General features: G+C 40.8%; 1 long non-coding RNA gene and 1 pseudogene across 3 annotated transcripts; both read right to left on the bottom strand.

The window, feature by feature from the left end:
• Positions 1-8,087: 8,087 nt before the first annotated feature.
• LOC101094202 lies at positions 8,088-8,769 on the bottom strand (annotated as a pseudogene).
• Positions 8,770-26,582: 17,813 nt separating this feature from the next.
• LOC123380119 lies at positions 26,583-55,979 on the bottom strand. Of its 3 annotated transcripts, none has more exons than XR_006585471.1 (5): positions 55,821-55,979; positions 55,340-55,417; positions 28,452-28,627; positions 26,972-27,137; positions 26,583-26,786 (listed from the first exon to the last, which is right to left on the bottom strand). It is a non-coding gene; the product is annotated as an uncharacterized LOC123380119 (long non-coding RNA). The 3 variants fall into 3 exon arrangements; XR_006585473.1 differs by having other exon boundaries at positions 28,452-28,575; XR_006585472.1 differs by lacking the exons at positions 26,583-26,786; positions 26,972-27,137; positions 28,452-28,627 and adding exons at positions 51,423-52,213; positions 52,875-52,963.
• Positions 55,980-72,089: the final 16,110 nt, after the last annotated feature.

Below are 72,089 nucleotides of genomic sequence, written 5' to 3'. Positions count from 1 at the left end.
AGTAGGCTCCACACCCAGCATGGAGCCCAGCACAGGACTTGAACTCTCGACCCTGAGATCAAGAGTCAGACACTTAACCAACTGAGCCACCCAGGCACCCCTATGACCCTCAGTTCTTACCAAGGACTTGGAATTGGTGAAGATTATGCAGAGGTTAGCATAGGTATGATACTTGGTAAATGCTTCATCAGTAGTGGTTATTTTACAATTAACATGTAAGAGAAGTAAAATTATCCTTCATTTATCTGGTAACGCTTAGAAAGATGTTGCATGTAAACGAATTTTTCTAGAATTTAATTCCTTGTTGTCTTGAATTTTTTTAAACTAAGGTATAATGTACATATAGTAAGTCCATAGGTTCTATTTAATGACTCAATAACTTTTATATCATTAAACGCCCATGTAACTACCATCTACTTCAAGATAGAAAATATTTCCAGAAATGTTCCACAGAAATGCCTAGAACTTTTTTATTTTAGACATTTTTATGGCTAAATCTCTGAAAACTCTGACATGCTTTTTTGTCTTCAGGAAGGGAGGACCAAAACATAACTTAACTGTATCTTGCTGACTATTCCCAAGGGGTATATGATTTCCTGTGTTCTTTTTTTTCTTCCTTTCTCTTCTGTATCTCTTTTAGATATACAAATATAACATGAGGTTGGATAAGTTTATGTCAGATTTTTGGTCTTTTCTAGCTAAGGCCTTTTTTTTAAAGGTCCACACTTTCTTAATGTACGTTATTTTTAATTTATGGTAGAGTCATACATAAGTTACTGATAACTATATGTTAAATACGAATCATACTGGCACTAAAGGCAAATAAAGCTCAGTGAAGGGCTTTTTAGTGACAAGACCTTAGGACAGCCATGTCAGGATTTGAAAGAGATGTTGTTTGCTTTTGACAATTTCTTTTCTCTTCCATGAGTTTCACATATTTTGGACCTGACGTAGAGTGCTCTTACACTTGATTTATTTATCCAAGTAGCATCCTTTCAAGACTGGTAGTAATTTGATTCCTTGTTGTGGATGAGAAAGGAGGCAGAGTATGTAAAGGTCAATCTCACCCCAGGACAACTATCGTAGTCCAGGCCTTGTCCTCCCCAGTATTTGAGGTTTCAGAAATATTTCTTGTCACTTCTTTAGGAACCAAGTAAATCTGAGAGTTGACGATTATCTGAACAGGGAGGTAATCCCAGCAATTGCTTCCTTAGGGTGAACTGTATGGTCCAATACAGGTACTCCAGATTGACCACTTGATTTTGACTCACTTCCTGCTGTTTGGTGGTCATGGATAATTCGAGACTTCAGATCACATTAGGGAATGAATTACTGGAGTGGGATAAACGTAATCTGTATGCAACACAAATTCATGGGTGGTGCCAACTGCCCACATGTGTCCCCTAAGGCCTTTTGCACAGATTCAGCCTAGCAAATTCATTTAATTCTTAAACAGAAACTGAATGAATAAAGGACTATTGAGGCTACACCTTTGGGAGTGTATGGATCTCACATCCATCCAACCAATCATCCATCCATCCATCCATCCATCCATCCATCCATCCATCCATCGACAGCTTGCTGTGTGCTGGGCACTGTGCAGGGAGCTGCATGTAACTTCCAAGAACCCCTGGTTCATCCCTGCCTGCCACCTCTGAATGAATGTACTTTCTTGGCTTCATTTTATTTCTCTTTTCTCAGAGACCCATCATCTCCATGCAGTGTGGACCCAGTTTAATCTTGGCTTGGAAATAAACTCATTTTTCTCCCCATTTATAGAGAGGATTCTCCACAAGAGAGAGAGGCGGTGTTGCTCGGTGGGCCGTAAGGGAGAGATCACTGCACTGCCTAAGATGGCTTTTCTCCCCTCTGCAGACTCTGAGAGTCCCACTTGGACTCCAGAGTCCCATTGAGAGCATGACAGCAATGTTTATGTGCAATTCTAATGCTGGTTTTAGCAGCATAAGTGCTTTTTAATGCATAGCATTACAGCGAGTGGGCCCTATTCTCTCAGCCTCTGAATAGCTGTCTAGAGGGGCGTAATTCCCAGCTCTGCCTCCAAGCACTGTTATTTACAAGCTCAGTTACACGTTCACGTCAAGTGTGGTGAAAGCCAGGATGGAGATGGGCTGAGTTTAAAGCAATTTGGCAAGTCTTTATTCCCTGCATAATCACTCAGATTCCTCAGCCGCCCTTGACCACAGCTTCCTGTTCACATATGTCAAAGGGAACCTGGGAATTTGGGGAGATCGACTGCAGAAGTAAAATTTCTTCCTTCTGCCTGACTCCCTCTGAGGTTCCCCTACCAACCTCTTAGTTACCCTTTAGAGCTACCCTGAAATTAAGATTCCCAGCCCAAATCTGTCCACTGCTCTCTATCTCCACAGCTTCACCCTGTCCTAAATCCTTCAAATATCCAAATTAAACTTGCCTCCCCTTTCCATCCCCCAATCTAGCCTTCACCCTGCAACCAGACTGGTTTTTGTTTCTTTAAGTGCAAATCAACTCTTGTCACAAGGCTGCTGAAAAATCTTCAATGACTTTCCATCAAGCTCAGAATAAAATTTATCACATATACCTCATCTCATGTTCTGTCTCACTCACTACAATCCGGTCACACTGGCCTGGCCTCCTGACTAGTCCTCAAACACACCACATTTAGTTCTACCTCAGGGCCTTTGCACATTCTGCTACTTCTGTCTTTCCCATAGCTGCCTCTTCATTGTTCAGGTCTGAGCTCAAACCTCATTTCTTTAAGAAGGATTTCCTCGAACACACAGTCTAAATAATCATTTCTTCCTCCCAGTTACTCTCTAAACCATTGTCTTTTATTTTCCTCAAAGCAATCAACATCTTAGGAAATAATCCTATTTATTCAATTGTTTATGTATTTTTCTATCTATTCCATTAGAATATAAAATCTATGAGAATAGGAATCTTGAGTGTCATCATCACCATGTCTTGGCACCTAGTAGGTACGTAAGTGTTTATTGAAGGAACACATTTTCTCAACAAAGTATTAAGGAATGGAATCTGCCTTGTTGTTATTGCCATCACTGTTACATATACCTCTAGCTCCTGCCTTTTCTATATAGTCATCTTAGGAAAAGGAAATTGGGCCAGTATGATTTTTTTCATTTTTCCTTTTATAATGTTATTTGTTTATTTTAATCAAAGTGTGCATGCCCCAAATTTAAAGTGTTAACTAGTTCTATAAGGTATTTATTTAAAAAAAAATTCCACGTCCCTTCTCCATCTTTCTTTCCTCTTTCCACTTTCTCTTATTTTAGCTGATTATCTTAGGATTTACCCCATTGTTTCTAAATAACATCTCTCAAGGGTTGATTTATGACATTTTCTGTTTTAGGCATTATTGGTTGACTTCCTTCTCACAAAGATGATGATTTGTTGACCTTTCTATGAGAGATGGGGATTCAGATCCCTTTCCTACTTTCTGGCCAATTGTGTACAAGCTCCCTCCTCATCCCTGAACTTCCCCTTAGAATTAATCTTAGTTTGGTTAGATTAATATTCTGTGCGGTCATTATTATAATGGTTTAAACACTGTCATAGCCAAGCCATATAGTAACATAGGAATATATATCCTCTCCTGCACAACCACTGGTCACCAAGCGTATGCCCAGATGTTCCCATCCAGGATCTATTTGCCTCTGCCCTGCAGGAGCCTTTGCCAGAGAACCAGAGATTCCTCCTCCAACTTCAGAATTGTGACTCAACTTGGAGAGTCCTTTGGAAAACAGAAGCAGAAAACTCTGCTAAAGTCAGTTTCCTATGCCTTAACATCTTGACTCATTCAAATCATTGAAACTGGTAAAGTGGGTGTGCTCTTTTGGCTGTCTCATGTGTCCATAACATGGCACTGTCACGCAGCATCCCTCTCTGGGGGGCTCTTCTCTGTGGAAGCCTGAGGTTTACTGATGGACACCATGTTATAGGCTGTTCTATAAACTGAATTGTGCTCCCCAACCTCAAATTCATAGCCTGAAGCCTTAACCCCCAATGTGACTGTTTTTGGACATAGGGCCTTTAAAGAGGTAATAAAGGTTAAATGAGGCAGGAGGGTGGGTGTTTTTATAAGAAGAGGAAGGAGACACCAGAGATGCCCAAGCACAGAGGAAAGGCCATGTGAAGACACAGGAAGATGGCTATCTACAAGCCATGGAGAGAGGCCTCAGGAGAAAGCAAACCTACCAGCACGTTGATCTTAGATTTCTAACCTCTGAAACTGTAAGAAAATAAATTTCTGTTAAGCAACACAGTGTGTGGTATTTTATTATGGCAGCCTGCACTGACTGATACACTTTGTGATGTTTGTAGTGTTTTGGAGCTAAGAAGGGCTCCCTCTGGTAGAGAGGGGCATCTAACCCTGCCCAATTTGCCCAGCGCTTACAACTTCTCCAACAGCCCCAAGCCCTTTTGGGGCCATATTGGGTGTACGTACATGCTGTGTGTGGACTTTAGAATCCCGTTCTTACTGACCTACATGCTACTCAACTGCTTTTTCTGCAAAGGTGCAAATATTTCACTTTTAGGATTCATCTTGATTCCTAAGGATTTACATGCTGAGTTACTTGAAGTTGAAAGAAGCCAGAATTTGTGTGGACTTCATGCCTCCACCCAGGTTGCAATTTACAGCGTTATAAAGGCTTTTCATGGTCTTTGTAAAGTTTTAAAACTGTTAAATTTTAACTTTAACAACTCAGGTTGTAGGTTGATAGAGACACCCTATATGTATTCTCATAATGAGCAATGAATTTTCTTCTGGAAATGGATAGAAGCTTATTTCTGCTGGCTGCGGGTTCATCTTCTTTTCTAAGGAAGCCATTTTTCATTTGTCATAGGACTCGAAATTTTAAAAAATTGTCTGCAGTTGTATAGCATAGCTGTCTTAATCACAAATAAATTGGCTTCTGAATGCCATTTACATATTTTTCTCATACCTCAGCTTGAGTTGATTTTTATTATTTGCTTTATTTTTATCAATGTAATACACGCATGGTTTTTAAAATTGCATTTTAGAAAGAGGGAAAACAATGGTCCTTTATCCTAGCCCTTCCCATCCCCATTCCTGCTCCCCAGATGCCAGCATTTTTAACTTTTTAAAGCTGTTTCTTCTGTTGGTTGTTTCTATAGTTCCAGATAATGTGCTTCTTACTACTATTTCCTGATTTATCCACCGTTGACATTATCTATCGATTATGGTGTTAAGATTAATAGCTCTTTAACTCTCTTAGGCTGTCCCCTCCTCACCTGTCCACATCCTCCTAATATAGTTATTTCACTATTTTTGTTAAATCCATAATCGGTAGTTTACAGCATTATGACACAGTAAATATGTCCTCTGCAAAGCAAAGGAATGCGTCGTGACTACATTTTCTCCCTTCATCGTTTTCTTGTTTTGTCTGATGTCTCTAATTGCCTTCCTAATTTTCTGCTGTTTTTCTGGCATCAACATACTCACGTGATTTCCGAACGTTTCATCATGTTGGGCGTTGTACGGAGTCCCCTTTTTCCTGAAGGTCCCCTACTCAGAGTCTTCCCTCCAATGGGCACCAGTTACTGTCTGGTCCTGCAGCCCGGTGCTCTCCTGGAATGTTCCTCCATGGCCCTGCAGGGTTGACTATACTCTTCCCACATCCGGTTACTTCCTTTTCTGGTTTCACGCCTGGTTCTACTCAAGCACATCCTAAGACAAGAAGTTGTCTGTATATTTGCATGTATGAAATGTTTTCATTTTCTCCTCATTTTGACGGATCATTTAATTGAATTATAATCCTAGATTGAAAATTATTTTCCCTCACCACTTTGAAGACACCATACCACTGTCATTTAGTGTGCAATACCCACTATTGAGAAGTTTGATGCCATTCTGATTCTCATTTTTTGTAGAGGTTCTTTTTCTTTCTGCTCCATAAATTTTTAGGGTTGTCTTTTATCCCTAGGGTTCTGAAATTTCATGATAATATGCCTTAATGTAAGCTGTTTTTAAATTAATTATTTTAGGTACCTGGTGCGACTTTAACTAAGAGTCTCTACTTTCATCCTTCAGCTCTGGAACATTTTCTTGCATTTAAGATAAATAACCTACTCTTCTCTGCTCTCTCTGGGTTCCCCCTCAGAACAACTATGGGTCAAAGGTTGGGCCTCCTGGCTTATATCCTCTATGGTTCTTATTTTCACCTATTTCCCCTCTCCTTTTCAGGGAATTTTCTCCATTTTATCTTCTAACATCTATTGCCTTTGTATTTTTGGCAATATTTTTAATTTCCAAGACCTCACTCTTGTTCTCTTAAACTTCCTTTTCTTCATGGCCATCGTCCCCTACATTTTTGAGGAAACTGATTAGAATACCAGTTTTGACACCAAACTGTTTTTGTTTGGTTGTATTTTTTTGGTTATTGTTTTAGTTTTAAATTCTCTGAGTAATCCATCTTGCTCAGATTTAGTCTTCCTTTTAGACACATTTTTTTTTTCCTGCTTGAAGCCTTCTTCAAATTTCTGGTGACTCCTCATCATCTGTTTATACTTATGGGTGATGAAAGGATAATTGGAAGCAAGGATCATCTGGTCATGCTCTGTGCTCCAGGCAGGGCTGCTGAGACAGCCCTAAGTGTCACTGCATAGGGCCATCTAGAGAGAAACCTCTTATCCTCAGTGAGGTAAACACCTCATTACTGACATTCTGCAAGTAAGGTGGTGGGTGATGGGTGACTGGGGTTCACTGGTATATACTCATTTTGGGGGTTAATTTCTTATCTTTGGCCCTACCTCACCTCATGGCATCCCAGTCCCACTCTGGGGTTCTTTGGACAAAATGGCTCTCTGATTTATGCACACTTCAGACTGTGTCTTCTCTATTTACTTCCCAGCATCTAAAAACGTACTGAAATCTCTTGTAACTAATATCTTCACCAGTCTCTTTGTCCCTGTGGCTTAATAATGTATTATATTCCTTTAGGTGGGGTCTTAGAGGAAGAGTACATAATTCCTCACCTTTAATCAAAGGCAGCTTGAAGTATTAATGTTTTGAAATACATAGTAATTGTACAAGTCCATTTCTATTAAAAGTCTAGAATAAGCAAATCCAGAGACTGAAAGCAGATTAGTAGTTACCACAGGCTGGGGGAAGGCAGAAAGGGAATAGTGACTGCTCAGTGACTATGGAGCTACCTCTGGGAGTGATGGAAAGTTCTGGAACTAGACAGTGGTGATGGTTGCATGACACTATGAATGTACCTAATGCCACTAAGTTATACTCTTAAATTGCTAAAATGGAAATTTTATGTTACATGTATGTTATCATAATAAAAAAATACATAGTAAAAATAAGTAGTTACCATGAATAACTACAAAGATTTTTACAGAGTGTATTCAGACTGTGCTTCCATAGAATCCTGGTGCTCTATGATTAGTGCTAATGTGGAAATTGAATAATAGCCTGCCCCATTCATATTTGAAAAAAATCAATTCCTGAGTAGAATATTCTCAATTTTGAGTTTTCTTCCCACATATTTTTCTTTAACTTTTGACACTGATGCCTCTTATCTATCCTGAGGCCAAATAAAATATTTTCTCTTATTTACTGTAAAAATAAATATAAAGAATAATTTCAAGTTGAAAATATAAGTATCTCTTGTAGTCCTACAAAGACACTAAACTATCCCTAATTTTTTTCTTTTTCATTTATTTAGAAAATACAATACTCAATTGTTAGTAAACAAAAAAAGCAGCTTTATATGAAGAGTTATTGTACAACTATGAACTATTTCATTAGTTAGCTCAGAAATGCAAATAGCATCTTAGCTACTGAGCAACATTGGGTGTTTGGAAGAAACAGGCCCACAAAGCTAAAGTGACCTTGTCATCCTAGGCATCCTGGGATGAGGACCCTATGGCCTTGACCAGAGGCCAACACCCTTTCCTGGTGACCCCTCTGACCAGTCCAACGAGCACTGTCTTTAGGTCACCCTCATGCTGGCTTAAAACCAGCTAATGTTGACAGAGCACTTAGTATACTGAGAGCTTTATAAGGACTATCTTTTTGATAGTCCTTTTTTTTTTCCACCTTGAAAGTCACAGTTTATCTTTCTACAATTAGATTAGGAGGGAAAAAAATGAAGAACCCATTGCTAGCAGGAAGAAGCAAGAGTCTTCTAGGATCTGGCATTTGATGAGATAGATATTCAGTTACTGTGCATTTCCATTGTTTTTCCATGGCAGAACATATGGCGGAGACTTGGGAACACGCATGCCTGAAGCCAGGTTACTCTTATGTTCCATAACTATGTTGCTTGCAGGGATGTTGTTGCCACAGTAGTTGGCTGTGCTCCAGACAAATGAGGCACAGATCTTTATCCCAGTCTTCATTGAAAGGAGGGCACTGCCAGGTGCTCTCGGCCAGAGTCTCTTGTCCAAGGTTCCTGGTTTGGTTGACAACATCCTGCTCAATACAACTTTTATCGCCACAGCTTGAGATATATGGTGGCTTATTGCGGCCCGAGGAACCTGGTGGTGAGCATTGAAGGGACAAGTAGCCAATTTGTTTGCAACATCAGGATGATTCTTTCTGCACTGGATAAGAAGATAAGGAAACCTGCAGACCCTGATCTGGTGGTTTTTATCATAGGGGCATTGTAATAGCTTTTCAGGGTCCAGGGAATCGACGTAAGTTTCTTCCATGTTGGAAATGATGGAGCTGAATCCAAGTGCTGGTCGAGACACCCTCTTCCCACAGTCGGTTTCTCCGGACCTCCAGGCCCCAGCAACGCTCACTTCCGTCCCCTCTATCTTTTTTAATTTATTTATTTTTTATTGTCAAAACCATCAGAGTTTAATAAAAAATGACTCTAACAGTTCATCTTAACAAGTGATTAGCCATGATAGTCAAAATGTATACACAAGACAGTAATCTTCTGTTAATCATTAATGCTCTTTTCTCCTGCAATCATGAGTCATTAACTTCTGGATACTCATCTTTAAAGAGAAGGCTCCATTACTATATACGAACTGTAAAATAACATGTGGAAAAAGGAGATCCCACTCAAGTGGGTAGTAAATGGGATTCAGAATACAATTCACTTTGGATGATCAATCCTAGAGTTCTATGAAAATGAAGATCAAATGCACATCATTAAGAGTCTCCAGCATAGAAAGTCAATCTCCCATCCAGGCTTCCTACTTATATGTCCTTTTTGCAAGCCTTTCCCAGATGTTCCCAAAGTGATGTCTCAATATACCTGTCATGGTCTGTAGACAAGAAGCATCCTATTGTCTTCCTGGATCTCCCAGTCACTGGAAAAAGTTGCCAGGTGCTGCCCTTGAGAACAATTTGAAAACTAGAAAAGGTTAGAAAACATCCTTCTGTTCTCTTGAGTGTCTGGAAAGATGGCATCTTGGAAATTGACTCTGTGAGGCAAGAGGTTATAATTTTCATCCATCCCGAGGAAGAAGAAATAGGAGTAGTCCTGGACCATGGTGGCAATGTTCCCCATTCTACAGATGAGAAAACTGAGGCTTGGAGATGTCAAGTAACTTTCTCAAAGCTGCATAGGTTGTAAGTTGCAGAGCCTGAAGGCAAACCCAGGCAGCTTGCTTTAAAGTCTGCTCTTGTAGCCGTTAGGTACTATCTTCCCTTTTGCAAAGTAGAATTATCCCATTTCAGGCCCTCTGATAACTGTACAGTTAAGAAATGCTAAAACAAACCACTACCACCACCACCACCACCAACAACAACAAAACCACAAAAAACCTCTGGAGGAGCAGTTGTCAGAAGACCCCAATTTTTCTTGTAATGTCACCTTTATGTATGGTGTCAACAAAATAGAATTGTCAAGAGGAGAGGGAGCCTAGATGCAGACAAGCAGAACTCAGCAGGAGCAACTCATTGCTCATGGGAGCAGTGGTCTGGTGACCTTCGGGTCAGTCCTCCCTAGCCCCACAAAGATGGAGCTGCTGCAGGGTTGCCATCATCTGCCTAGGTATGCTGAGGCTGCTAATCCAGGTAAGACTCCTGTGATAGGACCTAAGGGGTCAGTGAGGGAGTGACTACCTCAGGGCATGTGTGAAGGGCTGTCCTGGCCAAGGTGCAAGTGATAGACTTTTCACAAGTCTGGAGAGAAGTCCAGCTACTCCTCATACCCTCTTCACAGGTATCGGAAGAAAACTCTAGAATCTTCCCCTGGATTATCTCTATATATAATGGTTCGAAATGAATTACTGATGATCGATATTTAACTTCAATCTAAAAATATAAGAAATATATTTACCCTTTTAATTTATGGGTTGACACTGGCACCCTCGCTGGTCCACTTATCACAGGGTTGTCATAAAGGGTTCTCCTGGTTCCCTGATGGAAGCAAGTGAATGCCCCACGGGGCCCTCACTTATCAGACACATCAACTGTGTTATGTGATCAAATGAGCCTAATTAAATAGAAGTATGGGCTGCATCATCATTACTAACAATGTAAGCACATGTGAGCAGTGAGAAATAACAGAGTCAATGGACACTGTATGCCCAAGCTCAACAGCAGCCATCATACCAGGTCAAAACAGTGGCAAAGTAGTCAGATCTGACAAGAAATTGGCACTAAAAATAAAGTTGAAAAAGACTATAGTAGTAATTTTATACTCATTATCATTTAAAATGAACCTGACTCTAGGAATATATTATAACTTTAGCTGGTACCTAATGGTAAAACTATCATATTAGCCAAAATTGTATCTATAATTTCTTCAGTGGTGTTTAAAGTTTTGGGAGACATGATGTCAAGCTATCTGAAATTTCACTGGACTAGATAAAAACCAAAAGGCTCCTTTTTGACGTTTCTTAATACAGAAGTATTTCGAGTAAATGAACAAATATTTAAAGGTGCAGACTCAAATTTTTTAATGGATAGAGATGAATTAAAGGGGAGTTTGGAGATCTCAGTTCAGCTGGAATATGCCCTAAATCCTCAACAAGAAACACAACAGCATTTCTCCCCTGATAGTGGCCCACCTATGGCAGTCCTGCCCCTCCTGGGTCATACACACACACACTCACACTCTCTCACACACATACATGTTTGCTCTCTCTCTCACAAACTCATATTAACAAGCTCACATACTCTCTCTCTCTCTCTCTCTCACACACACACACACACACACACACACTTTCTCACACACACACACGCTCACATACATACAATCTCATACACACTCTCACACACTTTCTCATACACACCCTCTCACACACTCACATACAAACTCACCCACACTCCTATACACACTCTCTCACACCCTCTCACTTTCTCACACACCCTCATACACTCTCATGTACACAAACACACTCTCACATACTCTCGCACACTCACATACACACTCTCAAAACTCTCTCTCACACATATACTCACATTCATTCTTCTCTAAACATATTTCTCCCTAAACCTGCCCATGTACCACTTTTCTCACTCCTGATATGCAATTTTATTTTAACAATACTATTATTCCAAACCCTTTTAATAAAGGAACTAGAAAAATATTTATCAAAAACTCCCAAAGATAGCACAAAAAAGAAATACAGACTAATCATTCTACAGATGGTGATACACAATTCTGAAATAAAATATTAGCAAATAATATATAGTAGTTCTTTAAATAAAAAAGTAGAATTCATTCAAGAATGTAATAAGGGTTAAATATTAGGAAATATTCTCATATAATTCATTATATTAGCAAGTCAAATGATGAAAACAAAGTGATCATCTCAATAGATATAAAGAAACCATTTGGTAAAATTCAATATAAATTACAATAAAAATTCCAAGGAAACAGAAATTTTAACTTGATATGTTTGCATGTGTATACAGGTAAACATGTACATACACACATATGCTGATATATATGTGCAAGATTAATACATAATTCAAAAGCCAGAATTATGCTTAATGTTAAAGCACTAGAAGACTTCCCTGGGATAAGTTTTTTTTTTTTTTTTTATGAAATTTATTGACAAATTAGTTTCCATACAACACCCAGTGCTCATCCCAAAAGGTGCCCTCCTCATTACCCATCACCCACCCTCTCCTCCCTCCCACCCCCCATCAACCCTCAGTTTGTTCTGTTTTTAAGAGTCTCTTATGCTTTGGCTCTCTCCCACTCTAACCTGTTTTTTTTTTTTTTCCTTCCCCTCCCCCATGGGTTCCTGTTAATTTCTCAGGGTCCACATAAGAGTGAAACCATATGGTATCTGTCTTTCTCTGTATGGCTTATTTCACTTAGCATCACACTCTCCAGTTCCATCCACGTTGCTACAAAAGGCCATATTTCATTTTTTCTCATTGCCACGTAATATTCCATTGTGTATATAAACCACAATTTCTTTATCCATTCATCAACTGATGGACATTTAGGCTCTTTCCATAATTTGGCTATTGTTGAGAGTGCTGCTATGAACATTGGGGTACAAGTGGCCCTATGCATCAGTACTCCTGTATCCCTTGGATAAATTCCTAGCAGTGCTATTGCTGGGTCATAGGGTAGGTCTATTTTTAATTTTCTGAGGAACCTCCACACTGCTTTCCAGAGCGGCTGCACCAATTTGCATTCCCACCAACAAGCACTAGAAGACTTCCCATTGGACTAAACACAGTATCATGGTTTTAGGTTATGTGGAAAATCCAATAGAATCAACTGAAAACTATTAGAAACAGTAAGAGAATTTATTAACATAAATGGCTGCAAACTTAACATAAAAATGAGTTTTCCTGTATTCAAGTAATAACCAATTAGAAAAGATATTAAAGTGAAAATATCCCATTTAATATCGCAACCAAAAATAATCCTTCTACTCCCATCCCCCCAAAAAAGGAATAAATTTTGAAATAACTGTAAAAAGACCACTATGAGGAAAAATTTCTACTCGCTTCTGAAGAAAAACAACAACAAATATTTTAATAGAAAGGAATGCTTTCCTAGTGAATGGCAAGATTAATGAATGAAGTTAATTCCTCCACGTGGATCTCTACATTCTGTGTTATTCCAGTCAAAAATCTGCATCATTTTTTATTTAATAAATCATATTTAAGTTTACCTATAAATTAAATAAGGCAGGATAGCCATAAAATCTTTGAAAAAGGAGGAGTAATGGAGGAGACTAACTCAACTACATATTAAAATACATAACCAAGCTACAGTAATCAAAACTTGATAGGATTACGGGCACCTGGGTGGCTCAGTCAGTTGAGTTTCTGACTCTTGATATTAACTCAGGTCTTGATCTCAAGGTCCTAAGTTCAAGCCCCACACTGGGCTCTGTGCTGGGCATGGAGCCTACTTAAAAACAAAAAAACAAAACTTGCATAGGATTAAATAGAAAATTTAATGGAACAGAGCAGAGAATTGGGGGGAAAAAAGATCCAATACATGTGGGAGTTTTGTACATGGTAAGAGTAGCATTTTGACTCAGCAAGAAAAAAGATGGATTATTCAATAAACAGTGTTGGGGCAACTGGCTAGCTGTTTGGGAAAAAATAAAACCTGATATCTATTTCATTCCTTACATTAACTTGAATTCCGGATGGGGCAAAGATTTAAACATCAAAAAGATAAAATCATAAAAGCACAAGAAGGAAACTTTTTATAGACAGAAGCCCTCTCTAAGCATGGCCCAAAACCTATAAACCATTATGGGAAAGATTAATAAGGTGAACTATACACATTTTAAAGCCTCTAAAGTTAGAAGTAGCTACTAAAATTTAAAACAAACATACACTTAGAAATTACATTTCTAGGAATTTATCCTATATCTATACTCAGAAAATGTGGGGGAAGAAAGGAAAGAAAAAGAAACAAAAGAGAACCATATGTGTAAGGATGCTCATTGCAAGATTATTTACAATAGCAAAAGAACCCCTGCAACAATCTAAACATCCATCAATAGGGGACCAATTAAGTAAAATATAGTACTAACAAAGGATGAGCCACATGTAATCACTAAAAAGAACATGGTAAGTCTATAAGTGCTACTCTGGAAAACAAGCTAAAATGCAATTCATTGAAAGGAAGCAAGATACAGATCACAAAAAGGTCATTATGCACACAAGTGTTAACACGAGCATCTATAGTACTTTGTAATGTATAAAAACTTTTTATCTATTATCTATCAATTACATCTCCTTTCTCCCCAGATCACAGCCACTTTCTCTACCAGCTTTTTCCTCTCAGCAGGTAGAACGTGTTCCAGAGCATTCTCCGGCCCTTTTAATGGCATGGTACAGAGAGATGACAGTGTATGCATGACATACTAAGGATGATTAGATGAGGCTGCACATGCCAGAGCACCCTGTGGTGGGGGAGCTCCACCCCAAGCTGGGGTGGAGGGGAGCAGTGATCAGTATAGGTATACTATAGCCCAGTATGCTGGTATACTGTGTGGGAGCATTTCCTCAAGAGTCCTGGCAGCTCAAGCCTTGAGTTGCAGATACAAGGGATTGGTTTGCGGGGGAAGGTGAAAGGGGAATCTTGTCCTGACACATTCTGGGTCAGTGGGAAAGACAGGGCAGCATCAAAGGAGGAGTTGAAGGGAGGGATCTGAGGGCTTGCGCCCAGCCAGGCAGGTTCCGGACCTTGGGAAGATATGCCAGCTGTATCCCTTTCCAGGGATTGCAGACAGGATGATGCTTGGGGGCTAGTAGGTTTTGTCCCAAGATGAGCAAGTTCTGCCAAGGTGAAGCACGGAAAAGGTGGTACACATGGAGCTATACAGACAGAGGTGGGACTTCCAGCTGCGCTACTTTCTAGTTATGTGACCTTGGGCAAGTTTCATCATGTCTCTAGACAAAGTGATCTCATCTGGGAAATTAGGTTAGTAACTAACTTGCAGGAGGCAGGAGAAGGAAACAAATGTGTGTTGCTTTTGCTTCAAGCATGGAATCCTCTTTTATTTTTGTAACAATCCTGCCTTCAAGACAACACTTACAAGTAGGTATATCAAATTTCATGGGTGCTAAGAAGGTTCCTTAATCCCTCCAAATCTCCTCACATGTCCATATGATCACTAATGCCTAAAACTTCTTCAATCCACAGAAAAGTCTCATTTCTCTCTGTCTTTTCCTCCTTCCCAGTGATCCTCCCTCCCCTTCTCCTCCCTCTAATTACAGGGAAAGAGTATAATATGCAAGTGTCTCGGAGGAGAAACAACATACTGAGTCCCACTCTCCATCAAATGGAAGTAGTCATTACACAACATGACAAATGACGACTTCACATTGTTTTCCAGGTTTTGGTGAAGCAGGCTAAGCGTACCTGATCTGACCTCAGGCTGAATCTAAAACCCAGAAGGTAATATCTGCCTTTAGCAGAGAAATTCAAAACAAGGCACCAGGAGCTAAAAATCTCAAGTCCTGGAGAAGAGCTAAATCTCAGGGTCAAGACACAAGCAAAATTTATTCTTACTCAAGTGAGTTGGGCAACTCTCCAGAGCAGCTGTCCTGTGTGTGGTGTTCTGACAATCTAGACTTTCTTCCATCTGAGGCTTGTCCATCTCAGCTCAGGACCTCCACACCAGCCAGGAAGGGAGACAGCTTGGAAAGACATGAAGGAAGAAGTGACCCATGTCACTTCTCCTAAGAAGAGTGTAACTATTGGAGGTTGGGGGCAGCAGAAATGTCCGGAATTGCTGAAAGGAAAAGAGAACCAGATGCTGGTGGTACCTCCAACTCCAACAGAGGCCAGCTCTGTTGAATCTCAGCAGGGCCCAGGAGTGTGGACAGGGCTAAGCTTTGGCCTGAGGGGCACATGAGGGGGCAACTTCCCTTGACAAACTTTTATGTAGTTCCCACTCCCTCCCAGGCTCTGTGTTAGGCATACAGATGTGGAGGGACACAGCCCTGACTTTGGGAAGCTCATACTCTAGAAGCAACTTTGAATCTTAGCATAACATCTAAGTTTATCATATGAGCAGCAAGGCATGTTTCTAATCAGGGCCTCCAGGGTCCTGAAGCTGCCAATTCTCAGTGTGATCTGAGGAAATTTACCTCAAACCAGAATGCTGGGCTGTGTCGGGCATCAGTTGTTGACCGCCAGGCTCAATATCATGAGCCCATTCACTGCTGCAGCCCAAGTGCTGCTGCCCTAAGCCTAGCTACAGTAGCAGCCAGGGGAGAACAAAATTTCATCAATTGAAGAAGCCAGTGAGAATAGCTATTCAGCATCATTCAGATCTCATAACTCAGGTGGCTGAAACTTTCATCTGTATTGGCCAGTAGTTCTCAGATTATGGTCCCCAGACCAGCAGCATCAGCATCACCTGGAAACTGGTTAGAAACATTAATTCTCTTAGTTTTGTTGTTTCCTTTGCAGTGAACACTGAACACACTGTGTGCTAGCCAATTTGACAATAAATTACATTTTAAAAATAAAATAAAATGTTACTGTATTTAAAGTGTATAAAAATTGAATATATTTTCATCAAAAACTGTAAATTATGATCAGTATAAGAATAAATATTTTTAATCAAAAAAAAAAAAAAAAAGAAACGCTAATTCTCAGTCCCCATTCCACACCCACTGAATTTAGAATCTGGGTTTTAACAAGCCCTCAAGGTGATTCTGATGCATGTGCAAGCTGAAGACTTTTTTTTTTCTTTTACAGTAATGTCAAATTTACTCTGCTAAATATACAAATTGGATTTGTGTATTTACTGCACAGTAAACAGAAGTTTCTTGAACTGATTGATGGATAGGGTTAAGAATGCTTTTGAGTAGATAGACATACTTGAGAACTATATATTTGGGCAGAAATGTGGAACCTGTTTAATTTCCAGTAAAGGCTCCATACATACCTTCCCAAACATCCATGGTAGAGCCTCACACTAAATATTTTAGATACTCTGATCCTCCCTTCACTCACCCCCAACTCCCCACCCCCACCATAAAATCCAACATACCTTACTGCTTTGCATGAGGCTAGCATTCAGGCTTTCTCCTATCTGGGTAGGACAAATTTCTTGAAGATGGGAAGAAACACCAAATTAATATTAATATCAAATCAAGCCCCCTCAATAAGAATCACTCTGGTGTGACAGGTTCCATCTCCAGTCCATGCCATCTCCCAATTCAACATATTAATGTCGTGCTGACCTTCCTAACCCTATCTTGCACGATCAGCCAGGTACTATGAATAATAAAACAGACGTAGAACTGGCAGAGAGTAGCACCCCTTCCTTCACCTAGGACTAGGGTCTGAGCCAAACTCTGCTGTGGCATGTCCCTCTGAAGCAAGTTTGGTGCATTTCAGGTTTTCTACTGGGTCGAAAGCAGAGGCTACTAGACTTTCCAGGAAAATCCAGTTACATCATTATTGGATATTTTCTTGTCCTTCACATGCACACACAAAATGTATTCAGACCAAAACTTTCAAAGACAGGGAGAGTTCCACTTGATAATGAGGAGCATTGCCTCATGATTTCCCCATTGGTCAATTGCCTGAGTAAGTGTGACACAATTTCCAGTAAACAGACCTCATTCCTACTTTCTCTGCTACCCCAGTGAAGACTTAGGGATTCCTAAGAGAATACAGCTTGGGAAAAGTAAGCTGTAGAGGTAATAAGAATTCCCCTACAAATCTTCCTGTGTGATGGGGCAAGTTATCTAACTTGTCTGCATGTCAGTTTCCTCATCTGTAATATGGGAATAGTATTAGGAACCCGAAGCAGTTTGACATATAAGTTGTTGCTTAATGAGTAACTGTTGACTGAGAAAAAGAATAAGAAGTAAGGGATAAACAATGCCAGCTACAACACAGAGTCACAAGGCTTAGACTTACACAGCCAGGGAATAAGTCTTAGAGGTCTGACAGTTCACACAGCCCTTCACTCCAGACTGCATCTTGGCCAGGATGTCTGAGGGATATGGCTTCTCTTCCTGGTTCTGCTCTATTTTTTACAGCTCCCAATGCCAGAGTGCCCCTTGGGTGCCCCTTGTCACCCAGAAAGCAGGCAGCTTTTTCGGTTCTCCTCACCCAGGTTGGGCACAAGGTATGGCCTCAGTCCACAGCTGCACTTGGCCTCCTTGGCTCTCTCATTAATGGTGGGCCCTTGCCTTCATTCCAGGCTTCCTTCTCCCTCAAGCCTCTCCTGTTTCTTGGGAATAGCTGGGTTTCCTCCCAACCATCCCCACCTAGCCCTTGCCTTTCACTTTGGGGAGAGTTTTAGGATCTGCATCTAAAACTCTCTATTGAGAGCTCTCAGTAGACACAACTGGTTCTGAGAAAGACACTGAAAATAAATTCTCTGTCTTTAGGACTTTCTTAGTAGTCAAACTCAATTAAATACCCCACTAATAACAAGTAGATTTAACTATTCTTTGAGCTCCACATAGATTAACTCATTTATTCCTCATACCAACAATAGGAGGCAAGGAGTATTATCACCATTATACAGATGAAGGAACAAAGACACTGAGATGTTGCATAACTTGCTCAAATTTATACAACGAATAAGTCATAGAGCAGGGCTACACACCCAGGCAGTCTATGACTTTAACCACTGTAATATGGTTGCCTCTTAATGTGCTACTGCATCTTCTCCATACCTGCATAATTTCAACCTTTGCTGATGGCAAGGAGGCCTATCAATGTATCCAAATCAGTTAGGAACAATGACTGGTGAATCTAAAATGGAACAGGGAAACTGGAAATGTTCAAATTCATGTTATTTTTCAGATTCTCTGAACAACTGGTTCCTGGAAACGTGAAAAGACCACATACTTGGATTTAAAAAGTTCAGGATGTCTTATCTCTATTATGAGTTCTGTTTATTATGTCCTGGGGAAGGTTATGTAAGTGCTTTAGCCTCAGTTTCCTCATCTTTAAAATGGAGATAATAACAATAACTTGTTGGCCCTCAGTCCAACAATTGGCCTTTTAGTTCTATTCTGTACTGCCAAAGCAGGAAACCTAAAAATCACAGGTTTTTTTCAGCCTCTTATGCTGGCTGCAGGCAGGTTAGTCTCTGGCAACGGGAGACTCTGGAGGGAGATTAAAAGCAACAAGAAAAGAGGGTCATTTTTCTGCTTCTGACTCTGGGAGTGGCTGCAGCAGGCACTTGCTATGGAGGCCCTGGAGGGTAATTATGGGCTGTTGCAAGAATGATAGTGATCATCATAACAGCAGGGTGGGTGTGATGGTGAGAATGATGACTATAAGACCAGGGGTGGGGTGTCTGTGACTGACTTTTCTGGAGACACTGCAGAAAGAGAATGACATGCTTAGGGCTTTAATAGCTCGTTCTGGTCACAGAACCAGAGCTTCTGTGATGGCCTAAAGGGATCTCTTATCTTTGCAGCCACAGGAGGGATATAGTCCCAAAATTCTACCCCACAGGTTAGAGATTTGCAATGTAATTTCAGTTCATGAGCTCATCAGATTTTATGTGAGAGTTTGAGGATTGATTGGGAAGGAGTGGGTGGGAGCCTGAGAACTGGAATGGGGCCATCTGGATAGACTCATGCAAATCTGAGAAATTCCTGATCCCCCAAGTCCCCTTGTCAATAGGAACACTCCTTCCTCCTCTAGCTGAGAAGACTTGTCTTCCTTTACAAGAAGATCCTTTTTTTTTTTTTTCAGGTTATTTATTTATTTATTTATTTATTTATTTATTTATTTATTTAGAGACAGGAGAGAGAGACAGTGCTCCACACTGTCAGTGTAGAGCCTGACTCGGGCTTGAACTCATGAACTACAAGATCACAACCTGAGTTGACATCAAGAGTTGGACAATTAGCCAACTGAGCCACACAGATGCCCCTCAAGAAGATTCTTTTAATAACTTCACCCAAAGCAGTTGCCTTAAAAGAGGTTGCAGTTCTCAAGATTCACTCTCTCCAAACTTCATGGCCTCCAGACTTATAACCAATATCAGAGTCAGAGTCTAAGGGCAAAGTGTTCTAAGGGCCAAAGATTAACGTGTGGCCTTGAAGGATACAGCTTTATATGCCTAAATAAGTGCAAAATTTTGTTCACTTATATTGGCAAAACCCTGAGAAGTATATGTGGAAATGGATTATAAGACTGTTGGACCAAGTAAGATGACCAAAATATTGGATTTGGGCCAATTGAGGTACATACCAGAGATGGATAACCACTTGAACTTTATATTTCTCCTTTTGGGAAGAGATTAAAAGTATATTGGTTTAGGGGAGCCTGGGTGGCTCAGTCAGTTGAGCATCTGACTTCAGCTCAAGTCAGGATCTCACCATTCATGGGTTTAAGCCCCACATCAGGCTCTGTGCTGACAGCTCAGAGTCTGGAGCCTGCTTTGAATTCTGTGTCTCCCTCTGTCTCTCTGCCGCTCCCCAAATTGTGCTCTCTCTCTCTCTCTCTCAAAAATAAATATATTTTAAAAAGTATATTCATTGTATAAGGGATAGCACATTGTGGTAAATGGAAGCATGAGTTTGTTGATATTGCTGATCAAAGTTTAAAAAAAGTAGAAAAGTATATACAGATGCTGAGTAGCCAAAAGGGTGGGTGTTCCAGATGTTAATCTTGGGCCCTCAGCCTCACACTTGCTCTTTTGTACTCTTCTATATATGGCCAGGACTAGATGCTTGAAAACTACACTTTCAAAACTCCCTTGTCAGCTGACTTCTGTGAAAAGCCACCAAAGGGAGGCACTGGCCAGAGATCAGAAGACAGGTAGAAGAATGCAGCTCTTTCTCTGCTTCTGGATCTAGGAGTGACCATATTGGGACTGGAGGCTACTGCAGGTGACCATAGTGTCCTGAAATAGTGTGGATTGCTGCAGCTGCAACAGCAGGTAACCACAGGTCCCTACAATAGTGACAGTGGTCACTACAGCTGAGGCAGTTGCTGGAGCAACAGTGGAGGGTGAGGCATCCATGCCTTGGGCTGAGCAGCAGTATTGTGGTTCTACCCAGCAAAGGGGTACAGCAGTAAAGCCCCATCAACCTCAGTAGTGAGAACACACCAATGGGATCTGGGTAGCATCATCTTCCCCTTTTGTTCCTCCAGACCTTACAACTTTTGTAACCCATTTTCTGTAACCAATTTCCTCTATTTGAAATACCTAGGTGGATTTCTGTTTTCTTGACTGGACACTGACTGGCACAAGGAGAGAGAAATAGAATTTTCTTCCTTATATGGTTATTGTATCAAAGAAGACAAACATAAAGAGTGCTCAGTACAGCATCTGACCCAAAAAAGGTAACTCTACAGTCTCATATTTAGTTGTTAAACCAAAAGTTGTTAAGCATCAACTTTGTGCTTGGAGATTTTGTTGTGACAAGTCTAGGACATCTGAGGTGGGCACAGAGAAAAGAAAAGAAAGCCATGCTCAAGGAGTCTTTGAGATAAAGATTGGAAATGACAGTTATTAAACTATTGTATATTACCTCCAAACCCTTCTATATGCTGATCTTAGATACTGGTGCTGGAACTCTGGAAAATACAGGTTTTCTTTGTCATAAACGAATGATTCCTGTTAAGTCCTACCAACTGGAGCTCCAGAGGGAGACTGGAAGGCAGGAGGGAGACAGAACTATGTTCCTTCCTTCCTGCTTGCTTGCTTGCTTGCTTCTATCAGGATGCCACAGCAATGAGTCTTCACTCCAGGAGCAGTAGGTTCCAGTTTCCAGCTTCTTCCAGCCCTCCAGACATAGTCCCAGTACATCCCTGCAGATGCATCAACACTATCCAGGCACTATCCTTGTCCTCCACAGTGCTCCTCCAAGCTTCTAGTTTCCAATCACTTAGAGCTCTACCACTGTCTCCTCCTAACTTTTGGGGTTTGTGGCTTCTTACTGCAGGGTTCCTTGTTGGCCTTTTAAGTCCTCCAATTACTGTTTATCTGATTCTTTATATTAAATTCCCTCTGTTAAAATAACTAATGTGGTTCTGTTTTTCTGACTGGACCCTCCTGACACAAGGGACAGTGCATGAGGAATGTCTAGATGGAGAGTTAAGGAATAAATACTGACCCTGAACCACACAGTGCCAATATTTAAGGTTCTCCACAGTTGCAAAAGTCAGGTCTAAACCCTTCTTCCTTAAATGTGAGTGTGTTGGTGATTAAATGAAAGACTCTGAGCTGATTATAGATACTAGGGAACTAATAAAAAAATGAAAAGCTAAAAACTTCATTTCAAACTATAATCGTTTTACTTTCCAGTAGTATTAATACATCTCTCGTATTAATATATATTAATGTATGTACATTAATCTAAATATAATATATTTGCATTGTCATGATTATGTTTTTTTATGATAATTAATGCATTATCATGGGCAATACTTTATCAGACACTTTTGCTGTAAAACAAACCACCCCAAAACTCAGGGCTTAAAACCACTATTTATGTCATTCATGATTCTGTGGGCTGGCCACTTGTGCTGGGCTCAGTTGCATGATTCTTCTGGTCTCAACTAGACTCATTCAGTATTGCCAGTTGGCTGCCAGTCAAACAGTATGAAAAGAGCTCAAAAATCCATGAGGAAAAGAGATTCAGAATTCCTTTACATTACCTGTAGGTCTCTGAACAGGGTGAATAGGATCCACTGAAAGAGCTCTAGACCACAAAGGGTAAGGCAATGGGAGAGAAGATATCCAGGAAAAGGTTTCCAATCCTCCTCATGCCTTTCGAGAACACTTTTCTCTCTACCCTTAATTTCTTGTTCTTGAGTTCTCCATAACCTCCTCTGGTGGCCACTTCGGGACATACACCTGTTCTTTTTTGCCTTTCTGCACTGATTGATGACTTCCTCCCTCTACACCTCTCTCCCCATGTTTACAGTCATTCTCTTAAATCCCTTCTCCTCTTTTTGTCTTTTTTTAACCCCTATTCTGACCCAAAGAATATGTCTTCCCTTTCCTCCTCTCTTCCTTCCCTCCCATAAGTCCTCCTACAGGCCTCCTCCTCCCTATTTTTATCAGAAATATTTGTTATCAGAAAGACTGCATTGCTTTGAAAGGGAAGAATGGTGCTTATCTGTGGTGCATTTACATGAAGGGAAGGAAAGAAAGATTAGACAAAAAAAGAGCCAGTTTTAGCAGCTTCTCACATTCCTGGAAATTCCTAGAAACTCCCTCACAAACTGAGGCTCAAGGAAAACTCTGCTGTTTAGTGTTATTGCTCTCGTTTTGCTTTCTCCCCCATTCTGCAAATGCTCAGTATTTTAATTACATGATGACTTAAATAAGCTTTGTGGATTCTAACAATTCTAATATATTCCCCACAAAATAATTCATTTTTATTTCCACATTGATTTACAAACCTTTTTTTTAAAAAAAAATTATAAGTTGGAGACACTCTTGTCTTAGACTAGATTCCCAAGAAACAGAGTCTGAGATAAGAATCCATGCTAAACTGATTCATTAGGATATGGTGTCAGGAAAAACCAGTAACGTATTGGGGGAGGGGGACCAAGGAAAAGAAGGAAGGGAAGCAAGAGTGTCATCCCTCAGTCAAGATCTGCTCCCAATGGGATGAAAATCCTCAAGCACCTTAGGTGCTCTGGGGGCCTCTGGCAAAGTGAGTTTTAAGGTACCTGAGGGAACTCCTCTGACAAAAAGGCCCAAGTTCTAGCTGTTAGGGATGAAAGTATCCAAGGGAATAGCATGCAGGAAAACAGTAAAGGACTCACGGGGATATTAGTGGAGCACCGGCAGTTTTTACTACCTTCCTGCATTACCTACTTTTGTTAGTGCTTCATATGTGTTTGCCCTTGTTTGTTGAATGAATGAACAAATAAATGAGTGAATCTGGCTTCATAGATATAATCTTTGCTAAGAAATAAGATCTTTCCTCTCATCTCCAATGTGTTCTTTAGTTTTAAAAATTTGCTCTTTTGTCCTACTTGTCCTCCTTACATTTTTGTAAATAATAAAATACAGTTAACATGCAAGGAGTGCTTAATTGTGCCAGTACTCATTTGATTCTATTTAGGGGGTGCTTGGTATGATCCAAGTATTTTATTTGATCCTCATAAAAGCCCCCTTGAGGTCAGTAGCATTGTTATCCCCACTTTTAGATGGGGGTTGCACACAGATTAAATAACAAGCTAATAAGTGAATGTAGATGTACCTGACTTTTCCCTTCCCTTCCCTTCCCTTCCCTTCCCTAGACTTTTCACCCTCTCCTTTCTACACACACACACACACACACACACACACACACACACACACAATGATTTTAATACCCATTCATTTTAATGGGAGTCATTTACAGATATCAAGTCCCAGGGAGTTTATCAGGGAGGCAGGGAGGTGCCTTGGTTAAAATAACACTGTGCAGTAGAACAGAAAATAAGATGTCACGGCAAACTAAACATCTTCACTTTCACAACAAACAAAAGAGCCGCCTGAATATAGACTTGAGCTGGTCAGAAGTTGCCAGAACTTTTAGCAGGAGCCAGGTGTCGGTGCTCACCTGAACCTCAGGGAGGCCCAAAGCATGGGGCAGGGAAGCTGGGCGTCCCCACTGTGGTCATTCCTCGGCTTCTCTCTATGGTCCAGTCAACTCAGATATTTGTCCAGAAAGTGAAGATGTTTAGTTTGCCATGACATCTTATTTTCTGTTTCACTGCACAATGCTATTTTCACCAGGGCAACCAAGCTCTCTGATAAACTTTGAGAACATCTGAGCCAGCTTGACAGTGAAAAGACTCCGTGCACTCTGAGTTTTATATATTTATATATTTCACTTTATTCCATGTTTAGTATGACTGAGTAACCAGTTCAATAAAAAAAAAAAAAGAAAGTGGGGTGGGGAATCAGTATGGATTGCATAAGAAAGCAGCCCTGTTTCCTGCAGACTGTCTCCCAACAGCTCCAATATTCCTTTCAAAGTACAGATTCTTAACACAGATTAAGTGCGATGGGCATCAGATACTTCATCCCAATTCGCATTATGGCTCTGAATAGGAAAAGCAAGAGTGTACCTCTTCAGATAGTCAGAAGGCGCATGCCTCCAAGGACTGTACTAACCAGGCAATGCAGAAGCAATAGAAGATCTCTGTGAGGGCTCAATCCTCACTGGCACCAGAGCAAAGACATCAAAAATATGCAACAAACCTTCTTTCTTAAGTAAGACCACAGGAGCTAGTGGTATTTCCAGGGGCATGCCAAGAGTCAAAGCAAGCCCACCTCACCCCTGGCTGCCTGTATTTTCACCCCCTGGGTGGGCGGTCCCCGTCAGTTTCTCCCACCCTCACTTTTGGTTTTCAGAGGGCTCCTTTTTCACCTCCCATTTCATTTAGAAAAGATTGGATTTGAATTTCATCTTATCTCCCCATCTTGCAATCTGGCATCTGAGTAACATAGAATTAAAAGACGGAGAACTGGAAAGAGCTTGAGAGGTCATCTGGCATGATTCCTACCCAATGTAGAGATCCTTCTTCTGGAATACATACGATGATGATGGTCTCACTACTTCATATTGCATGCCTATAAAACTGTTGCACAGTATCTGCCTGGGTAGAGTTTCTAGCTGTGTGATTTTATTTGAATGGTCTTTGTCTTAAATCTGTCTTCTTACAGGTTTACACATTTAACACCTATGATACTGTCTATTAATGTCACCAACTCCAAAATACAATGGCTATTTCCTTCTGAAGTTTTGAGCAATTCTGTTATGGGCTGAGGTGTGTTCCTCTGAAATTCATATGTTAGAGTCTTAGGCCCCAGTACCTCAGAATATGACTTTATTTGGAGAGAGGGCCTTTAAAGAAGTGATTGAGTTAAAATGAGGCTGTTAGTGTTGTCTCTAATCCAGTATGACTGATGTCCTTATAAGAACAGGAAAAAGACACAGGGTGTACATGCACAGAGGAAAGACCATCCGAGGACACAGCAAGAAGGTGGCCATCTGCAAGGCAAGGAGAGAAGCCTCACAAGAAAGAAAACCTGCTGACACCTTGGTCTTGGATTTCTAGTCATTAGAAATGTGATAAAATAAATTTCTATTATTTAAGCCCCATAGTCTGCGATACTTAGTTATGGTAGTCCAAGAAAATTAATACAACTTTCACATCAGACTTATATCCAGACCAAAATTTCTCCTTGTTGCTTTCTTTATTCTCAGAGATGAAATCATTAAAGCAATTTAAAAAGTTATCAGTCCATACTTCCAATATAAGACTTACCTGATAAATGCTATTACTAATAGATATAAATAAATCTCTGTTCATTCATTCAGTCATTCATTCACCACTCATTCAGCACCTACTATAGACCAGGCCCTGCACTAGGCACTGAGATCTCAAAACTGAATATTATCAGTCCCCTTTGTCTAAATGCACATGTGATTACACAGCAGCACTACACTGAATAAATTCCAACCTGCAGGTATGTATAGGTGAGAGATAGCATAGGAGCAAATGGTTAGGGGCAGGGAGAGAGAAAGCAAAGAGGTGGTGTACTAAATAATACAAGTACAGAAGAATGACCAAAAGTTGGCCAGTGTGCAAGAGGGGGAAAGAGCTCTCCAGTGTGCTCAACTCCAGGAAATAAACCCAGAAAAATGAGGCAGGGCCTGATTAGATGGGCTCCTATGAGCCCTGCTCAGGAGCTTGGATTTTATTTCCCAGGTACCAGGGAGTCACAGAAGGATTTTCAGCAGGGGAATGATTTCCTTGAATTCACACTGTCACCAGTCCACCTGATCTTGGAGTCTTGCATTCAGCCTCCATCCTTCAGCACAGGTAGATGGGACACACTCCCACAACCATGTTGCTTCTGTTTCCCCTCTTTTAAAAATTATCTCACAGTCACTGTAAAACATGTAAGCAATGCAGAGGTTTACAGAGATAAACATGGAAGAGACTGGCCCTCTCTCATACCTCACTCTCTCTCAGAGGCAATTTGGCGAGCATCCCTCCGGTGCCATTTGTGCGTATCTGGACACAAGTATGTGTCTATCTATACAAGGTTTTCGAATACCCGAATGGAATCATACCTTCTGATGTGCTTTTTCACACAGCAGTATTCTTGGAGACCTTTCCGTACCAATTCTTATAGACATTCCTCTTTTTATCATCAGCATAATATTCCATGCTATAGCTGTACCATAATTAACTTAGCCATGCCTTCCAGATAGACATTAAGTTGTTGCAAATATTTTTCTATTAAAAAACATGAAAAAATGAGTATTTTGGTGCAATTTTAATCTCTACTTTTCAGATAAGGAAACTGAAGCTTAGCTTAAGTAAACCAAGTCAGCACAGATAAGGCATTGCAAAACTGGTTGGGAACGTACATCCGGCTATTCCTGAGTTCAGAATCTTCATTTTGTATCATAACTAGCTCCATATGTAAACATATTAACCTGCAGGTTTATAATTTTCATCATACTTAGAAAATCTTTCAGCTGTTAATTCTTCAGTTATTTTTATACCCTCTCCAGCTTTTTTTTCCTTGCACTCTAATTATACATATACCAGGCCACTTGATTTTGACCCACAACTCAATACTCTGTTCTTTTTTTCAATCTTTTCTCTTTGTGTTTCATTTTGGATACTTTCTATTATGTCTTAAAGTTTACTAATCTTTTTTCCTGAGTTATTTCGTTGTTAATCCCATATAATCTATTTTGCATCCCAGACACTGCATTTTTCATCTCTAGAGTTTAACTTGGGTCTTTAAAAAATTCTTTCATAGCTGCCCTCATCACATTTTCTACTACCTTCTTGAACACATGGAGTATATTAATAATAGTTGTCTGAATGTCTTTGTTTAGTAATTCTATCATCTGTGCCATATCTGGAGCTGTTTTTAATAAATTGATTTTTCTACTTATTATGGATTATAGTTTTGTGCTTCTTTGCATGCCTGATAATGTTTAATGAGATGTCACTGTGATTTTTATGTTGTTAGATACAGGAATGTTTGTGTATTCCTTTATATAGTTCTGGTCTTTATTCAGGGACACTGTTAAATTTCCTGGAAACAATTTGATTTTTTCAAGGATTGATTTTCAGTTTCTTTCAGTGGACCCAATGCACCCTTAATCTGGGAACAATTTGACCCCTCTATTTAAGCAATACCCTTCAGAGGACTCCACTCAGTGTCCAGTGTGCTCAGAGCTTTTGCCACTCTAGCATGGAAACCAAAGCCATTCATTAATATGAGCTGTGTAAGCTGTAGTAATTGTTCTGCTTACTCATTTCCAGTGGTTCTTCTCCTGGGCTTGAATGGTCTCTTCACTTACATGCCCTGATCAGTACTCAGTTGAAGATGCAAGAGGAATCCCCTGAATTCTCTCTAGCTTTCTTCTTTGTGCAACTTTCCCTTCCCTGGTACTCTGTCCTCAGACTTTCTGCAAATTTGGTCTCCCTGAACTCTGAATTATTTCCTCAACTCAGGAAGACTACTGTATTATGTGTTTCCCCTTCCTGTGCTGGAAACTCTAAACAGTAACCTGGAACAATCAGGCTTACCTCATTTGTTTCTCTTCTCTCAGGGATCGTTGCTTAAATTAAAATATCAGACCAGTGTTCCTCAAAACCATCAAGGCCATTGAAAAGAAGAAGAGCATCAGAAACTGTCACACTCTACAGGATCCTACAGAGACATGATGATATATGATCTATAATGTTGTATCCTGGATAGGATTCTGGGGCAGAAAAAGACATTAGGTAAAAACTAAGGAAACCTGAGTAAAATATCAACTCTAATTAATCTATCAATATTGATTCATTGGTTGTGACAAATTTATCACATCATGTGATATGTTAACAATACAGTAAATAAATGCAGGATGTACAGAACCCTTCTGTATTATCTCCCCAACGTTTTTATACATCTGAAACTATCCTAAAATAAAAAGCTTATTTATTTATTTATTTACTTACTTACTTACTTACTTATTTACTTACTTACTTACTAACTTACTTAGAGAGTGCAAGCAGGGGAGGGGCAGAGAGAGAGAGAGAAAGAAAGAATCCCAAGTAGGCTCCAGCCTAATTCGGGGCTCAATCTCACAACCCTGAGATCATGACCTGAGCAAAAATCAAGAGTCTGACACTTAACCAAATGAGCCACCAGGTGCCCCAGGGGAGTTTAAAAGCAATAATAAAGCTGATTAAACACTGGCCTACTTTCTATTATCACTATGCACCTGCAATTGTAAGCAATGTCAGTGATAAAAAAAAAAATCTCTTCCCCACTGGGAAGCATCACCCCTCAACCCCTCATTCTCACCCTCCACCCAGGTTACCCCAAGTTTGATGTAGCATTGGTCACTTTAATCAATGCTGGTAAAATTGTGCAAATGACATCAGGTCCCTATTACCAGTCAAACTTAGGCCTAAAGATTCCTGATCCTCCAATAAAGATATACTCCTTAATCCTACACGCAGCTCATAAGTGCCTGTGCTAACAATCAATCAGAGCATCAACGAACACTTAATTCCTCAATACACATTACCCATTATGATTCAGTATAAGAATCACTTAGAATCATGGTTCTCAGCTCTGACTACACAGCAGAATCACCTAGAGAGCCTTAAGAAATCCAGCACTCTAGGGGTGCCTGGGTGGCTGAGTCGGTTAAGCATCCAACTTTGGCCCAAGTCATGATCTCATGGTTTGTGAGTTCAAGCCCCACATCAGGCTCTGTGCTGACAGCTCGGAGCCTGGAGCCTGCTTCAGATTCTGTCTCCCTCTCTCTCTGCCCCTCCCCAGCTCATGTCTCGCTCTCTGTCAAAAATAAATAAAAACCTTTAAAAAAAATTATAAAAGAAAGAAATCCAGCCCTCCAACCCAGACAGCTACACCAGCCTCTGGGAGCAAGGCCACGGCATCAGGCTTTTTTGAACTCCCTGTATGATTCCATTCACAGCCAGGGTTCAGAAACGTACACAGAGCTTTTCAAGGTTTCCCTGGGAGGGCCTGATTCAGGCAGTCTGGGACGTGACCTGGGAATCTGCTTTTTTACCAAGCACTGCAGAGATTATTTTTTCATCAAGTTTGGGAACATTCCTTTACAGGACCAGATACGGAGCCATTGTGTATCACAGCCTCTGAGTGACTCCATTTGTAGTTCTGTGCTTTCATTCATGAGTAACCATATCTTTTTAAAGGTGCTTTTAAAAAAGAAAAGTCACACACCTTTGAATTTGCTGTTATTAGAGTAGATCTTAAAAGAAACTTGGTTACCTAGACATGTTTTATCTACCCGGTCACTGTAACAACCAAAGCCACTCATCCACACTTCCAAACACACCTAGAAGAGAATGTACTGCCCTAGTTGAGAATCCCTTGGCTGATGCTCAGAGTCCAGCTCCAAAATCTCTACCAAGCAGATACTGACTTAAATTTAGGGATGAAAAGCTCATTATTTCCATAGGCAAGCCATTCAATCTTTGGACAGCTCTGGACAACAGAAGTGTTCAGCACCATCTCAGTCTGCTCAGGCTGCCCTGACAAAACACCACAGACTGTGTGGCTCAAAGAGAAATTTATTTGTTCACAGTTCTGGATACTGGAAATCCAAGATCAAGATGTCAGCAGGTTTAATCTCTCCTAAGGCCTCTCCCTTTGCCTTGCAGATGGCTGCCTCCTTGCTGTGTCCTCACATGGCCTTTTCTCTGTGCATGAATGTCCCTGGTGTCTCCTCCTCTTCTTACAAGGACCCTAATCCTATTAGGCCAGGGCCATACCTGTGTGACCTAACCTCAAGTACCTCTGTAAGGTCCTATCTCCAAATATAGTCACATTGGAGGTTATGAATTTGGGGAAAACACAGTTCATAACACACTCACTCTCATAAGTTCCCTCAGTGCTGAGCTTTACACATGAGCAGGAAACCTGCAGTCACTCCAAGGAACTGACAGTCCTCCCACTTTTCCCAGGCCTCAGAGCTTGGGGACACTCTGGAGCTTCCCTCTTTTTATGAACTTTCAATCCTTATTTGCTGCCTATATGTCTTACTATGCTCACCCCCAAATAGGCTTAAAATGAACTCTGAGAATCCCATGGAAACCCATCTTCAGTTTAAAACAAATAGGATAGGGACACCTGGGTGGCTCAACTGGTTAAGGGTCTGACTCTTGATTTCAGCTCAGATCAGGATCTCAGTGGTGAAATCAAGCCCCATGTTGGACTCCTTGCTGGGCGTAGAATCTTCTTGGAGTTCTCTCTCTCTCTCTCTCTCTCTCTCTCTCTCTCTCTCTCACTTCCTCTGCCCCTCCCTCACTTGTTCTTGCTCTCTCTCTCTTTCTCTCAAGAAATTTTTTAAAAAATTAAAATAAGGGAGGAGCCAAGAAGGCAGAACAGCATGGAAGTTTTTTTGCATCTCGCATCCATGAAATACAGCCAGATCAACATTAAAGCATCCTGCACACCTACAAAACTGGTTTGAGGATTAACACAACAATTTGCACAACCTGAACCACAGAACTCAGCAGGTACACGGCATGGAAAGGTGAACTGAGGGAGAGAGAAGCCACAGAGGGCAGGGAGCTGTTTTTGCTTGTGGAGAAAGGACAGAGATGGGAGGAGAGTACAGGAAAAGCACCCCCCCAAAAGCAGCTGGAGACAAAGTGGAAAAGTAGAAACAGTCACAGGGACTGAACTAAAAAGGGAGAAAGGACAAAGGAGAAAGTCTAAATTCCATTAAGACTCTATAAATAGGGGGAGTGCAGAGTCTGAAAGTCCACAGTTCAATACTTGGTGGTGCTCTGGTGTAAAGGGCGAATCCCCAGGAACAGAGTGAGGTTCAGGGATCCTCAGGCCACACAGGGAGAGGCGGTTCCCTGCTCGAAGGACTCGAAGGACAGCTCGAAGGATAGGGGCTGTGTGGCCACCAGGTCCCAGCAAACTCCAGAGAACAACCACACTGGCCAGTGCAGGAACAAGGTCATTGGGGGTGAAGGCTGGTGCCAGATGTGTGTTGTGATTTTCCATAAACCTGGAAACGCTGCTGCTACACGATCGCATGAACTTTTTCTGGGGCAGGCTGGCACCCAGCTGCAGTCTCTGGGCATCGGCAATAGCACAGTCCCGTGAACATTCCTGGGTGTGGCTGGCACACGGCCAATGCCTGTGAGACCCTCTTGTAGAGGACCTGAGTGGGTCAAAGCTACAGTCCCTCAGAAGTGAGGGGTCAGGAAACACAGCCCCATCTGAGATAAAACTCAGGAGGGAGGTGCCACTGGGCAACCTGATGGCTTGGTCACAGATAGCATAAAAGCAGGGAGTGTACTGAAGCCGGAGACAAAGGACAGGTACACAATTGCTGATCAGAGAGAACAGAGTTCTGATACTAGAGACTGGTAGCTGGGTGATGCCATTTTTACTCCCCCAGGGGGCATGCGCATACACACCTACAAGTACCACAACAATCCACCCCAGTAAGCTAAGCAATGCCATCTAGTGGAGAATGGAGTCATTACACTAAGCCCCGCCCAAACTGAGCCAACATTGCTCTTCAGGAACACCACAAACCTCTCTGCCTTTACAGACTATAAAGTGCTTCATAGTTTGACTCCTAGGGGAAAACAATGTAATTTCAATCGTATTTCAGTCTGTTCACTGGTCCATCTATTCAATTTTCTATTTTTTTCTTTTCTTTTTCTTGAATACAGAAAGAGAAAAAAATTTATTTTTATTTTCTATTTTTCTTTAATTTTTTTTACTGCGTGTTTTTACTTTTTTATAAATTTTTCAAATTCTGTTTGACTTCCATCGTTTCATTTTATTCTATTTCATTGTATTCATTTTTTCAAATATTCAAATGTTTTCCTTTTCTTTTTCTTTTTTCTTTTTTCCCCCTTTTTTCTCTATTCTATCAATCTCCTTTCAGCAACCAAACCAAAACACACCTAGAATCTAACATCATTTATTTGATGTGTGTGTGTGTGTGTTGTTGTTGTTGTTTTTAATTTTATTTTTTTTACCTTATTAATTTCTTTTCTTACTTCAAAATGACAAAATTTAGGAATTCACCCCAAAAGAAAGAGCAGGAAGAAATGACAGCCAGGGACTTAATCAACACAGACACAAGCAAGATGTCTGAACTAGAATTTAAAATCATGATAGTAAGAATACGATCTATTGAAAATAGATTAGAATCCCTTTCTGCAGAGATAAAGAAGTAAAAAGCTACTCAGAATGAAATAAAAAATGCTATAACTGAGCTGCAATCCCAAATGTATGCCACAGCAGCAAGAATGGATAAGGCAGAGCAGCAAATCAGCGATATAGAGGACAAACTTACAGAGAATAATGAACCAGAAATAAAGAGGTAGACTAAGGCAAAAAAGCACGATTTAAGAATTAGATAAATCAGTGACTCATTAAAAAGGAACAACATCAGAATCATAGGGGTCCCAGAAGAGGAAGACGGACAAAAAGAGGTAGAAAATTTAGGTGAGCAAATCATAGTGGAAAACTTTCCTAACGTGGGGAAAGACATGGACATGAAAATCCAGGAAGCACAAAGGACTCCCATTAGATTCAACAAAAACCAACCATCAACAAGGCATATCATAGTCAAATTCACAAAATACTCAGACAAGGAAAGAATCATGAAAGTAGCACGGGAAAAAACGTCCTTACCTACAAGGGAAGACAGATCAGATTCGCAGTACACCTATTCATAGAAATTTGGCATGCCAGAAAGGAGTAGCAGGATATATTCAATGTGATGAATCAAAAAAAAATGCAGCAAGAATCCTTTATCCAATAAGGCTGTCATTCAAAATAGAAGGAGAGATAAAAAGTGTCCCAGACAGACAAAAATTAAAGGAGTTCATGACCACTAAACCAGCCCTGCAAGAAAGTTTAAGGGTGACTCTGTGAGGGGAGAAAAGATGGGTGAAAAAAAAGACCAAAAGCAACAAAGACTAGAAAGGACCAGAAAACACCATCAGAAACTCCAACTCTACAAGCAACATAATAGCAATAAACTCATATCTTTCACTAGTCACTCCAAACGTCAATGGACTAAAAGCTCCAATCAAAAGACATAGGATAACAGAATGGATAAGAAAACAAGATCCATCTATATGCTGTTTACAAGAGACTCACTTTAGACCTAAAGACACCTTCAGATTGAAAGTAAGGGGATGGAGAACCATCTATCACACTAATGGTTGAAAAAAGAAAGCCAGAGTAGCCATACTTATATGAGACAATCTAGATTTTAAAATAAAAACTGCAAAAAGTGATGAAGAAGGGCACTGTATCATAATCAAGGGGTCTATCCACCAAGAAGACACAATTGTAAATATTTATGCCCTAAATGTGAAAGGACCCAAACATATAAAACAATTAATCACAAACATAAAGAAACTCATTGATAATAATACCATAATAGTAGGGAACTTCAACATCCCACTTACAACAATGGACAGATTGTCTAAACAGAAAGTCAAAAAACAATGGCTTTGAATGACACACTGGACCTTATGGACTTAACAGATATATCCAGAACATTACATCCTAGAGCAGAGGAATATACATTCTTCTCCAGTGAACATGGAACATTCTCCAGAATAGATCACATACTGGGACACAGATCAGTTCTCAAGTACAAAAAGATAGAGATCATACTGTGCATATTTTCAGACCACAACGCTACGAAACTCGAAATCAACCAGAAGATAAAATGTGGAAAGATAACAAATACTTGGAGACTAAAGAACATCCTACTAAAGAATGAATGGGCTAACCAAGAAGTTAAAGAGGAAATTAAAAAGTACATGGAAGTCAATGAAAATGATTACACTATAGCCAAAAACCTCTGGGATGCAGCAAACATAGTCACAAGAGGGAAGTATATGCAGCAATCCAGGCCTTTCTAAAGAAGGAAGAAATGTCTCAGATACACAACCTAACCTTACACTTCAAAAGCTGGAAAAAGAACAACAAATAAAACCCAATAACAACAGAAGACAGGAAATAATAAAGATTAGAGCAAAAATCAATGCTATCGAAACCAAAGTGGGGGAAAAACATTAGAATAGATCAATGAAACCAGAAGCTGGTTCTTTGAAAGAATTAACAAAATTGATAAACCACTAGCAAGTTTGATCAAAAAGAAAAAGGAAAGGACCCAAATAAATAAAATCAAGAATAAAAGAGGAGAGATCACAACCAACACAACAGAAATAAAAACAATCATAAGAGAATATTATGAGCGATTATATGCTAATAAAATGGGCAATCTGGAAGACATGGACAAATTCCTAGAAACATATACACTACCAAAACTGAAACAGGAAGAAATAGAAAAATTGAACACACCCATAACCAGTAAGGAAATCAAATTAGTAATCAAAAATCTGCCAAAAAACAAGAGTCCAGGGCCAGAAGGCTTTCCAGGAGAATTCTACCAAACATTTAAGGAAGAGTTAACATCTATTCTCTTGAAGCTGTTCCAAAAAATAGAAATGGAAAGAAAACTTCCAAACTCTTTCTAGGAAGCCAGCATTAACTTGATTTCAAAACCAGACAAAGACTACAGTAAAAAGGACAAGCATAGACCAATTTCCATGATGAACATGGATGCAAAAATCCTTAACAAGATATTAGCCAACTGGATCCAACAATACATTAAAAAAAATTATTCACTGTGACCAAGTGCGATTTATACCTGGGATGCAGGGCTGGTTCAATATCCACAAAACAACCAATGTGATTCATCACATCAATAAAAGAAAAGAAAAGAACCACATGATCCTCTCAATAGATGCAGACAAAACATTTGACAAAATACAGCATCCTTTCTTAACATTTATTTATTTTTGAGAGACAGAGACAGAGAGACAGAGTGTGAGCAGGGGAGGGGCAGAGAGAGGGAGACACAAAATCTGAAGTAGGCTCCAGGCTCTGAGGAGTCAACCTAGAGCCCGATGAGGGGTTCAAACTCATGAACTGTGAAATCATGACCTGAGCCGAAGTTGGATACGTAACTGACTGAGCCACCCAGGTGCCCCTCAAAACAACATCCTTTCTTGATAAAAACCCTCAAGAAAGTAGGGATAGAAGGAGCATATGACGAGATCATAAAAGCCATATATGAAAGACCCAATGTTAATATCCTCAACGGGGAAAAACTGAGAGCTTTCCCCCTAAGGTCAGGAACAAGACAGGGATGTCCACTCTCACCGTTATTCAACATAGTACTGGAAGACGTAGCCTCAGGAATTAGACAATTCAAAGAAATAAAAAGGATCCAAATTGGCCAGGAAGTCAAACTTCCACCTTTTGCAGATGACATGATACTCTATATGGAAAACCCAAAAGATTCCACCAAACAACTGCTAGAACTGATCCATTAGTTCAGCAAAGTTGCAGGATATAAAATCAATGCACAGAAATCGGCTGCATTCCTATACACCAACAATGAAGCAACAGAAAGAGAAATCAAGGAATCGATCCTATTTACAATTGCACCAGAACCCATAAAATACCTAGGAATAAATGTAACTGAAGAGGTGAAAAATCTATACACTGAAAACTATAGAAAGCTTATGAAAGAAATCGAAGAAGACACAAAAAAATGGAAAAAGATTCCATGCTCCTGGATTGGAAGAACAGATATTGTTAAAATGTCAATACTACCCAAAGCAATCTACATATTCAATGCAATTCCTATCAAAATAACACCAGCATTCTTCACAGAGCTAGAACAAACAATCCTAAAATTTTCATGGAACCACAAAAGACCCCGAATAGCCAAAGCAACCTTGAAAAAGAAAACCAAAGCAGGAGGAATCACAATTCTGGACTTCATGCTGTATTACAAAGCTGTTATCATCAAGACAGTATGGTACTGGCACAAAAACAGACACCCAGATCAATGGAACAGAATAGAGAACCCATAAATGGACCCACAAACTTATGGCCAACTAATCTTTCACAAAGCAGGAAAGACTATCCAATGGAATAAAGACAGTCTCTTCAGTAAATGGTGGTGGGAAAACTGGACAGTGACATGCAGAAATATGAACCTGGACCATTTTGTTACACCATACACAAAACTAAACTCAAAATGGATGAAAGACCTAAATGTAAGACAGGAAGCCATCAAATCCTCAGGGAGAAAGCAGTCAAAAACATCTTTTACTTTGGCCACCGCAACTTCTTATTCAGCACATCTCTGGAGGCAAGGGAAACAAAAGCAAAAATGAACTACTGGGACCTCATCAAAATGAAAAGCTTCTGCACAGTGAAGGAAACAATCAGCAAAACTAAAAGGCAATGGATGGATTGGAAGAAGATATTTGCAAATGACATATCAGATAAAAGGTCAGTATCCAAAATCTATAAAGAACTTAACCAAACTCAACACCCAAAAAACAAAGAATCCAGTGAAGAAATGGGCAAAAGACATGAATAGATACTTCTCCAAAGAAGACATCCAGATGGGCAACCAACACATGAAAAAATGCTCCACATCACACATCATCAGGAAAATACAAATCAAAACCACAATGTGATAACACTTCATACCTGTCAGAATGACTAACATTAACAACTTAGGCAACAACAGATGTTGGAGAGGATGCAGAGAAAGAGCATCTCTTTTGCACTGTTGCTGGGAATACAAACTGGTGTAGCCACTCTGTAAAACATTATGGACATTTCTCAAAAATTAAAAGGAGAACTACTCTATGACCCAAAATTGCACTACTAGGCATTTATCCAAGGGATACAGTTATGCTGTTTCAAAGAGGCACATTCACCCCCATGTTTATAGCAGCACGATCAACAATAGCCAAAGTATGGAAAGAGCCCAAATGTCCATCGATGGATGAATGGATAAAGAAGATGTGGTATATATATTCAATGGAGTATTACTCAGCAATCAAAAAGAATGAAATCTTGCCATTTACAACTACGTGGATGGAACTAGAGGGTATTATGCTAAGTGAAATTAGTCAGTCAGAGAAAGACAAATATCATATGGCTTCACTCATATGAGGACTTTAAGATACAATACAGATGAACATAAGGGAAGGGAAGCAAAAATAATGTAAAAACAGGGAGGGGGACAAAACATAAGAGACTCTTAAATATAGAGAACAGAGGGTTGCTGGAGGGGTTGTGGGAGGGTGGATGGGCTAAGTAGGTAAGGGACATTAAGGAATCTACTCCTGAAATCATTGTTGCACTATATGCTAACTTGGATGTAAATTAAAAAATTAATTAATTGATTGATTTTTTAAAAAAGAACCTCAAAAAAATTCCAATAAAAAAATAAAACAAACAGGATAAAAAGTTACCCTGGGGTCTTATTAGCTGGCAAGTCCTCAATTCCTAAGTAGAATGCTAGTAATCCAGTTTTGGTGATCCAAACACGTACACAGTTTGAACACAGCTTAAACACGTACAGTTAGTTTTACATTTCAGTTTACTTTATTTGTTTGCCTAAATCTAGGGATACGGATTTGAGAAACACTTATAATAGGTAAGTAAGTAAATATAAAATGTTCAAACAAAATAGCAAGTCACCCAACACAAGATGGGTAAATGGAAAATGCAGCCAAGAACTAAAATGAAGTAAAGGGCTTAATGGAAATTTGGAGGGGCAACTGTTTGAGGTGATATTCAGAGTGGCAACTATTCCCTTTCCACCCAAAAACCCAGGTGCTCTAACACAAAGCTCTGAGAAGAAGGCATTTCAGGTACACACAGGAGGGGCTGAGTTGGAAGAGACTCATACTCCCAGGATTTGCAGGATTTCAAGCAGCAACATTAAATAAGATAAGAAAGTTCATAGAGGAGTTGAGTATCCCCTGCAATTACTACATTAGCCCTTAGACCAATCCACTCATCTCATCAGTATTGATCATGATGAGACAGACAGCACAGGATGCAGGAGCAAGGTGGCAGTTGAGGCAAAACTGGGACAAGGTAGAACCAGAAGCTCCAAACCTGTCAGAGAGAGAGAAAGAGAAAGGTGTGATAGGAAGGGTGGGAGGGTCACACCACAGAACCTAGCAAGGTAGGCATTTATGTAGACAACTGATGTGAGTGTGTACATGCTCAAGTTGATTATTTAGGAAGTTGCATGTCATTCATTTTATGCTGTGCTCTCAGGCCTTCATGAGTTTTTGTAAGAATTCCCACATCACTCACAAGAGTCCTTCCAAAGAAAAGTTGCTGAAGAGAAGGATCTGATGGAAGGTGGGGTGAGGGGGTGGGATTTAACTATTACATTGAAATCCTGGGTCCAGAATATAAATGTTAGGTATGGAACCAGCCATTCTTTTCTTCTTCTTCTTCCCTCTTCCTCTGCCCCAGTGTTGTAACAGAGCAGGGGGCTCAAGCCCGGAGGAGGGGTAATTACCCCAGCCAGAAAAGGAGAGGGGAGGGTTCCGAGGCTGCTTCACAGAGGAAAAATTATATGTTCAGCTGAAAGCCTGTTTCATTCAAAAGGTAAATCAGAGTTACCTGAGGTAACCCGATGCAAAGTGCTCCTTGAAAGATACCTCCCACTTCTCAGATGTCAAATGATCCTATTTCAGATTTATCAAAGCAGCAGGGATTAGCGGAGCCAAACACCCTTCAGTTCAGCTCCCTCCTTCTCTCCACTTCTTTGTTTGTCTAAATAGTTGTTTTAGTGAGTGAGAAGAAAGAATGGGAGGTAATTAGTGTTTCTTGTAATATTCCGTGTTTAGTTTTGTAATCCTTCTGTCAGGTTTATTTTCATGTTAAGCAAAGGAAGTCCCGCTGGAATATTATAATCTCTTCTTAGTGTTAGCAGAAAGCTGTGGTGTTTAAATTAATAAAGAATTTTTCAAGGAAACTAAAGCCTTCCTTGAGAGTGTCAGTTTAAACAGCACGTCATTCTTCAGAGCCTGCCTTACCCCACAGTGTTTGAGGCTAGAGATAAGAACCTTTCTAAGAAGCTGGGTAGGGGTTTTAGGTTTGAATTGTGTGATCTGCAGACATGCCCTGGCATTCTTCACTCACGGGGCCTTACACCCCTATCCCATTCTGTCCCTAACCTCTGACCTATGGGCCACTGTCATAGCCTCCTGACTTGACCCCCACCTCCTGCATTGCCTGTAGCTGCCCGCCCTGCTGAGTGCTTCTTTTGCTCCAAAGCCTCCAAAACGTTCAACCTGGCCCCCAATGACTAGGTCCTGACCCATCTTTTTTCCCTCACCCCCAATCTTCCCTGCCACATGCTCATTTCAAGTAAACTATGACTCTTCCCCTTATCCACTGTGCACTTTCCTATTTCTGCATCTACTCCATCTCTGCAAGGCCAGATCTGGCCCATTCTTCAACAAGGGGCTGCCTCCCTCACAGTTTCCTCCCAGCTGGAAGTGCTCTCTCCCACCCTTTCTGTCCCATAGACCCGATCTCTATCTGTCTATAGCACTGACCAGTTTTCACCTTGTATAATAGATTTCTAATTCCTGAAATAATACATGAATATATTCCCCTTGTAAGAAACTGGAACACTTACAGAGAAAGTGTAAGACCTCTTCACCCCCATCCTCAATCCCTTCTCCTCTCCCCAGAGGTAATCACTCTGATGAGTTTGTTGTGTTTTTCTTCTAGATTTAGATCTACATCTACATATCTATATGCCTTTCTAACGCAGCATTATTTTTCAAGATCTCCCCATGTTGACACATGCAGATTTAGAGACTGGTTTTTCATTATCCTATGGGATTTCATCATATAGCAACGCTTTGCATCTCACTTAGCCTGGCCTCTAGTCCTAGACATATTATTCCCTTTGCCTGGGGTATTCTCCTAAGAGCTGGCCCAGCTAACTAACATTCAGGTGTTGTTTCCACTGTAATGCCTTTTGTGACCCCCAACCTGAAATGAGAATCCCTGCCCTCCTCTCTCACCACCCGTTAGCTCATGGTACCAGGAAGACTGGCATCTGAGCTCCTCCCCACGGTCACGTTGGGTAGCTGCTCCTTCCTCAAAAGCCCTAGCATCTGGTGGCCAAGGCCGTAGAGGCCCAACTTCCACACTCCACACTTATCAATGTGTTTTCCTGACAAGAACAGCTTCCTCTCTTCTTTTAAGAAACCAAGGTGCTGACTTTTAAAAATAACATATTCAGCATGCAGTGTATACTTTTGTGTTTTCATGTGAGCTATACAAGCAAGAGTGGCCATCCATTGCTGTGTCTCAGGAAATCAGTGTAGAACCTGACATATGATAGGTTCTTAATAAATACATGCTGAGTCAACATGTCTTATTTCTCATAAGTGGCTGCAAGTTTCTTGAAGTCAAGATTTGTATCAGATTCATTTGATACTCCCCCAAAACTCTTGCATGTGGATTTACCAACACATGCTCAATAAATATTAAATAAGTGACAAAAGAACAAGTCAGTCTAGCCATTTCAGACAAAGGACCACTCCTTTCAGAGAAATGAACAGAAGTGAACAAGAAAATTAGTCAGTAACTCTTTGGTAATAACAAGCAAAAAAAAAAAAAATTGCAGGGGAGGTGACTGGGACAAGACTAGCTGTTGAATCTACCCAGCAGGATGCAGGAATGTGGCTGGGAGGCAATACCTATCCTGGCTCCAAATCAGCACAAGGTTCTGAATCTGGGCCTAGTACGTCTGTCAGTGTCAGGAGCCTCTCCTCCTGAATGGAACCAGGAGCTCAAGGAGAGCAGTGTGGTTTATAAAGACACTTAAAAAGAGAGTGCCTGGCCTGAGGCTCTGTGTTGGTTTGTCCTAAGTCAATATATGGAGCCTCCTGGTGGCTCTGAGCAGCTCCTTAAACCCTTCTCTGAGCCCTGCCTTGGCCTCAGACCTGCTCCAAAGTCTCCAGCACTGTGCACTGGCTCTCAGAGAACCTCCCCTAAATCTTAGGAAGACAAGCACTAGCTTTTTCTTTTATGTTTATTTATATTTTTAACTAAAGAGAGTGTGAGTAGGGAAGGGACAGAGAGAGAGAGAGAGAGACAGAAGATCCAAAGTGAGCTTTGCACTGACAGCAGAGAGCCTGACATGGGTCTCAAACTCATGAACTGTGAGATCATGACCTGAGCTGAAGTCAGATGCTTAACTGACTGAGCCACCCAGGTGCCCCAAGCACTAACTTTCAGAAGAGCTTTCTGAAAAGGGTCAGTTAGGTCTTTAAGAGTCTTCCTCTACCAGGTTCCCATGTGCCTGGTCTCTGGGCTATCTAGCCCTGCACTTCTCCTCACTGAATCCAGAAGGTAGCCCCCTATTGAAAACCTTCAGTGACTCTCCAGTACTCCTGGGATAAAGTTCTAATGCAAGTTGTCTCTGAGCTGGTTCCTACCTCATCTTGCCACACTGCCTCCTGGTTGTCTATACTTCAACAATTCTAGACTCATAAAGTTCCTTGGATACATCATGTTCTCTCTTGCCTCTTTTACACATGTAGTTCCTTTTGCCTGGAACACTCTTCCTCTACTCTTCACATCTCTTCTCAGGTCTCAGCCTCTCTTGAAATCTTCCCTGGCTAGGTAAGGTCATCGTGCTGCATGGTTCTGTATACCCCTCTTATCCCCAGTGGAGCCCAATGAGTGTTAGTGCTCAAAAGATCTCTAAGGGCTCAGACCATACCTGTCTGCATCACTTTGGTTTCCCTGGTGCCTAGCACAGTGCCTGACATAAAACAAATGCTCGCTAAATAGTCAATGAAGAAATAAATGGAAGAGTGCCTCCCCCTGTCCCGGATCCTACAGAGCCTTCAGGGCCAAGTCCTTCCTGAATTCTCTTGTTGGATAAGAATCCCTGGGGGCTTCTGATTTAGAGTCTTTTCCTTGAGGGCTGCACTATGTTTTAAGAAAATGCCTATTCCCAGCTGCACAGTTTAGGTACATAAAATTTGCGTATTGCAATAAATACTTGGCCTCATGAATTTCTAGCCTGTTAAATAACAGAACTTAAAATGCTAGGTAAGCATGTAAAAGAAGATAGCATCGTAAATACCAGAAAATTACAGGTTGGTGATTTTTTTTCCTTTGATCTTGTAAGTTTTTACCAGATGAAAGAGTGATTGCCTCGGAGAGTCTTGGGTAGAGTTTTTCCCTGCCTTGCTTGTTGCTGATCAATTTGGGGCAAGGAGGCAAGCACGCACTGTGGTAGATGCCAACTAGAGTGGTGGCTTCCCAGTTCACAACAAACCTCCCTTCTCTAGGAATGTCTACAAACAAAAGGGTGGGCATCAGTGACTGCATTCATGCCATGTGACAGAGGGCAGTTAAAAGATTGATGCTGACCAAAGCAGAGCCAACTGGTGCCTTTTCTGGAATTTGAGTCTTGAACAGTATTACATACCCAGAGGTTGAGTACAGTTAACATAATGGTAGCCCCTGAAGAGATGGTTCACAGATCCTGCTACGAAAGTCACCTAAAGCTCTTGCCCTTCCTGAGATCTGAATTCATTCTTTCCTTGATCCTGTGAGCCACCCCAGGGTCCTTTCAATACATCACCTTTTTATATACATTAATACATCCATAAACTAATCTACCTATTCTAGGTTAAAGTTAGCATTTTGTTACTCAAGTATTCTCTCTCTTTCTGAAGGGAGCTGAGTCCCAGCCTGACCTAGAGACAGATGGAGCTCAGCTGGATTGGTCATTGGCCTCTGTCACACAAGATTTCCTGGCTTCTGGGCAAGATGGGGAAGTACTAGGGGCTTCAGCTCTCCAGAGCTCAATAGAAAGGTTTGTTCTCCTACAGAAAGAGCATTTGCCTTGCCCTTCTGACAACTAGTTGGTTCTAAAAATAGAGCAAACAATGAATGTAATTACTGTTTTGAGTTTGCTAATCAGCATAAAAGAAAAAAATCACCAGTGGTTAGGATTCACTAGTGCCCCATCATGTCAATCACATGAACCAAAGCGGTCCCCTAGACTTTAGGAAATTAAACATCTGAATGTTCTGAAGAAAGATAGCCATGACTATAGAGCTATGCCTTGCAAGGAAATATGACTCAAGAGGCCTTAAAAATGACATTCTAACTGTAAAATTACAAATAACTACAAAGAGAAAGAAAAAGAAAAGATAACAGTGTGGTTTCAGAGGGAACTCCCTGATAAGCTCAGATTTTTAAATATGAAAGAACATGGTCCCCACCCTCAAGGACATCACAGTCTGGTGAAGAAGATAAATCTTTTAACCGAATAATTCAAACCCAAAGAGGAAAGTATTGAGAGCGCTGGGAGAGGGACAATCCACTGGCTACTGGGCGTGGGAGGTGACGGCAAACATTTCCAGCTGGGGGAGACAGTATCTTGTCCTGGTCACTATTTGTTTCATATAGACTAGGTCAGGTTCCTCACCACATTCTTCTTTTATTCTCTCATGTTTGGGGGCATGTAATAAGTCCTCAGTAAACACTCTATATTGTCTGAGTAGAACTTTGGAGATAGCATTAGTAGAGCCTTAAGAAACCACCACTTGTTTATTGTCTGTAATGAAAGGCATCTGTGGACATTACCTTGTTCCATCTCTACACTATGTCTAGGGTAAGCTGTATTCTTTCCCTTTTATAGATGAGAGAACTATCCTTTGGAAGAGATTCAAAGCCAGATACAGAAGACTTCTTATTCCACTCTCTGCTTCTTGGGAGATATCACAGAATATTGAGTCCAATTCCTCATTTTACCTACAGCCAGGAAAACAGAGTTCTCCAGACTGGCTGATTCAAATGAGTCCTCAGTCCACAGGGGCAGAGAGGGAACCCCGGTGCTGCAACTCTGGCTGCCTCCTCTGATGAAAAGAGGCATTATTAAGATACTAGTTTGAAAGGTCAGTCTATACTTGGTGAAACTGAGGCAAGCCTGACTCCAGCCAGGCTTCTGGTTTCCTGGGCTCTCAACCTGCCCTCCAGAACAAATCAATACTGTGCCCTCATGTGCTGTCTCTACCACTTTTGTCATTAGTTCTCATCTGCCATCTAAGACTGTTGTGTTTGCATCAGACTTCCAGGTCCTTGAGATAGGCAACCCTAACAGAGGAAGTACTTGATATATGTTTGTTGAATAGAAATCTTGCTGTTTTGAAAAGATACAAAGCACTTTTTTAAATCAGCATTTTGAAAAAGAGTTCATTCTGTAAATCGTCTTTGTAATGCTACAGGAAATGTATGCTTTAACCCCACCTTGGAAGAAACTAAAATCTATTTCTTGCTTTGAGTTTTACATTGGTCTTCTTATCTAGTACATTACCCAAAAGCTTTCCTGTCAATTTGATACGAGATTCTTTCCATAAAGACAGAAAACATAAAAACTCTGAATAAAAATATTAGAAAATAATCATATTGCCCCAGCAACTAAAGAATAGTTATGCAAAATGTGGCATATCGAGACAAGCGAGTATTATTTGGTCGTAAAAAAGAATACTGATTCATGCTACAACCTGGATAAACCTTGAAAACCTTGTGCTGAGTAAAGGAAGTCCAACAAAAAAGGTCACATTCCATGATTCCTTTTATATGAAATGTCTAGAATTGACAAACAGAGACAGAAAGCAGACTAGTGGTTGCCTTGGGTTGGGAGTAGAAGGTGGGTCATAGTTAAAGAGCACTGGGTTTCTTTTAGGGATGATGAAAACATTCTAATGTGATAGGTGCACAACTCTATGAACATATTAAAAACCACGGAATTGTATACTTTGAGTAAATTGTAAAGTATGTGAATTACATCTCAATAAAGTTGCTATCAAAAACCTAAATCTAAAAAAAAAAATCATAGTCTTATTTTATTTGTTCCCTTGTTAGGTCTGCCCCTCAGGCCAAGCTCTGACAGAAGAAGCTTGACAAAAAGAAAAGGACCTTGCCCAATTCTTCAATCCCAGCTTTGAGCAGGAAGTATCACCTTTATTTTGCTCTGATTAGTAACACAAAGAGTTTTCTGTCTTCACCTGGAGAGATGGGTAGCTAGGCAGACTGCATCATTTAGGAGGTGCTAGGACACTTAATGAAAGGCCATATTACCACTAACCACTCAGGAGGGATTGAAAAGGGCCCTTGGTTAAACCCAAGATTGAACAGACCAGAGAGATGAAAAATTGGGAGATCAAATCTGCAATCCACAGGCCTTGAAAACACCCAAAGTTAATCTCACTGCTGTGGCATTTCTTGTTGCTTCTCTCTTTATTAAAGGAGACTTTCTTTCATGTGGTCTTAACTTAAAACGCGACTAACAAAATAATTGCCACTTCTGTATTTAAAATTTTTTTTGTCCTAAACTACAAAAGACAGCTGAGTTGCCCCTCACATCATAAATCTTGGGCTTGTTATTGATGAATTCCTCCAGCTGTGTGTGTGTGTGTGTGTGTGTGTGTGTGTGTGTGTGTGTGTGTGAGTGTGTGCGCACACGCATGTGTTTTAAACAGCTCACATCGCAGTAATTCTGCCAACTTGCCGTAAGCTCTGTTAGGTGGTCATAGAGATCAGGAGCCAGAGGATTCCCTGATACTTGTTGGACAGGAGCTTTCAAGGCAAGGAGGGGTGAGGTGGTGGGATTCAAGCAATGTGAATAATAAAGCTTTGAGGCTGGGAGGGCGGCTAGCAGAGATGATGCATAATTCATCAGGCAAATTAATCAAGTCCCCTTTCCTATGCCCATTGCAATTACTGGGAACACGCAGAGTCATCAGCTTTTCACCCTCCCTCCGCCCCTTCCCTGGTCCTGGCAGCTCCCCGGGAAGCCATGCAGGCTTGAGTCCTGGCCTCCGAGGCCAAGCCTCTGGTTGGAGCGGGACCTGGGAATGTGGGTCCCTCTGCCTCAGCTGAGCCAGGTTTTCTTGGACTGTCGCGGAACTGGGGGAAGCACACACAGGGGTTTGGTGTGCAGTAGAGCAGAGAGTGGGGACAATTAGTTTTCTTCATGCTTGGCTGAGCCTTAGTGTAGGGACGGACAGGCTTAGAGGGTGAGGCAGATCACAGATAATAGAAGCTTCATTTCCAACTGACCCTCCAAGCGCTCCGCCAGGCCCAGGAGGAAGGAACAATGCCGACCACCTCCAGAAACATCAGTGCTGAATGCGGAAAGCTCCAACGAAACAAGGAGGGAAAAACAAAAGCAATAGACAGGGCCTTGCCTTGAAATGGTTTCTATAGTCCCCACCAAAAGAGAAAAGAAAAAGAAAAAGGCTCCATTGAGGACAGAAAATAAAGTCTGGTAATGAAACATATTTCTCACACTAGCAAGAAGCAGACACACACACATACACACATCCATACACACAGGCCACTGTGTGGCCAAGTTCCTTCTGGCAGAGAAGGAGAAGGAGAAGGAGAAGAAGGAGGAGGAGGAGGAGGAGGAGGAGGAGGAGGAGGAGGAGGAGGAGGAGAAGGAGAAGGAGGAGCAGGAGAAGAAATTGCCTCTAATAGAGCCCTCACTACATGGCCTTCTAGCTGTGGTATAAGTCATAAGAAGGAGCCATGACACGAGTGACTTGAGATTAATGCCAGGCAACAATGGAAAAAGCAAACAAAAAAGTTTTCTGCACAGAGGAGGAAATGAAGCATGCTTATCATTGGTGCTTTTAATCTCTTTATGTTATTTGTTACTGTGTTATAAACTGCCCCAGATCTTAGTAGCCAAAAACATTTTATTATATATGTTTCGTGGACTTGGGGTCTGCATTTCAGGCACGGCACAATAGGATGATTCACTGGCTCCATGTACTATTGGTTGACATCACCTGAGGGGAGTCAGCTGGTACCTAAGCTTGTCTGGAAAGTTGAGGATGGTTTTACTTAATTATCTCAAGCCAAGGAAAGGGATGGCTGGAAGGTTGACTTGACTGGGACTGCTGATCAGAGGAACCACCTTAGCCTCCCAGCATGGCAAACTCAGAGCTCCCAGAGGGAATGTTTCTGGAGATGGGAAGTGGAAGTTTCCACTTATTTCTCAAGTCTCAAGTCTAGAAATTGGCAAACATCACTTCCACCATTTTCTGTGGGCCAAAGCAGTCACAGAGCCTTCCAGATGAAGGGACATCATCTGTAATTTGCTACATGTTTTCTCATTGTGGGAAGGCAGAAAGAGAAAAGTTGGGTCACAGATGGCTCCCAGTGTGGTAAGTGGCATTTGGGTACATTAAAAGAAGCAGAGGGAATCACTCTTACATTTATCACCCAACAACTCAGGTCACAAGTCTCTGGAAGGGTAGATCTGGGTATACCTCAGACAAGATACATAGGAGAGACCCCTAAATAAATTTCCCAAGTCTTCAGTTTGATTGGTTTTCTCCTTTTATGAACTTGCCTTAGACTCATGGCCAACTTCCCCTAATTTTGCACCTAAATGATCATTGTTTCTCAATGGCTACAGACTCCAGATCAGTGTATAAATGAATGAACGAATCTAACTAGACTTCTTGAGGGCAGAAATTCATCTTAAACTTTTTCTTTGTATCTACCAAGAGCTGTGTGGTGCATGAGGAGTACACATGTTGGCTTTATTGTTTTTGTGTTTCGTTTTCTTCAGTTAATTCTGACTCCTCCATTTGAAGGTATTGGAAAGAAATTTCACTACAAGATAGCTTGTGCTCTGTAGCCTTGTTTTGTCCATCCATTATTTGTGGAGGTTTTCCTTCCACTTCACAGGATGGTGCTATGGTCTGAATGTTTTTGTCCACCCACAGGTCACATGTTAAAATCCAAATACCCCTCGTCCCCCTACCCGCTACCCCCAGAGTGATATTAGGAGTGGGGCCTTGGGAAGTGATTAGAATATGAGGCTGGAGCCCTTGTGAATGGGGTTAGTGCCGTTATCAAAGAGACCAGAGCTCCCTTACCCTTCCACTATGTGAGGACACAGCAAGAAGCTGGCTATCTCTGAATGAGAAAGCAGGCTCTCACCAGACACTGGCTGTACCAACACTTTGATCTTGGACTTCCCAGCCTTCTGAACTGTGAGAAATTAATTTCTGTCATTTATAAGTTATCCAGTCACCCAGTCTATGGTATTTTGTTATACCAAATGGTCTAAAACAATGGTTTTCTCTTCTTTCTCTATGTTTTACATTTGGAGAAAAGAGTTCAATATCTCCTGTTTAAGAGAGTTGATTTCATGAGAACTGTGGGGGTTTCTCGGCCCCATTCAGTTGTAGCAGGCTGGGCAGGGATTCTGATGACACAGTCACAAGGGGAATGACTAGCAGAAGTGGGAAATTCACCCCCTTTGTTAGTGCTTTGCATCTGTCAAACGCCAATTCAGACTTCCATCAACAAGCATATTTAAAAGGATATGTGTTAGGGAAATTTGTTATCCATGCAATTTCAATGAGAGCCAATTCTATTAACTCCTCTGAAGCCCATGCATTACAGCTGGGCTTTCAGGAGCGAGCCTTGAATAAACTTTTCAGTGATTTCACAACACTTCCATTATGGGTGTTGCATTATGAAGCAGATGAACATTTTCTTGAACAATTAGACGGGGTTGTGTAGAATAAAGAGTGAGGTTTGCCTGAGATCACGGAAACCTATCTGCTTAGGTGATTCATTTTCTTCCAACAAGGCAGCCCATAATAAGCTTTTCTTCTGGAGCCTTGTCTTGCTTCCCATTTCAATTAGTGACAATGACTGGAGAATGGGAAGAATGTCTTCTTCATGTCCTTGTGCTGCAAACAAGGCTGGCCAATGAAGAACAATGAGGAAGGGAAGGGGAAGCAGGGGGATGGGCAGCCTTGCAGCTGCAAGAGAAACCAGCCTGCTTTCCCAGAGAGTGCAGGGGTGGGGTCTGGAGGAATCAGGTGGCAGAGCTAAGATGGGGAAGGAGGCTTTAGCATTAGTGTAGTTCAGCAGGAACTGGATTATCACAGGCAGAATGGCAGGCACAGCAGGACACCAAGCACCACTCTATAACTGAAGGCAAGTCTTATCCTCAGGTGTTACAGACCTTAAAATTTTGGGCCTAATAAACTGTCACTTTCTTCAAATCATTTGTGTGTGTGTGTGTGTGTGTGTGTGTGTGTGTGTGTGTGCGCGCGCGCCTTGACACAGTCCTGCCATGTTGTTGTTTTGCACAGTTTCATCATTTCCTGCCACCACGCATGTCAACTGATCGCTCTTTCGGAGGTGATGTGAAGATGAGAGAAGTCCAGTATCATCGGATATTCATTCATTCATTTTCTCACTGAATGAGCACTTGCTAGGCATATATTGCATACATTGATTTCCAAGCATCCCAACCTCTGGCCATGCACTAGAGAGGCAAGGTTTTCCCCTTTTTGTATCTGCTTTCTCCTTCATCACATTTCTTTTATCCCCTATCTCTACATACAGTTCATCTTTGGCAAACATTATACCAGTTTGCCTCTCCTTTCCAGACCCTATTTTAGGCACCTGCAATACAACGGTGACCAGAACAAAACTCTGTTAGTTTCATAGAGCCACTGTAACAAAGCGTCACAAAATGGGTGGCTTAAAATGGAAATTTATTCTCTCACCAGTCTGGAGGCTGAGAAGCCTGAAATCAAGGTGTCAGGAGCTCCATGCTCTCTTCAAAGGCTGTAGGCAAGGAAGGCAAGGATCCTTTCTTGTCTCTTCCTAGTTTCTGTGGTTTGCCAGCAATCCTTGGTGTTCCTTGACATGTGGAGGCATCATCCCAATGTCTGCCTCTGCCATCACAGAGCATTCTCCCTCTGTCTCTTCAAATCATTCCTCTGTGTGTGTCTATGTGTGTCTTTTCTTCTAAGGATACCAGTGGTATTAGATTAAGGGCCCACCATACTCCAGTACAACTTCACCTTAACTATTTATATCTGTAATGACCCCATTTCCAAATAAGGTCACATTCTGAGGTCCCAACAAGGACATGGAATTAGGGTTGGGGAAAACACTATTCTACCCAATATGCTGCTCTTCTGGAGCTCAGAGTGCAGAGGAGAAGGAACACAAGTAAAAAGTAATTGCAGCCTTGGTTGATCAGTGATATGAGGAAAGCCTACAAACCCAAAGGGAGACACAGATAAGTGAGACATCAGCTCTGGAAGTTGATATGAAGGCAAAGAAGATAGAGATAGCCAGAAACTGGTTCCCAACTGTTACCCCTGTAGATCTTGAGGGAGCAACACAAGAGACACAATTGTTATTTTCTTTTGTGGAAAGCCAAACCTGTAAGCTAGATCATACTGCTGGGCCCAAACCAGCCAGGTGGCCTCCTCAGCTCCTTCCTCCTAGTGCACCCCTCATGGCAAGAAAAAGCAAAGCAGAGGGGCACCTGGGTGGCTCAGTCAGTTAAGTATCCACCTTCAGCTCAGGTCATGATCTCACAGTTTGTGAGTTCAAGCCCCAAATTGGGCTCTGTGCTGACAGCTCAGAGCCTGAAGACTGCTTCCAATTCTGTGTCTCCCTCTTTCTGTCTGTCCCTCCCCTGCTTGTGCGCTCTCTCTCTTTCTCTCAAAAATAAATAAATAAACATTTTTTTAAAAAGAAGAAGCAAAGCAGAGCACATCAGGGAGAAAGAGGGTTTCTCAGCAAGCCCCATTCCCTGTAGAGCTTCTCAAAGAGGCAAATCAAGGCCAACACACCACATAATGACTTGGGGTCTTAGCCTCTTCCTAATCTCCAGTCCGCAGCACCATGTGCCCTTGGTCCAGCTTCTCTCACTGCTCTTCTTCCACCTCTGGGGCGCAAAGAAGGTGGACAGAGCCATAGGGGCTCCCTAAATATCAATAAGAGAAACCAAGAAAAGGAGCTGTTTGAGTTGAGTTCTATAAAATGAGAAGAGGGTTGAAGGCCAGGCTGAGAGAACCTACTGTACAAAGTCAGAGTTGCAGCATCATTGCTATCATGACCAACAGCACACCAAAATACACACATTCCTGGAGTGTAATTTTGGTTAGAAAAGGCTTCTCAGGAGGAGAGGTGCTTTGGGACCTGACTCCAGCCACCCCACTGTCTCCAGCACCCAATGCTACACAGACAGAATCCTGGGCTACTTTAAAAGTCCTTTCAGCAAGGATGTTTTATAACTGACTTGGGAACTGTTCTGATGTATCCCAAATGACAAAATGTTTTACAAAAGCTAGATCCTATAGTAGAACCTCTATCTAAATGTTTACAGATCTCAGAATCATCCAGAGTGGTATAAACACGACAAAATATTGTTTAGTATTGGTGATCAGGATTCACCTAATAGGTTGTGTACACAGTGTTCAATAAAGTACCAAATGTGGCAAGTTAGATGCTCAGGCAATAGCTGTCACTCTCTGCAGCGCCAGAGGTTTTTCTGTTCCCACTTCTTTCCATCCTGAGGATATGGTCTAAGCTGTGTAAGATACAAATAAAATAAAGGACAAAACAAGCCTGGGCTGGTTGAAAAAGAGAGACAGACTACAAGGTCTAATCTGGAAGCACATCCCTGATAAACTTCTGCCCAAAGGAGAGTCTGACTTGATCCCGTATTGAGCCCTATTACAAAAAGTCCCTTCCTATACCTCACACTGTAGGAAAAATAGAACAACTGAACATCCCTTAGAAAAAAATACAATGTTTATTCTGCCCCTGCCCAGGCGGTAAAGAGGATTGGGGCATCTGAGTTAACACCATTGTATGTCACATACCAGCATCTTAGCCACATTAGAGGTATCTATCCTCTTCAGGCACACCCATCCAGGACATCATGAGTAACTGAGCTATTTAAGGATTTCTCAGAGTCCTCTGTAATAAAGTGCTACCTGCTCCTCAGTTCTAGAAACAGCTCTCTTCATTTCCCATAGGTATCTTCACCCTCTTTCAGTGATACCAATTTTTCCTGATACAGATGCTCCATTCAGATCCCTTAGACTCAGATGCTACTGCCTCTGGATTCAAATTCACAGAGGGGTCTTGCTGCTTCTCCAAGATGAGCTATTATGTACCCCACCTCTATGCAGACTCCACTGTCCCTTACTTTGCCTAAGGGGTAGCCATCACCTCCTCCTACTCACCATCACTGCTTTATTGCCAGGGGAATGTTGGAGCCACTTGGGTCCTTTTGGAGATATGCCTGTTGTCCTGGGTCCTCTGTGTGAATGTCCTGGTGCCAGACATGAATACCACTGGTGAGAAATAAGCTAAGTGCTAACACAGCACTGGGACAGACAGACCCTAGTCTCCAAGAGCATTCCATAACTTGGCTGAAGTCCTGAAAGGTGCACTTTTTTTTCTTAATTTCTGTGACACATAACACTTTAATATTGAATATTGAGGGGCACCTGGATGGCTCAGTTGGTTACGCATCCTACTTTGGCTCAAGTCATGATCTCACAGTCTGTGGGTTCAAGCTCCACATCAGGTTCTATGCTGACAGCTCAGAGCCTGGAACCTGCTTTGAATTCTGTGGCTCCCTCTCTCTCAGCCCCTCCCCCGCTCATGCTCTTTCTCTCTCAAAAATAAATAAACATTAAAAAAAATAATAAGGGGTGCCTGGGTGGCTCAGTTGGTTAAGCGTCCAACTTCAGCTCAGGTCATGATCTCACAGTTTGTGAGTTCGAGCCCTGCATCAGGCTCTGTGCTGACAGCTCAGAGCCTGGAGCCTGTTTCAGATTCTGTGTTTCCCTCTCTCTCTGCCCCTCCCCCACTCGTGCTCTGTCTCTCTCTGTCAAAAATGAATAAAAACTTTTTAAAAATTAAAAAAATAATAATCAGAATATTAAATGATGACCTTATACCAGAGAGTAACATACCAAATAAACAAGACGAATTAGTCTGACACCTCATTTACAATTTTAAATCTTAAGGAAGTTTTTTAAAACCTTAGAAAGTTTTTAAAACACATGCCTAAAAAGGATTATGGATCATTAAAGACCTGATAAAGACAAAACATAGAAACTGGTTTTTCTGGGTAAAGAAAACAGAAAACAACTTTGTTTACATTTTCTTATCAAGAGCAGACCAACAATCCAAGAAAACTTTGTCTTTTAACAAAGAGAAAAGCAGAATTTTGAACTCTTAGAAACCTTAGTTTCTAGTGAAAACTAAGAAGTAAAAAATTGTAAACTGCTACGCCAGAATTCTTTGGATGGCTAATTTATGAATCAATTAAGCACAAAACATGTTTTCCAGCAGATCCAAATATCCTTAGTTTCTTTGCAATAAGAACTCAATATCAGATAAACCTTATGTTTAGTAATCAATGCTTTAATATTTGATCTTATTTGGAAAAGACCTAGATATCCAATGATTCAATCCAATTTATTATCCAAACAAGTTTTAAGTTTCAGGTTATCGAAGGCTTTGAAAGCTATCTTAACAATTGCCTATGAAAACTTTGAGACCAAATTAACCATCATTCTAAGGTCATCTTTGAGATAATGTGAGCTTATTTGGCCTTCACTAAATCTTGGTAGAAAAGTTTCAATTAGTTTAAGTACCAAATTATGTTCCACCTGGGTCCACTTAAAAGTCAATCAATTTGTTTCCCAAGTCAGTTTTTGCCTAGGACCCCAGCGAGGAAATCTGAAGTAGGCAGTCCTAGAGGGTGCTCTTTGCTACTTGACAGCAAGGGTAGAAGGACGAGCCAGAAGCACACAGAATGGTATAGGAACCAGTTATGTAGGCTGCCCCCAACGTGGAGCAGAAACAGAAGGAGGATGAAGAGGAGGAGGCAGGAGAGACAAGATGTCGCCAGAAGGCAGAGAAAAAGGACTCCAGGTTCTTAATTTCTTAATGCTTGGTTTGTCAGCCAGGATAGGTGAGCAGATGCCATATTTTTTCCTACCAACAAGTGAAAATATAAGCAGTCCAAGTCAGGCTGGAGAAGATAAGGAACTTAGTTGGCTCTAGTTAACCCATAAATGAATGAGGGAAAAGCCCCTAATCTAATAGGAGAAGGAACAGTGAGAGTTCAGCGTCCATTATGTCAGGGTTCTGATTTAGGGCCATGAAACTAAGCAAGGCAATTATGGGACTTTTGACCATTTGGAGGAGCAAAGGAGGTCAAGCTGGTAAATAATATTAGAAGAGAGTCCGTGGGAGGGCCATACCTCTTGATCTAAGAGTTTGTAGAAACATCAGTCCGGAAACATCAGGCTTCCGGGATCAAATCTGTTCCAGCTTTTAAGAATATAGCCCAAGGGTGAGTCCAAAGGAAGAAAGGGGGCCCTCTAGTGGGAAAGACCAGCTGCCGATTCCCAAAGAGGCGTCCAGCCGAAGGGCATGAAGCTCCTACTGGTATCACAGTTTCAGTCAGGGCGTCCCTCTGACCTGAAAAAGGACCGAACCAAATAGGATGCCACAGACTCTTCATGAACAGAAGTCATGGCAAATACGGGAAGACTCTTTTCGGATGTCTCACCAAGAGGGTCGGTGTTGGCAAACGGCATGGCACTTCCTGCTGGGGCATCCCCTGGAAAATGGGAGAGCCAGACACTGGTTTGGTCAGACTGGTCAGAAAACTAAAGGGAGGACTCACCACTCAGATGCGTGGAAACACGTGTGACCACAGATCAAGATGGCGGCGGGATCCACCGGAACAGAGGGAAGGCGGAGGCTGAAAGAAGCAGCAAGGCTGAAAGTCAGCCAGCATCAGGAAGGGTCCCAACCGAGTCCATGATGTGTGGGGATTCGCCCTGGGGGAGCTGCTAGTTGCACCGGACTCTGAGAGCAAACCTTGGAGGACCGAATGGGAAAGCAGAGGAAAGGGGGCCTTCACCCTCACAGGCACGGACAGACCAACCTGTTCCCCTCAGACCTTCAGACCACACCAGGGAGCTGCCCTGGCTGGAGGTCTTCTGTTGCATGAGGAACACCTGGGTTAGGCCGCCAAAGGCGCAAAAAGAGAAAGTAGATGGAGGAAAGGGTCCCCCCAGGGGCAAAAGGGAAAATTCCTCACCCTTTGGGGCAAGGGTGATCCAGCTGGTCCCCCCCCCCCCCCCCCCGGCTTCCATCCTCACAGAGGAGTAAACTCCGCAGGAGGTCATCAGTCCCCCAAGGAATAATAGAGTCAGTCCACGCAGAGAAAATCCCTAGACATTCCCAGAGAATCCAGGGAAAGTTCCAGACCGGCAAAGGCTCCTCGTTCAGGGTTCCCCCAGGTGGGGGTGAGCCACCAAATGTGGTACATAAATGGAGTGTTTCTCAATCAGATGGGGGCCCTCAAATGTGGGGCCACGATTAGGTGGAAGCAGGTGGCACAGATGAAAGAACTCACCTGAGGCAGGACAAAGGCGATAGAAGCTTATTGAATACACCACAAGGGAGCCCCAGGCAGGACAGCAGAGAGGCTGTCTGCCCTGAGAGGGGCACTTTAAATGCAGGGTCTCCAACTGTGTTCAGCATTCCCATCCGAAGGGAGGTCCATCTCTGGCTTGCATGTCCTGGAATCACACTTGAGGTCTCAGGGAGTTTTGTTCTCACTATGTTATGCCGAGATGTTCCAGGAGCCCATCTGTAATAGGCCCTTGGAGAATACTATTTAGTTTAGCAATCTGAGATGAGACTACACTTGTTGTCCCCTTGTCTGCAGCTAAACAGAAAACAGAGGCCAATAGGCAGCCTGGCTCTGGTCTAAAAGGCAAGAATTAGGAGTGAAGAGAACAGTATAATTCCTACTTTGGACCCACATATTGCCTCCACTGGATTGCACATTTCTTTGAGATGATAGAGAATAATTATAGACTATTTGATCTTCACTAATTAAAACTCTTTCTATAATAACCAAGTTCCCAAGTCTCTCCTTTGATTGGAATAAATCTTCCCAGAGAAGAATTTTTCTCCTCATATCTATGCAATAATAGACACTTTTTACTCCCAATGGGATGTGCTTAGGATTCATGACAAAAGTGGTTTGTCACCACAAAACCTGAGGTTTTGACTCTCAGGTGCTATATACAAAAAGCTGATACATTCTAGTTGTTGTCCTTCATTGGTCTGATTTTTGAGCGCCCCCTACTCCTCCTCCTCTCTCTCTTCCTGTCTCTTGTTCCTGTCTTTGAGAGTACATTTCTTTTGCACATATATTGAGTCGGAGTGTCCTAATTCCTCTGAATGTTCCTTGGCCCACAGGAAAGGACCCACACTTATTTAGAACTTCTGCTTCCCCTATGCCTGAGGTCATCATGCCTCACTCAGCACCACAGGATGGTTTTTCCAGAACAATAATACCTAAACCTCCACCCACTGGCATGTAATGTGCTTGGCAGTTGACTCCTTTTCTCAGGCAGGAGCAGCTGAAGTTCTTCTGTTGGGCAGGAGTTGAGGGCAACAGGTAGAAAGGAAACAATAATAGCCTGTGGTCATTTCAGACTTACCATCTTCCACAAATGTCCACTTCTGTACAGTGCATTATCTACCATTTTTGTGAGTGCTGATGCACTGAAAAATACTGGTTTTTATTAAGCCCCCAATATCGGGACCCCCATGTTTGAAAGGATTGAAAAACTGGGATCCTACTTACTGAGTTTTGGTGGAGCTTTTCTGTAACAATTTTGTGGCCTATAGCACTGTGATACAGATATACGGCTCCAGAAATTCGTCACCATTCGGGCCATTTTGCAGTAGAACTCTTAGGAGTGAAGAGTTCTCTCCCTTCTGTGGTTCTCAGCCTCTTGAAAATTTCCCCCTAAACCTTCTGACAAGCCTCAACCCCACCCTGGAGTTGGGACCACAGATGGAGAATTATTTATTTTGTGACTCCTATGGAAAAATCCCTGGAAGCAGTGAAGGGTGTTGTCCAGCTCCCTTCCCAGGCCAATCCCCAGACTTGAGTTTCCCAAAAGTCACTCCCTCTCTGCAGCTAAGGCCCTGCTGATAAAGAATCTGGAATTCATTGTCCACTAGACCTCCCATCTAATGCTGCCCTGCAGCATGCAATTTATTACTGATAAGTGAGGAGCTGTTATCAGTCCACACTCAAAATGCTACTCCATACTTACTTCTTAAATGTATTCTTGATAGCCCACTTCAGCTCTAGGAACTGCAGATGTGAATGGGGATATGAATGGGGTAGTGGCCTCACTGTCAGAAAGAATGCAGGAGGTTTCTGCTCTCTGGGGTTCTCTTGGCATAGCCTTCCACCCTCACCTACCCACCAATCTTCCAGACCACCTCATGTGTGAAAGGCTACTGGGGTCAGTCAAGGGTGGACAGGGGTTGAGTGGCCGTTCCGTTCATGTTGGCAAACTGATCACCCCTCACCCAACAGCTCAGGGCCTGGGCCCAGCCCTTCCCTTTCAGTACCCAAGGTTACCCCCATCAATCTGCTCCCTGGGCGGAGCCCCTCCCTCTGAGCTGGAAACCTCAAGTTAAATCAGTAAGGAGCTTGACAAGTCACTCATTATACCCGTTAAACACCCAAACTCTCCTTGGTTTTCCAGGACAGGTGAGGCTGAGGTCTTAGCCTGAGCAGAACAAGCATCAGAGAAGAACCAAGTCACCAACGCCATAAGTGGTTTTCATGCCCCCTGAAGTCCTTCAAACATAATATGTCATGCAGAGACATGAGTGCTTCACAGGGGTTCCTAATCTCAACCACCATCTCCACACTCATACCACTCACCCTGTTCTAACCACGCTGGGCTCTTTCCTGACTTAGAGCCCATTCTGCCTTTCTTAGGGCAGTCTTGCACTTGCTGGTCCCCCTGCCAGGAATAATTTTTACTCTGGCCTCCCCATCACAGGTCTCTTGTCCTTCAGTCTGAGCTTCTCAGAAAATCCCTTTATGATCTCTCTACCTATAATGGCCTCTTGTCCCCACTTGCTTCCAATTTCTTCACCCTGATTATTTCCACCACTTGCAGGTAGTTAATGTACTTAGGTATTTGACAAACTGGCTTTGGTTTGAGCCCCCTGCCTGGCCCTTTGTCTGTGCTATTCACCACCATCTTCAGACCCTCAGACACTGCCTGTAACGTACATAGTGGTGCTCGGTAAATGGTTACTGGATGAATGTTGAAAGGAAAAATAAAGCTGTTGGAATGGTCTCTTTAACCTTGATGTCCTGAAAACCTACCAGCATGTGTCCAGGCTAAGTGTCTTGTTAAGAATTCAGTATCACGCAGGGTCTTGGAATCTGAGGATGCCAGTCTTTCTTTAGCTCTGGAAAGGTGTTCTAGTCTGATTTATTTGTGTGACCCACCACCACCACCCCGCATTCCTTCTTCTCTGCTCACTCCTGGAATTCCCACTGGACTATTATTGGAACTTATAAGCCAGTCCTTCATGTTTCTTAATTTTCCTTCATACTTCCTGGCTCTTTGTCCTCATGCACTGCTCCAGTTTTCAAATCACAAATTTTCCCTTCAGCTATGGCCAATCTGCTGCTATTCAGCCCACTTATGGAGAATATCATTTCTATAGTCATGTTTTTCATTTCAGGAATTTCTAACTGGTTCTTTTACATAAAAATCGTCCTTGTTTTTGTTCTATTCTTATTCATGGCACTTATTACCAACTGACATATTTGCTTGTTTGTTTATTTATTTATTTATTTATTTATTTATTTATTTATTTATTTATTATCTCTTGTTCCCCCCATCCCCTACTAGAATTTTAATTCTAAAAGAGTAGGAACTATTTTGTTTATTGCTCTAGTCTCAGTACATGGTGCATGGCACATAACAGTGCTCAAAATCACTTGTTGAATAACTTGAAGGAATTAATGTGATATCTTTTAGTATCTATCTGAAGATAGATAATTATAAATTTTAAAACATGTTTTATTGTTTCTACCACTAAATGTTCCTGGGGTATTCTATTAACCACTGATTTTTAGTGGTTGTGTGTGTGTGTGTGTGTGTGTGTGTGTGTGTGTGGCATTGCTTTTGTCAAAATTTGCTGATTCTTGAAATCACCAATTTGGTGATTTTTGTCTTTCTATTTGCAGAATCTTTCACCCCACCTGATGCTTGTCTTTCTATTTTCAGGTGCTGCATTCTGCTTATAGAGATCAGGGGGTGCTGGGGGTATTCTGTATGAAATAGCCACAAACCACACTTCAGGGTTCTCCCTGAGTGTGCACTGCCACTTCAGGTGCCTCCCTGGCCCTTAGGCTGGAACTGTGCTCTGCCTAGGCACTGGATCCTTCTCTTCACTGCATGGCCCAGGGAAGGTGGGAGGTTGAAGGAGGTATCAAGCATCCCAGCAGCAACCTGACATTTGTCTCAGGACTCCTGTCTGTACTTGTATCTGCTTCCTCTGAGCCCCTTCAAACCTCCCACCACCTCCAACCATCCTTTCCAGAGTGTGTTTTGGGCTGTGATTTCCCCAACAGGTTCCATCTGCTTTCCAATTTTCAACAACTCCTTATGATTTCTGGTCAATTAGCATCACCCTTTCTTGTTTTCTAGACTGTTGCAAGTTTTCAAAATACCTTTTCCTGTCATTTCTAGAGCTTTTAGGGTGAGAAAAGAAGGTTGAAACATGTGCTTAGTGTGTGGTCTCTTCTCTCCATTTTAGGGAAGCTCAGAGAGGCTAAGTAACTTTTCAGATTCACATAGCTAGTGTGAAATGTGGTGGTGCAGGTTTGTGTCATGCAAAATGAATATCTGTTGGGATAATGATGGTAGCAGAGAAGGAACAGAAGTCCTTCTTTTATGTTTTCACCCCAGGGGTCTCCCTAAGTTCAAATTATCTGGATTTTAAGTCCAAGAAAAATTAGATCTGGCTTTCACAGGCATCACCAGTAGTTCAAGCCTCCAATATTTCTTTTATAGAATACTTAGTCTATTTCATTAAAAGTAGTGTCTCTTAAGAGCATCACTTTCTGATCTAAGGATCAGCTTTGTGCACATTTTGTGCTGCATTAGGAAGCAGCATAGTCCATAATGTTTAATTCCAAAGATAACTGACTTTGGAATTAAACCTACCCATCTCCTACCAGCTATCTGATTTGGAATTTTGTAAAATGAGGGTTTTAACTGCTGTTTTCACGATTATAAGCTGTCTGTGAGAGGCAGTCATTAATTAGTGGTTACTATAAGCACTAACAGGATGGTCTCTTAATAAAACAATGCATACACTTTAGTCTGAACAAGATATATGACCACCTTGGATTTTATTTTGGAACTTTGATCCAGAAGATCTTTTTGCCTTACTGCATTTTTCCTGCAAAACTCCTGCTTCAATTAACATTGCCCTGTGATCCATGTTGTTTCTGCTACTCTAAAAACTTTTATCTATTGGCCCTTGGAAGCTGAGAACTCCAACCATGTAAGCCAGATGAGAACAGCTGATTTCCAAAATCAGCTAGTAAACGTTAGTTAATTGTTGCACACTCTAAAGAAGTAAGAAAAAAAATCACTTTCCCCCAAACAAAACCCACCCTAATCAAGGCTTGTCTACATTCCACACAGTAGTGTATTAGGAGGAACTGAATACGCGGAAGCTGCTGAAGAAAGGGAAGCTATGGAAAATGCTTTCATGAGAAGAAATGGCAAAACTTATGGGGGATATTGAGAATGTAAGTCCTTGAACTGAGACTGATTGGAAAAAAAAATATGAAAAGATTGTCTGCCTGAATAATAGAGTAACTAGCGACCTTGAACATAGAAAGAGTGTAGAATGGGAGTGAAACAATGAAATCTTTTTAGAACAGAGAATAATACTCATAAGAGGCAATTTTTAAATGAAAGGCAGGATGTTCTATAATAGAAATATTGGGGGCCTGAACCACCTTGTAATTCATAGAGAGGGGAACACCAGTGGCCTTGCCTAGAAGCCCAGGGCTAAGAGAAGGGAGAACAGCTTGAAATAAGATTATTAATTTCCTTGGAATGAGGCCAGTATGACATCCTCTTGCAAAGCTTGGCCAGATTCTTACTAGATCAGTTTGAACAATGAAATCTAATGAATATGCAAAAACAAAAACCAACGTACATCTGGTTATACCAACAAGATGTTGAGTTTTTTGCTCTTTAAAACAAAAACACCTTGTTATCCTGCCTTCCATAGAATTTGTAATATTTTCCCTGATTAATAAAGATGTTGTCAGGCAAAAGCAATTGAGCATGCAATATTGTAGGGCTATAATGGTAAAAAAAAAAAATCAATAAATAAACATTAAGTGATGCCAGGGAAAAAAAGGATGATTTTGTAGACCTCTGTTCAAATATAGTTTGAGAATCTCTAGTAGACTTTCTTGTTTCTATTTACCCAGCATCCTTCCCCTCGTGTGGGGTACTCTGTTCTTCTGGGTACCCACCTCTCTCTTTAGAGGACTGTTCCTGCCCTTTTCACAGGAGTCAGTGGGATTGCTAGGCAAAGACTCCATACAGCAGTTTCCCACCCTCCTCTCTTCTCTGGGTTGGAGATGATGGGAGTTTGGCTTTCTCCATTGGTTACAAGCTTTAAGGGAGTGACTTAGCATTACTAGTGGAAAATTTTAGTTTTTGTTGTCATTGTTGTTGAAAAATCTTATTGGAAGTTTTGTCTAATGAGTTTTCTTTTAAAATAGCCTAATGAGTTAAAAGTGGGGAAAGGCAATGAATCCATGCTTGAGTATTCATGTATGAATGACATGAAATTTAACAGTGTGGTGAAGACAGATAGGAAATAGGATTTAAAAAATAAACCAGCTTGGAAAACCAGAAGAAGGAACATTACTGACAAAGTAAAATTAAAGACATTGTTCACTGAAAAGAAGGGACTCTAATTGTACATCAGAGAAGAGATTATAATTCTCATCTTCTAATACGTGAAGAGTTATGCTATGGATAAGGCACTAGCCTTGTTCCAGATGATTTTTAGGAGCAAATCTGTCATTATATATATTTGCTCTCAGTGATCTTATCTACAGCTATAGCTTTAGCAATCACCATGGTGACTGTTCTGGCAATCTAGTGTTGTGCAACAAAGTACCCCAAACACAGTAGCTTAAGACAACAAACTTTTTATAATTTTATAATACTGTGAGTCCGGAATTCAGGCTAGACTCAGCTGGGTCATCTTCTGCTGCCCATGATGTCAACCGGGATCAGAAGGTGGTAGTTGGTCTAAAGTATTCAAGATGGCTAACCTCACATGCCTGGTGCCTTAGCAGATATGGTTTGAAGGCTGAACTCGACCAGGCACCTCTCCCTCTCCATGTGGAACCAGGACCTTGCCATACATTTCCTCCAGCACAGTAGTCAGTCTTCTTATGTGATAATTCCAGACTCCAAGAGCAAGAGTGCCAAGAGACAGGAAATAGAAACTACCAGTCTCTTAAGGCCTAGGCCATAAACTGGTACATTATGTATGTATTTACAGTGTACAAGATGATGTTTGATATGTGCATACGCTCTCACCACAGTCAAGCTAATTAACATACCCATCACCTCACATAATTATCTTCTTGTTTGTGTGTATATGTATGTGTGATGAGAATACTTAAGAACTACTCTCTTGGCAAATTTCAAGTATACAATACAGTATTATTAATTATAGTCACCAGGTCATATATTAGATTTCCAGAATTTATTCATCTTTCAGAACTGAAACTTTGTACCTTTGATCAACATCTCCCCAGTTCTCCCACTCCACAGTCCCTGGCAACTATCATTCTATTTTCTGCTTCTGTGAGTTTGACTTTTTTAGATTCTACATGTATGTGAGATCATACAGTATTTGCCTTTCTGTGTCTGGCTTATTTCAATTAGCATAAGGTCATCCAGTTTCATCTATGTTATCACAAATGGCAGGCTTTCTTTCTTTTTTAAGGCTGAATAATAACCCATTGTGTGTGTGTGTATATATATATATATATATATATATATATATATATACATATATATACATATATACCACATTTTCCTTATCCATCCATCCATCCATTGATGAACACTTAAATTGATTCCATGCCTTGGCCATTATGAATACTGCTGCAATGAACATGGGGTACAGATATCTCTTCAAGATAATGATTTCATTTCCTTTGGATAGACACCCACAAGTAAGATTGCTGGATCATATGATAGTTCTATTTTTAATTTTTTGAAGAATATCCATACTATTTTCCATAGTGGCTGTACTCTCCATTGTTTTTAATTTGTCATGGTATTTTCCTTTTTATAAGTTAAATTTTGTTTCTTTTCCAACTTCTTGGACATTCTACATGAGTTTTTATTTCATACTCAGATTTTCAGGCTTGTCTTTGATCTCTTTAGATACAATACATTCGACTGTTTCATCTTCTGTCTCTAATAACTCAAATATTAGAAGTCGTTGGGAGCCTATTTCTGATATGTTGTGTTTCTGCTTGTTCTCATTCAAGTTGTCTTATTTCCTTGTGTGTTTAGCTATTTTCTCTGCAAGTTGCTTTGAAGGCAAATAAAATAACAGTTGTGCATTATTTTTCATCATTATGTATATTAAATATTTTGTTAGAATTTTGTCTACCCATTTCCTTTATGATTTGCACATGTATATTATGTTCACATGTGAAACAGTTTTATTTTATGGTGCCACTCAAAAGCATGGTATGTAGCTAACCTTCCTTTTTACCCATCTTCACTTATATTTTAGCCTTATTTTCCTCACTTTTTCTGTGGGGCCTTTTTCTCATCAAGAGGATTTATGTTTGCTTTTTTTTTTTTTTCCCAGGCATCTAGGTTCATTACCCACCCAAGGTCACTTAAAATCAATCCTCAGCTTGAGATATTTTCAGAACATCTTCAAAGTTTTCAGTCTATGTATGATACCCTGCACAATTTCCCAGAGCTGTCACTGCTGTTTTTGTTTGGTTTGTTTTTATTTTTATGTTGTGTTTTTCTTTTTGCATTTTAATATACTTTTAGGATTTTGACAGGGAAGAGAGGTAACTATGTTAATTCAACTCAACAACTTGAACCTGGAAGTTTGACATGAATGTATTTCAAAAACTAATCTAAGAGGGTCCCCAAAAAATAAACGCTCCATTAGGAGCAATTAGATTGATATATTCAGACCTTTCTAGAAAATGCTTGGCTCTTGGTCCTTTTGAACTGAAGGAAGAGGATCAAATTGAATCTCATCTGATCAAAGCAATGAACCAATTCTTCAAATATACCAAAGAAATTTATCAATATTTGTCATACTTTTGGAATCTTTAAGAACTCTCCAAAGCAAGAAGGCCTGATTCAAACTCCCATTTTTATCTCCTAAAACTCACTCAAACAAGCAGTTTCGTATCTTGTATCAAGTTTCACGTTGTCCTTGATTTTCACACCACAAAAAGATTAAAGATAATACCACTAATTATGATATTTAAAAAGAGCCCTTCCTGAGAATGATCTGTCACTGGTATTGTCCTATATAAAGACTTTGAGAAATGGCTTTGATAATTTATACTCATTAACAGGAGAATGCAGGAGATTAAAGGTAGCAAGGGTGAATAGCCTCTCATTTTTACAAAACTTGTGCAACCTTTTATTCACCTACTAAAGCATTATTATGTAATAATAAAAAAGGAGGTGTGCTGCATATATGAACTCAGAGAGGGAATAAAGACACAAGGAGCTATTTTCTCTCAAGAGTACTGTAGTGTCATAGATTAAAGGTGGAAAGGCAGCCATCATTTAAAGCAGCTCACATCTCCAAAGGATATTTATTCACAAATTGATTAGAGTTGGAAATGAAAATTATTCAGTTGGTGGGAACATTACAGCAGCCTTTAAAGTGTGATGGGGAAGATGAAAAGGAGGCTCACTTACCCTTTCCTTAGCATGCAGACAGAGATCAAAAAGACCAATGTCCCATTGATAGCCCTAATGAGGCTGCACTTCTATTTGGCTCTTCAGTTATTTCCAGGGACTTGGGAGGCATGTTCTTTCTGACAAAACTGACTATCCTGTTGCTAGAGGCAGCATCACATTTCACAAATCTTTTTTAGGTTATTTGATTTATTTGTCCAAAGTTGTCATGGAAATTAGTGATACCCACTCAGCAGAATGGTCCTTCCAAAGACTTGCTTCTCTTCCTTTGCTACTCATCCCCAAATCTTTATCATCATCTTCCACTTCTCACTTTCCCTCTATCCTCTCATCAAATCCACCAGCAAAGCCTGGTGGCTCCATCCTGAATATGACCACTCCTTCCCTCCCACTTCTTCAACTCAAGTCCAGCTAATCCATTTCCACTGTGTTCAACCCTGTATCTCAGTCAGGAACTGACAACTGAGAACCGTGATGCTGTCCAGGACAAAAGAATGAAATCAACTCATGTGATGGCAAATTGAGAGTCAGTGAGACTTTCCTTTTAGAATGTAATTAAAAGGAGTGAAAAATATGGAAAGCAATAGATCCCAGAAAAAAAATTTCAACACTTCTTTAAAAATTGAAAGCACGATTTCTCCAAAATGAAATTTGTTTCTTATTGCATTTCATCAAGAAAGTGAAAGATTCAGTGACTATTTACGCCTGATGCCAAGTTCACAGTCAAGTTGCCATGGAGCAAACTTTGTGTACCTGAGGATAGCTCATTAAAACAATACTTTGAATCATTAAAATCACCTTTTGTGAGGAAGACAGAATTTGTTGACTTATTCTTAAAGAAATTCCCACATTCATGTCTGCATCTTCTGCCCCAAGATTTTCAACCCTTATGTCATTATTTTATGCACTATTAAGAAAGAAACATGCCCAAGATGAGTTATAGAGCTGAGGCATGGAAAGTGCTATATGCTCTCAATGAAAGACTAAAAACAAGAAATCTATTTGCCTTTATTAATCTTGGACCTGGATGAAAGAAGGAATTTGAACCATAAGCTGGGACTCAAGCAAATTTTCAGTCTAAATTCTCACTATCAGCGTGACACCAAACACTTTAAGCAGCAAGTTTAAAATGATCTCAGATTGACAGTGCACCCCCAGTAATGGGCAGATCATCTCTGGAAAAACTCTACTTGGTTCTAAGCTAAAATGCCATCCCAGTTTCAGATATGTTAAACTGTCTAAAGATGGGCATCTTGGACAAATGAAACCCTTTTCCTATTACTGGCTTGTGGCTCAGCATGCTTTCTGGGTTCAGTTCCACTCCATCTTGTGTAACTGTACAAATTTAGTTGTGCAGCACCTCAAAAGTTGATAAGTAGCAGGCATAAAGCCATACAAACAAATACAGAAAACTTTATAAGTGTAATGGAGTAAAGTAAGCAAAACTTTTATCAGTTCTTAACCTTCTTGCATTCTCTATCATTCTTTCACACACATATGCAAATGGAAATGAAGCTGACTGCCACAGGGACTCACCAGAAAACTAGTTGTGTCTATAAAAAGTGCAGAAAATGTAATTTGATTGGAAATACCATCTAATTCCCAGAGAGATGGCAGAATGTCAAACAAAGTTGTTTTGGCAGAACCATTTGGTCAGTTCTGGCTTCATATGGCCAAATGAAAGATGTTCAATGTCACATTCCTCTTATCCTTTATAATCTTAAAAATAAACCAAATCAAAGTAAATTTGAGTTTTTCCTGAGGATGGAGTATTATTTTCACCTAAAATGCATATGTTCTATCTACTCTAAAAATTATAGTATCTAAAATGTAATCACTTCCTTGAAATCTGAGCTCAAATTTCATCTACAGGAAGTCCTCAGTTACCTACCACACAACATCCTGATTACAGCTTCATCTACTCTCTCATCAGAACCTATCACTTTAATTTTTGTCAAATTATTTCATGGTTGGTAGTAGGTCACTCCATAAATGTGTCTCAAGTGGCTTCCTGTGACAATCTTCCCTTCTCCCAAGAACCTTCTCAGGTTCTTTAAAGAGAGAGTCCATTTCTGGCACTCTCTCTTCTTGTTCCCTTTATTTATTTATTTATTTATTTATTTATTTATTTATTTATTTATTTTAATGTTTATTTCTTACTGAGAGACAGAGAGAGACAGAGCATGAGCATGGGAGGGGCAGAGAGAGGAGACACAGAATACGAAGCAGGCTCCAGGCTCTGAGCTGTCAGCACAGAGCCCGATGCGGGGCTGGAACTCACAAACTACAAGATCATGACCTGAGTCGAAGTCGGATTCTTAACCAACTGAGCCACCCAGAAGCCCCATTCTCGTTCCAATTTAATATAGGACTCCAAATTCATGAAGCCTTAAATGCCCATAGTACTGCATAGATGGTAAGTTTAAATTTGGGGTTTCACATTTAATTGACAGGCACTATCAAGTGAACTTGTGAAGGAAGGCTCTTGAATTGGATAACGCTTATGATGAATAGAGTGTTCCAAAACCTCCTGAGCAGGATGATGTACCATTATTATATAATCATAAAATAAAATACGTTTTCTATAAGAAAATAGAAGGAATGCAGCCCCCAAAAAAGTAAGTACAGAATTTGAACAGATGCTTAAATGGACAAGAATATGAAACATATGAAAGGAAGTCAATCTCACTCAAAATAAGGAAATGCGAAGAAATGCAACCTTGAGCTCACCTTTTCACCTACAGGAGGGGCAAGGAGGAAAAGGAGTTTGGGAACATACTGTGTTGTCAAGTCTATGGAGAGCCAGGGCCTCTAATTCTTTACTAAAAGTTGTCCCAATGGAGTAATACCTGAGGGGTGGAGGAGAAGTGGAAACTTTCATGGTTCCTGCTTTTTGTGTCCTATCTAAAAATTCTTTGCCTTGGGCCACCTGGATGGCTCAGTCAGTTGAGTTTCAGACTCTTGATCCCAGCTCAGGTCATGGTCTCACGGTTTGTGGGATCAAGCAACAAGGTGGGCTCTGCGCTGACAGCACTGAGCCTGTTTGGGATTGTCTCCCTCTTTCTCTGCCCCTCCCCCACTGGCACGCGCGCGTGCGCTCTCTCTCTCTCTCTCAAAATAAATAAAAAGCTTTAAAAACATTGTTTGTCAATATATTGTGGGTGGCTTTTTCATTTTTAGTGCTGTATGATATTCTTTTGTGTGCAAATATACCTGAGTTATTTATAGATTGGGGCTATTTTGATAAATGCTATGTATTCATGTACCTGTCTCCTGCCACAAATCCCAGCTGAGTCATACATGAAACACCTATATTTTCATCTAACGATATAGAAAATGTCCCACACTACATGATTTTTCTAATACCTGTTTAGTCACATCATCAACAATGTTTTCTGGGTCTCTGATAGTACTTAGACACATAGTAGTTGACAAAGGAAAGGAATACGTTTTGGTTTGTCACCATATTATGTTGTATTAACTTTTTTTTTTTTACCATGGCAGAGAGAATTAAGCATCTTTCCAATATTTGGCTTTTTTTATTCCTAAACTAGAAATTTAAGGTGCTTCTAATCATTTTTATTGTTGAGTTTTATTTAAAACACTGAAGGAATGAATTGAATATTGCAAACTTTACACATTGTTGCAAACCACTTTAGGCATTTTTGAAAAAAATTATAGAGGATTGCCCTCATGCTCTAAATATCTGGGTTTTACATCTTGCTAATTTTTAGTTCTGGTTAATATCTCAAGGTCAATGTATAACATGCATAAAGGCTTTTTGTTACTAATAGTGGATGTAATTCATATTTCTAATAGTCTTTAGAATTTGGAACTTGTATTGGCTCTTCTTCCTTTCATACTTGATTAGATTTTCATTCTTTTTCCCTCATATGTGGCTGATGAAGCACTCAGTCGAGGAGGCAGCAGAAGGGTCAGCTCAGCCATTTTCTTGTTCACTTATGCTTCCATTGTTAGCAACATCTTCAACCAACATTTTTTATTTAATTAAAATAATATAATATGATCTTTACATTACATAACCAGGCACTCTTACACTGCAGTGTGCTGCAGAAGCCTGAAAGTGAAGTCATGAGTGAGAGCTTTCTCTCAATGCTCACTTTCTTCCCTCAGACCAAGGGAATTAGTTACAAAAAACTAGGGCATCCCTAAGGCAGATAGTAGGGCCTGGCTTCATTAGGGATAAAACTAGAAGCCAAAAAGCCTCAGGATTTCAAATCCTGTCCCACCATGTCTCTTCCTCCCCAGTGTCTCCATTTCTCACTTCATATCCCCTTCTCAACTTTCTCTCTCTTTCTACTGACTTGTTTTTACTGCTTGAGTATGCTCATGACCAAATATGATCAAGTCAAGGCTAGTGAATTTTATGTCCTCGATCCAAGGGTTCATTTGAAGCTATCCAGAACATCATCTAAATTTGCAGGAGCCAAATTTCAAATAGCTGAACTTGGGTCACAAGCCCTACCCTCGTACAGTGAACTCTAGCCAAGTCTATGCTTATAGGTGGGTGAGATAGAGTCTCAAAGAAGGGGATTTAGGAATAGGAAGACATTCTGAAAAGTGGCTCTCACAAATAGCCCTAGCTAATGTATCCTGATGCAGTCATTGCACTGTAGGAATTGTCAGTTCCATCCTTTGGCTATATGATTCCTTCTCCCATGGAAAGGGCTGGAATGGGAACACAAACATTTGTTTCTGTGGTTTTTCTTTCTCTCCACTCCTATAACTGACCACCAAATTGACACATCATTTTGTTGAGCAAATTGATGAATGTACTAAATCAGGTTGTAGTTAATTCTGTTAGCCTCCATGCCTTCTCCTCTTATGGTTACTTTGCATATCTTTGTTCTTGTTCATCATGTATTGACTTTACAATTTAACTCTCAGAGCATAACACTGTTAACTTCACTTTCAAGATTGTGAAGAACCAACCACAGAACAAAGTCCTAAACACTTTCTTTTCCCAAATTAGTTTGTTGTGCACATAAATCTTCCAGATGGGTGACAGATACTGAAGTAAGAAAGTGTTGCAAAATAGTTAAGAAATTTCTTAAAATTTCTCAAAATTCATGGGATCCCTTGAAGGCAAAAAACTAAACAGAAAAAGAAGAATGGAAATGGCCAGTTTACCTTAAATAATTATGATAACCCATACGCTATCTGTGCTTAACATTCAGATGTGAGATATAGAGGGAGACAGATATGGAGATCACATTGGAGTTGGAGGTAGAATAGAATAGACAAAAAACATAAGCTCAGAAAGAGTAAGAGCCACTATGTAGATTTTTCCTTTATAATATGGGAACTACTCTTCTCGGGATAACTTAACAACAACAAAAGCTAAGAGTTTGACCATGGCAGAGGCACTTGACAATCCAGAAAGAGTGAAACACTCACCAAAACTCCTGCTTCAGTTTCCTACTTTGTATCAGAGCCAACAGACTCATGACCTTGTCCAAGTGAAAGAAAAAAAGTGACTTTTTTTCCTCCTCATCAGAGAGTTAAATGATAAATAAAAGTGTTTAACTCTACTTCAGCCTAAAATGGGGTGGGGGAGGGGGGAGAAAAACTATTTTGTCTATAGACAAACAGGAAAGGCGAGGAGAGACTTCAAGATTTTGGAGCATTAAAAGTGATGCAAAGCCCATTTAATGGACACCCCCAGAGCTTTTTTTTTTTCCCAAGCACCGCAATTGATTGCCATGAGATTATGATGCCATTAAAATTCACTCTGCCCATAAACTAATGCTGCGGAAAACGCTGGCGTTTATAGCAGTTCCTACAAGGGACATATTTCAGTGTGAAAGTAAGTCCTAATGTAAGAACTTTATCTCAGTAAAGCAACATCTAGGAAGGGGGGAAGGAGGAGGAGGAAGAGAGGCCGTCTGGGAGTGCTAGGAGTTTTATTTCTCTCAATAATGGGTGTATGGATGCTAAATTTCAAAGACTTTTTAAAATAAATCTATTGGCCTTTGACAAAATCAATCCAAACCCCATAAACCAAGAAGTCATCCACTTGATATTAATGAGCCCACATTTGCATTTATTTGTCTCTTACACTAGACAAACCATTAATTTCGTGTTTATGCTTCCTTTGAAGTCTGAATGCTCATAGATAGATGGCCTCATCGAATCTCCTGCTGCTACATTAATATTTCGCTATAAATGATAAATTTTATCATTTTCCACAACACCCCTTTTTACTTTAAGAAAGCTGTGAAAATACAAGCAATAAGTCTTAAGGTCTGAAAGCACAGCTTTTTTTTTTTTTTAATACTCTTCAGCAGGGATCATTAAAATAGTGATATCTTTAACATCAGGATACCTTTGATGGCCTCTAGGACTTGGAAGCTAAGATGATATATATCTCATCAACTAATCAACCTTCCTTGGATAAAACATGGTTTGGTAGGCTAGACCTGACACACAGGTCCATTTTTGACCAACACTCAGTGCATAAAGTTTTTTCAGAATTTTTCTGACAACATTTTAGTTTCAAATATGAGCCTAATTCATTGGTTTTAAAAGGAAAGCATT

Source organism: Felis catus, chromosome C2, assembly GCF_018350175.1.
Source record: "Felis catus isolate Fca126 chromosome C2, F.catus_Fca126_mat1.0, whole genome shotgun sequence".
NCBI lineage: Eukaryota > Metazoa > Chordata > Mammalia > Carnivora > Felidae > Felis > Felis catus.
This window is presented reverse-complemented; position numbering and strand designations above follow the sequence as displayed.